The sequence below is a fragment of the Lactuca virosa genome, chromosome 6 (genome assembly GCF_052849685.1).
Source record: "Lactuca virosa cultivar CGN04683 chromosome 6, Lactuca_virosa_CGN04683_v6, whole genome shotgun sequence".
NCBI lineage: Eukaryota > Viridiplantae > Streptophyta > Magnoliopsida > Asterales > Asteraceae > Lactuca > Lactuca virosa.
This window is the reverse complement of record NC_136431.1, coordinates 168187294-168259382: the sequence shown is the minus strand read 5'-3', so window position 1 is coordinate 168259382 and position 72089 is coordinate 168187294. Positions and strand designations below refer to the sequence as shown.

Genomic DNA, 72089 nt, shown 5'->3' with positions numbered 1-72089 from the left:
AACCCTAAAATTTAGGGTTTGCACCCTAGTTGTGTACGCATGTGTTACAGTGTACACGTAGCGTACTAATGCGTACCTGTGGACGCCCTACGTACGAAGGTGTACGCCCCACGTACCCAAGCTGACTTTGAAATTACAAAATTGCCACTTGGTACTAATCTCTAAATATTATTAAAAGGGAACCCTAAATTCAACAATGAAGCAATCAGAGTCATTGGTTATATTTTAATCCTATATTTTCCACCTTTAGATCAAATTGCTGACATTATCTTCCCCAAAAAGAATTCAAAATAATTACATTTAATTATAGTATATTTAATAATTATAGAATGTTTAAATTCAACAATTATTTTATCGATCGAAGCATATCATTCTATTTATATACACGATATACGTTTTTCTAATTAATATTATTTCTAATTTAATCCCTTATTTAAGCATATCAATAATTCATTTATTAACCTATAAAATCTAATCTAATCCCATTAAATCAGTAAAATATTTGAGAGTCAAAGTTAAAGTCAATATTATTTAGAATAAATCTCCCGGTATATCCCACAAAAAATGAATCAATTTGAGATAATGGATTGGATTTTAAAACTTATTAAATAAGCAAGTCAATTAATTTGAAATTTTCGATTAATATAACTGATATCTTTCTTTTTTCCAGATGAATAGCCAAAAATCTCCAAGATGATAACTTAGGATCCCAATTTTTTAGAAGATAATGATTTTCTTATTAAAAAAAACATTATGTATACAATTACATTGAAGTTGTTATTCTTACGATTTTGGATTGAGTCCTACGATTTATAGTGTTCTTCTTCAACGATCTTCTTCTCTAATTCTTTTTTCCAAGTTCTTTCTTTACTTTGTTATCCTTAGTCTTCTCCAATTTCTTGCATTTACTCTGTTCTTAGTACCTGTTATTACTATATTCTTGTTGAGAGGTCATAAAAAAATTAATCAATCTACTTTAAGCATATTAGTTTCGTTCATTTAGTTACACAAACAAAAATATATCCTTTATATATATTTATTAATGGGTTGACCTATGTTTATCAAGAGAAATCCATAAAAGTCATTTTAATGCATGATAGCAAAACTGGTGGAACGGACCAAAAGCAAGATAAATAAGTTTTTTATTGTTACACTTCAACTTGCATGAACAAAAACATATCTATTGTTCCAAAGTTTTCAACAAATCATTTATACATATTATTATAATCTTCGGTTAAATTTTCTCTGTTTATATTACTGAATTTTTTTATATCAGCGGTTTTAGTTTCAAAATCACCATTAGAGTACAAGACTTTATCGGTATGGTGTCACTTACGTTATTTGATCGTGACACAAAGAAACTTCTGGAAAAAACTGCACAATAGTTGCTTCAAAAGTTTAATGAGGTTATCGATATTAACCTCATTTACATAAAACTAATTTTTACTTTTTGTCTATCGATTTTTATAATCGTTCATTTTTTTGTAGGAGGGTAATATGAAGATTTATACATCTGCTTTGAATTTACTTTTGGATAAAAAGTTGGCATTTAAAATTCAAATATCACATTATAATTTGAAGAACAAAGTTGATGGGTATGCAATCTCAAACTTCAATGTTGATAATACAATCATTGTTGAATTGGAAAAAAAAAATTAACATCGAACATCTAACATTCTTTTATGAAAAATACTACAAACACTACATTTATTAAATTTCTTTTTTTATATTTCAAATGATCAACTAACATATTTTTGTGTATTACAAATATAGGCGCGATGCGTTTAGCGTTTTATCGGCATAATTCGGATCTTAATACACATTAAATTTAAAGTTTTTAAATATAATATAACTAAATCTAATATTTTAAATACTTTAAAATATTATTAAATTTTAGATTGACATATGATTTTATTTTCTATATCTAGGATGTTTTTTCATTTATTGGAGATAACGTAATGCCCGTTTCAAATCTTGATAAAAGTACTGCAACAAGTCCACTAACTAAGTGTACATCCTTTAAAAATGTGTCTAGACATGAAGAATTAAAACACAACCTGGAAGATGTTTATGATGTTGATAATCTGACAACAATGTCCTTAGTGTTTCCACACAAACCTTCACCAATTTCATCTATCCCTAAAATAAAACTCAAATTTGAAAATTCAAATCCTCCCCAAAGTTAAAGTCGTAATTTATGTACCGACCATCCTATATGTTTGCAAATCAACATTATATATCTTCTTAATTATTCTATTTGTTTCTCAGTGTACATCGATGGTACCAAAATTCATCAAGGGCAAAACAGTCAACTTGAATTTAATTCTTATTAATATAGTAAATACTTCCAATTTTGAAGGTAATAATCGGTCTCATACATGTTAAATTATAATTGCTCGATTTATGACTATCTAACTCAATAACTGTATGTATTTATTCCTAACCTTACACTTTTTTATAATATTATTGATTAGATTTACTATAATTAAGTTTAAATTGCATAGATTTTTACTTGAAAGTGATGAGCATTAGTTGTTGTTTTTGTTGAAGCTTGAGGATGATGCAAAACTCTAAATCCCTTAGTGGTAATATCCTACATACTTAATAAATGATTATTTCGACAAAAATATTTTCCATTAACACTGACAACAAATTTGTTGAATTAAACATATTTTTATCATTATAAATTTGTTTTCTCTGCTCACTTGTATTTATCATCTTGAAGATGAGAAAAGATTAACCATGGTTGTATATCCAAAAAGATCTTATTGGTCATACCTTTCTGACATGATCTTCAATGTTCTTTGGTTAATTCTTTTTTTTATTCGTGTTTGTATATTTGATTTGTTTCTTCAAGAAACTCAGTTTTTCATTAAGTTTGATAACAAATTTGTTGAATTGAGCATATTTTTATGATTATAAATTTGTCCATTTTCTATTAATAAATCGAGTGTAAATGAATTTAAACAATTGTTAAATTTCATATTCTATAATGTAATTTATGCACTAGTTAATAAAATAATAGTACATGTTCAAGTGGTTGGGTACATCCAGGACAATAAGCAAACATGTAAATTATAATCAATTTCACAATATTGTAATTTTTTTACTGGATTTAAATGAACAGTTACTTCTTTCACTTGATTTAGATTCTTGATTACTCATATAGGGTTGTAATAAAATAAAATTTAGATAAATTGAAAAAAATGTTCAGCAAAACCTTAAAATTTTGAAATTTGTTGGAAATTTGGTTATATGTCAAGTTAGGCTTCTATTTGTGTTTTTATGTTTGTTCATTTGACTATGTAGGGTTCATTTGAAGTTCAATTTCTCTACAAGAATGTTAATGTTCACATCCAAGTAGAAAAATCACAACTGGTAAGTATTATAAATGATTTTTCACTTACATTAATCAAATTTGTTACTTTAAGTGGTGCGTTCTCATGAATGTCACACCTGTTGTCACTATAGAGACCTTCTAGCGATTTATAGAAGCATCCTAGTGGCTCTATGAAAAATTTGTTGTGTTTTTAATAAAGGATCACTGCATCAACATTCGTTCTCTATAGTTATTTCTCTTATTTTCGATATAGATGCGTGTCACAACAATAAGGTAGAAAGAGGTGTTAGTGACCATTAAATATGAAAAGGTAATATATAATTTAAAAAAATTATATAAAGTGTAAATTGTAGATTTGGGATATTTATTTCTACGAAGAATATGTTGTTTGATTGCTAGGTTACATATCTGAGTTTTTTATGTAATTTGATTTTTACAAGTTTGATTAAATTTGATATTTGAAGTAGGTAGGAAAGATATGTGATAACGATTTCGAATTTGTATTGCCCTCTAGAAACCAATCGTAGCCTCACAGACCGTTCCCTCATATCTCAGTAAGTCTTAGCATTTTCCTAAATTTAGCTACAAGAAGTCATGGATGCACTTCTTAAATCAATCTTCTAAAATGAATTTCATTTGTTTGATGGATGTAGTGACCAAAATGCAAGATTTATGAAAGTTCATTATTATTATTAGTGTTAACCTTTAGCAAATTATGAAACTAACATTATATTTTTGTTCATAACATGTTTTATTTGTAATAATTTCTTTGATCGGAAGCCATGTGTATGTGATCGGGTGTAGCCTGAAAAAATCATATTTTAATTCTTATAAGGAAAAAATACTTTAGAAATCGACCAAATTATAATGTCTAAAATTGATGTTTATGGTTATGTCAATGCACTTTATTTGTAATGTTTATCGAATTTATTTTCAGAATTTAACGTTGATAGTACATATAACAGCTTATTGTTGCTTTTGGCATATGAGCCTCCATTGGGGTTGGTACACCGAAAAAAGTCAATTCATAAAGCTACTACAAAACATGTTATAATCAAAAAGTCGCATTATGTTGTGATAAAACAAAGATCACGTAGATCATTTATGTTAAAAATTACTATACTAAAAAACCAAATTGTACTAATATAAATATTGAATATTTTTATTTATTAAGTTTGGTTCAAAAACTCTAAAAATGAATCAAACTAACATTTCTTATTAAAATTCCACCTACGACAAAACCACCTATTAATGTGATATGTATTTAATATATGTTCTCCACGTTTAACGCGGATCGTAATCTACTCTTACAAATAAAGCACAACTCAATGGTTAAAACGAATACTTGAATAACTAGATGTTACATACAAAAGGATAAACTCAGGTAGTACTGGGTTTAAAAATTGTATTTGGTACCATGATTTCATCCAATAGTTTATCTCATGCTTCTGAAGCCACCTTATTCCAGAATAGAATCTTCAAACCTATATGCTCACGAACCAGGTTTCCTAAAGACTCAAACAATGCTCTGTTTGGCCCTAGTATCCTATCCATCACATCGAAGCTTACAATGAGCTTTATTCTACGGGATTTTCCATCAAAGGTTAAACGAGCACTGATATAATATGTACTTTTTATATTTTTATTGATATAATATATTATATATTTTTATATCATTAAGTATAGAAAAAAAATATTATATAAATAAACGATCTTTAGTGAGCTTTTAGCGAGCTTTTTATACTATTTGAAGAGACGAGCTCGAGCCTCAACATACGAGCTCGAACGAGCTCAAGCTTCTACAATTTTTAAAGAGCCCGAGTCGATTAGTGTAAATCTCAGATCGACTCGGTTCGTTTATATCCCTAGTTGTAGTGGCTTATAGTGTTATTTTTACAATTCATGATTAGTGACAATGGGTCATGTACCCTCGTTAAAATCCAATTTTAGTCCTTCCAATTTTCCTATTTACAAATGGTTTGCCCAACTCATTTCCTTGTATTGTTGTTTTATCCCAATATTAATTTATCTTTACAAAATTGATTTTTTTTATTCTTTTTACAATAATCCCAAAACCTAACAAATAAGTTGTCGGTTTGTCTAATGATCAATCACAAAAAATAATATAGATTCACATTAAACCAAAGTAGTTATAACTTCTGAAATAGTTAAATACATCAAGCTTAATCTATCCCCAATAATCCTAGCAAAGTTCACAATCTAATGATCAAATCCAAAAAATAATATTGTTTCACATTAAACAAAACGAGTTATAAGGTATACATCAATAAGGATCATGTTTGATCCCAAATATTCTAGCAAAGTTAATGAAACAAGCATCCCACAAACAAACTTCACAATGGAATACCCATTTGTATTCAAAGTTAAAAGACCTTGTAATATTGCGCCGAGAAAGTACGCATTGTACAAGTTAGATGGCCGCCATGGAATTCTATTGGTTTTAACCCTTCCCTAGACAAGATGCCTTTAACCTTGGAACAAGTTTTTTTAACATTCCATGTTCTTCATGAACTTTGGTACTCATCATCCAACAGGTTCATAGCTTCTTGTTTCCTTTCTCTGCCTTCTACTATTAACAACATTCCCACGACAAAGCTTGTAAAAATTTAATCGAAAGATATGAGTTTTGTGGCCATGAATTTCAAAGTCGACTGTATCTTTTTCCTTGTTATAGATTGCAATAGAGTATGCCATGATTAATGTAGATAATGGAACTTCTTCGTAATGGGTAAAGGCTTTCTTCAAAATTGAAGCATTCAAGCATTCAATCATCGATTGAATGTTACAATGATATTACGAGGAATCCAAATCGGAAACTAGATTCTTATTTGGTTTTATGCATAGTGTAATCCTTGAACTCGTGATTATCTTGAATGAATGTAAGAAATGATAAGACCGGAAGTAAAATAATTTTCTGCTTCGATTTAGAGTAAGAAACCTAATTACACAAGGTAAGAACGTGCAAAAACTCACTTTACCTTCTAACTAAAATCCCTATTTATTGGTTGACAAAAAGGGAGTCGGTTAGGGAATAACCATTAATTTTATGACACCTAGGCCGTAACAAATTGTACAATAGTTAAGCAAAAGTCCCCCCGAAACCGAAGGTGTATACATTCTGAAACTAACAAACAACTGGAACATTACAATGAAGACTAAGACGTTAGAATGAAAGCTTTCACAATTGACTCGGACACAACACATACAAGACTCTGAATGTAGAGTTCTAGAAAGGAGGAAGTAAGAACCATAATCATGAAACTTTGAAAAATCTGTCCAATTATAGATTTATGTCGCTATTTTTGTTATTAGTACACAAAATTTTTAAAAATCAAAGTCAAAAATGTTATAATAAACATACATCTAATAATTTTGACTTCAATTAAATCAAGCCCCTATCAAACCATTAAAAATGTTACCAAATTAGTTTAAAACATGCCTTAATTGAAATTTTAAAGGAACATCATATGCAAACTTACAAGAAGCTGATAATTTGGCCATCTTGAGCAAGAACATAAATGTTGGCCAATTAGGGCGCCATTACTATCACTACCATAACAATTAATGTAGATCCCAATCTAGGGTATCACTGCCATAAGAAATAATGTAGATCCCAATCTAGGGGCCATGTTGTTAACCATTTTGTGGACACCTTGAGCTTACCTACTGAGAGAACATAAGAAATACATTATTATGCATATCTTATCCAACATAAATTTGATTTGTATATATTAAATATCAAGAGTTAGATTAGAATTCTCGGAAAAAAAAATTTGCTTGCCCTGTCTACTATGTACTCTTCCGTCTGCTCTGTACTCTTTTGACCAGGAACATGAGTGCATCATTGTAGAACCCGATTCACTACTGATACCCTAAATGTGTAAGCATACATCATCATATATGTTTAGGTTCAACCAAAGAGATATAAATTTGATCTTGGATAACATAATTTTTATAGTAAAAGATAATGATGAAATGTCCTTGTAGTTGCTGCCCGTAGATGATGGGGAATATCTGGTGTCGAATCTTGAAGAAGAAAGACCAGATGTTGATTTGAAATGTTGGACACTAGAACGATTAATGGGTTTGGCGAGATTTATGGATCGATAGTAGTTGCTTGCTAGATTTATGGATATGGGAAATGGTAATATAAATTCAAAAAAGGTAATGATTTTATGGAAGATATTTAAATGAATCAATGTAGTAGGGGGAAAGTAGAATACATGGTTAAAAAAAAGATGTCATGTTGAAAAATTGTGGAGTAAAATTGAGCGATTTGGCATTGTAGGATTCATTTATTACTAGAATAAAGGGAAAACGACTTATCAGGGTAATTATCTTTATCGTTTTGTTCACATTTAGGTAACTTCTTTATTTTTTGTACACATTTGACCATTTAACTTGTTATATGTGTTCACATATTACCAATGTCACCGGCTATAACAGGTGACAATGGTAATATGTAAGCAAAATAACAAGTTAAATGGTTAAATGTGTATGAAAAATGAAAGTTGTCAAAATGTGAACAAAACAAAATGTTAATTACCCTGGTAAATCATTTTCCACACTTCTAATAGCTATTTTATTTTTCATATTTGTTTGTAATATTTCTTTCAAACGTTATTTTTAAAATATCCATAGTTTCCTAAATATTAATTAAATATTGATCAATTTTAAACTTTACTTTTCAATCAATAAATATGTTTTGTTTTGTGAAATATTTTATATAGCCTCTTATAATTTTTTTTCTTTAGTTTTTAAGCATATACAATTTTTTTAAATTAAATAGTATCTAACAATAAAATTAAATAAATTAAATAGGTAATAATAAGTATGGAGGGTCTTTTAAAATATATATATATTACTAGCAAATAAAAACACAAAAAAATCTATATAATATAAATGTTTTAAAATCATTCTAACTTTTTAATACTTTTTAATTAGAAGTTTATAAACTTTTAATTTTTTTAATACAACGTTTTAAACTCGTATTTAATGAAAATATTTTAAAATTTTATAAGAAATATTAAACTATCATACAAAATTTGCAAAACACTTTAAAAATGTTATAAAAAATTTTAGAAATAAATGTATGAAAGTTACAAAAAAATGTATGAAAATTTAAACAAAACAAGTTAAATACTTGTAAGAAAAAAATGAAATATTTATAAAATATTTGATTTAAAAACACTTGTATTAAAATTATTTGAAAGAATAAAAAAAGTTTAAAAAAATTATAAACAAAGATTTAAAACATTGTATTAGAAAAAACTGTACGAAAAAATTTCATAAAAATGTTGTCAGAAATTATAAAAAGTTATAAAAAAAGTGTTCACATTTCAACAACTTTATTTTTTGTACACATTTGACCATTCAACATATTAAATATGTTCACATATTAACATGGTCACCTGCTATAACAGGTGACTGTTAAATGTGACTCAAGCATTGGTGCATTTGGATCATGTTCATGAAGCATTTGGAGCACTTGGACCTTAATGGAGCACTTGGGGTTCCTGGAGCATGTGACAAAGGAATGGATCTTATGAGAGAGGAATAGATCATCAGACAAAGGAACTGATCAAGTGCCAAAAGAACGGATCGTGTTCAAGGGGGTTTGGAGCACCTGGAAGGACTTTGGCGCACTTGGAAGAGGTTTGGAGCACTTGGAAGGGATATGGAGCAACAAGGGGTCCTTTTTGCGCCACATGATGAAGATATGGGTCAAGAGGGATGCTCTTGCCCCATCTTGTTTTCCTGTTGAGCCATGCATGGCCTTGTTGAACCATTCATGTGCCTGTTGCTCATGGTGATGTTATTGTTCCAAGATTGATGTTGTGAGCCATACTTGATGCTCTTGCACCATTTAGATCCCTGTTGTGCCAACTAGGTGTTGGATTAGATGTCTAAGCCCATAACTATTATTGGTATGTATTCGACCCGAGAGTAGCATGGTCCATTTGTGTTGCATAACACAAGGACAATTTGTTAGGATGGACTCTTGAGAGAAAGTTATATATGATTCGTTAATATATTATAAGTTATAATATATTAATATGAAATCATATGTTTTAATTAGTATTGATCAAAAATTAATTTGGAATTAATTTAGTGATCAAAAGAGACTAATTAAATCTATGTGGACAAATTATGGTAATTAGTTATATTTATATGTGTTGGGCTTATGATCCATGTTGGACCAAGTTTATGTATGGATACATAAAGAGTTGGGCCACATGAACCATGGATCATAAAACCCATTGGTATGGATTTGGGTTATACCCATGACCCTTGGAATCCACCACATATAAATATGAAGTCCATTGCCTAAAAACGACACTAGAAGTTCTTGGAGTCCTTGGAGGTGTTTTTGGTGCATGGAATTCTCTCTCAAGAGTCACCTTTGTCCTAGGTGAGTGTGATTCCATTTGAGGTGCAACACTTGGTGCACTAAGCTCTTAAAGGCGAAAGTCTTTCAAGCAACACCAAATACATCAAGACTTCAAGCCATATAAAAGGTATGTTACTCAAACTAGTATCTTGTATTGTTTACAACAATTTGCTTGCTAGTTATAGGTTTAATGCCTTGGAAACAATTTGCATGTATAATTAGTGAAAACATAGATCCAAGGTATTTAGGGTTGTATGTGCACCAGAGGATGTTGTAGTATACTAAAATCCATCGTGGTATCAGAGCCATTGGTTGTTTTCAATTATACTTGATGCAAATGGCTGAAAAAAGCTGAAAAATATCGAATTTTTTGCTGTCTGGATAGGGGACTCGACGACTCCATTAAGGGACTCGACGAGTCCATGTACAAACTCATCCCACTCGTCGAGTTTGTTCTTGCACTCGGCGAGTTGGACCCCCTGATAGCATATTTTCGAGTTTTTTTGGTTGGAATTAGACTAGGAACATTACCCTAAGATGTTTCTGAACTTATAAACCTGTTTTTGATGTGGTAATGGTCACGCTAATCCAATTTCAAATTTAATTGTCATAACTTCAAGATTTGTATTAGTTTATATGTTCATGCTAATTTCTTGAAGATTGATGATACAAATTATCTTGTTCTTATGAGTTGATTTAGATCAATAGAAAAATTATGTGATAATGTGTTTTCGATCCAAATTGATCTAAAAGTTGTTCATAAAATGTGTTTTGGTAACTTTTCCTCAAGTTATATGGAAAGTCTCATTTATGATTTTTTAAAAACTCATAAGATTTCCATAAGTTATGAAAATGAAGAGTCTTATTTTTTAAATGTTTTAAAGTCTTCCATAAGTTGTCCTCAAGTTATGAAACTTGAAGAGTTTTTTCATTAAAACTACTTTAAACTCATAAGTTATGGAAACCAAAAGTTATTGAATTGTTCAAAACTTGTCCTCAGGTTTTGGAATTTGTAATGTTTCCCACATAAATATTTGAATTCCAAGTAAACCCTCAGAATTTTCAAAGTTAAAATTCAACCCTTATACTATTGTAATATTAATAATTAATAGTTATGTATATGTATAACAACAAAGTCAGTCTTACCGTTAGTAGGCCTCATTGATGAAGCCGGTCTATAATGGGGGTATAATTTTACTGCCTATAAAATGGCAGTTTAATGGGTGTCCACTCTCACCCACCACTTCCTTGACTGGTGGAGGGTCGTTAGCCGAACGGGTTTGACATGTCATTAATTCTCCATTCATTAAAAGTATAATGATAAATACTAAGTAACTAAACACTTATAAATTCCCAATCTTAGTTACTTAGAAAAATGTGAATTGGGTGCCAACCCATGAAATTACACTTTGTACCTTACCAAGTCATTGGTGGAGCGTGTGTGGGTAACCGACACACTAACATGGACTAGTAAGAGTGGCAAAGGGCGACTTAATGTTTATCATAGATCGGTGGAGCGTGTGTGGGCAACTAGCACATCGATTAGGTGATAAAGATTAAGGGTACCAAGTTAATTTGCATGGTTATTCACACCTTGTTTGTGATCATCGGCATCCCAGTCACAAACTTGAGAGGGCACAATCGAGATTTAAACATGTCATTGAAAAGTTCAATGAATCTCAAAAGATCTAGGAGTTTCAAACCAATTAAAACCTAATACCTATTTCGTTTTTCATGGTGAAAATTGGTGAATCGTCATTCGCCTACCTTCAAATATTTTATAGCTTGGATTACGGCATCCCTCTTTTAAGTTATAAAATGTTGTGTTGAGTCCTAACCTTAATATTTCATATTGGGTGCTATATTAAGGACTTAAATCAACTAACTTGAGTATCACCCATTTTAGATGTCTGGTTCAGACAACTATGATCATCCCAAATCCCTTGGAACAAGCTTTCCTAATGCAGATGATATCCCGTGGTTGGATCATGGAAATCATACTTCAATTCCTCCACCTCTTCCAATGATTCTCCTTAACCCACAAGTTCTTGAATAGTTCAAGGTCACTCAAGCCCTATTGTCAAGCAAAGTCTATGTGTTCTCACATCTTGGAGATGAAGTCACATATTGACAAGCCGGGAGAGTTGGGTGTCAAAGTCTTGAGGAAGTTGGTTATTGACTAGGTTCTGCAATTACTTTCTAAGTCACATAATAAGTTCTTTTAGGACTACTATATGACAAGCCATGACATGACCCTTAATGATCTTACCTATTTGCTTGATGCTGCTGAATCAGCAATGATTTGGAGCACTTGTAAAGAAAATTTGATTGGAAGATCGACTTCCCATACTTCCATGGACATTGACAATGGTAACATTGGAAATCCAGAAAATCTTTCTCTTCCCTATGGAAAAGGATCGGCCATAGTCAACTCGGTTGACCAAGTGGTAAAGAGAAAGGCTAAGTCTGAGATAGTCGAGTGTACCATTCCCAAAGAGTCCATATGTTTCTATTGCCAAAGGAAGGGGCATTGGCTGCGAAGCTACCCTATATACCTGAAAGATCATAAGGTTGGTAAAGTCAAAAAGTTTGACTCTACTTCGGGTAAAGTCCACTATCTAACTCTATTAAGTTCCTATTTGGAGATTCTTATTACATGATGTGACTAGGTCGCATGTTGATGTTTTAAAAATCAAAGAAAAGAGGAAGCTTAAAGGAAGAATATGTTGATTCTGATTGCGAAGATGGATTTCAATCGCATAATCTGAAGATCAGAGTTTTGAGCTGTTTCTTAAGAGTTGTGATAGATTGCCTAGGAATAAATAGCAACATTGTTTTCATATGCATTTGCATTGTAAGGATAAGTTTATTCTGCAAAGTTTTAAATTAAAAGAAAAAAGTTTTAATTTTATTTATTTTAAATATCCTTACAGTATCATTTGTGAAAAATTGTAGTTTATATGATTCCATTGATAGCAATATTGGAAAATGGATTTGATTCTTTCGTTTGTGGTAGTGTCATAGTTTACCAAATAAGGAAAGATTCTCATCACCTAAGTTTCAGTTGGATAGAAACTTGGAATCATGCAACTTGTATTGTATTATGAATGAGAATTTTCATCTTTGGGAAAATAAGACTAATTCCTTATTCATATGTATATGTGAGTCAAGTGAAGGGCTATGAGATCGGGTACACTTGGTTGTCCGCTGATCAGGTCCACCACAAAGAAAGATAAGGTTGTTCGTCATGATTTACTAAATTTTAGTAAATATGGTTGTACTTACAAGTTTAAGTATAATTCTGAAACATTAGAAAAGTTTCAATGTGTCGCAGAACGAATGAGAAGAATCAAATTAGGCAGAAAGATAAAAGTTTCTCAAATCTGAAAAGATGGGAGAGTGCTTTAGTATCATGTTTTATGATTAAGATACCATATCACAATTGATCCTCTAAGGACATCTTAGTGCATTTGTTTGGCTAAAAAGTGGAATTGTGGATTGTTGAAATGGTTAAAATCAAAAAGATGAATCATAATTCGTTCCACAAAACAAGTCTTAGAGTCATACTCCAAGATTGTAACTTGAGTGACATAATCTTTAGAAGGTTTATAACACTTGTCAAATGTGGAATAAGATGTTTCTTATTGTTTTATATTTGAAATTGTCATGTTGTGATGTCTTGGATAAGACAAAGACCAACTGTGACCAATTATGTGAAGTGTTATCCTGATAAGAATCCGCACTAACTCTTGAATATATGCTTTTTCAAGGTGGTTCTTGACAAGAGAATCTTATATGTCAAGAGGTTAGTGGGAGTCTTAAAGATCTTGAAAAGTTTCAAGAACTAATCAAGGGAATTGTTTATCACTAGGACACGACTTGAGTTTTGTAACCTACCGTGTTGACATATTCTTGTTTCTGTGCCCATTCCAGTTAGAGTTGACTATGCATGTGAGTTCTATGAGTTCTCAGATGTTTGCATAACTACTTGGATGCAATGGTAGGCCTTTGTGCTGCCAGGTGGCAAAAAGTTAAGAATGCACAAGTTCAGTCGATATGAGTTTGGATTTGTCACTAACCTTGTCTTGTGATTATGGTTTTCACAAATTCACATGGATAGGAACAATACACCATAAAATCTAAGTGTCATAAGGTTTCTCTACGATTTATGAAAATGGCGGTGAGGAAACGCTTTCACTAAGTAGATTTTAAGTAGATAACAATTATGATATTTGCATTCTCAAAGTCGTTAGCGGAGCGTGTGTGGGTAACCGACACACTAACATGGACTTGTGAGAAATGGAAAAGGTCTAAACAATTGAGACTATGATTACGACATCCCTTTTCATAGTACTAAAAATTGTTTAGACACTCATATGAGCTGTCTAAGGAAAGGTGTATGATTTTGATAAAGTTTTATCAAAGCATCGTGTATCAGAAATCTGAACTTTGGTAAGAAAGTCAATAAAGTATTGATTTCTAGAAGTCCAGCTGATTTCTGGATACATGTCAAAGCTAGTGGGAGCATAAGTGTTACGCTAATAATTATCATGTTAGTTGGAGCATGATTATTATGTTAAGTGTTAATTATAGAAAACAAAAGTCTCAATTCGTGACTTTGTAGGGTTTGAAAAGTTATTTTGCTATAATTAATGGAGATGAAATTATACTTCATTTCAATTCTAAAAGCTTAGATTGAGTTTTAATCATATTTAGTCAAGGATATATATATATACATATATATATATATATATATATATATATATATATATATATATATATATATATATATGAATTTTATGTTGAAATGGTTCAACATAAGGAAATTCTATATATATTGCGTTCTCAAAATTCGATTATGATTACAGCATCCCTCGTCATAGTAGAATTATGAAAACATGGCAAATAAAAATATTGTAACAAAAGACTGGTCTAGGATCATGTCTTTATATGAGACATCATGAATCGTGTCCCATATGCTTCGGATATAGGATCGATTACATGTGCTATAATATTTATCCTTTCTAAATTTTTCAAATGCCTAGGGCATTAAGAGGGGAAAAGGTCTAGAATTGGATATGACTAAAATGATTAAGAAATTGTCGAGGACAATCTGAGGTTTACCAAAGATTGGTTGTTCATGGACAGTTGGAAGTATGGTGTAAATCTTTGGAAAGGACCATATTGACATATTCTGAAAGGAGGCAACTCTTGTTCAGAAGTTATAGTCAAAATGGGAATATGGAAATGTTTCCATAAGTGGAAGTTATTCATTAAATCTGTGTAAGATTAGAAGACTTAATGTAAAAAGGATGTTCAAAGGAATGTACTTTGTATTTGAGACTTTGTTTCCATTGGAATACTCTGTAATGTCTGTTGAAAAGTCTTTGTGACTTTGTGCATAGTCATTACAAGAGGATCAATGGATATAAGTTTAGAATCTAACAGATTTCGGTAAATGGCAGGAATTTGGAATTCTTACATTTACGATTTGGATTGGGGATTGTGAAATTAGAATCATTGGAATCATGTTCAATTGGTCTATTTCACAAAGTAAGGATCATAGATAAACATAGTGTGTATACTTTGAGTATGGCATAACTATTGTTTGGACAAGCATAGTGTGCATTCTTGGAGCATGACATGACTATTGTTTTGATTCAAGTATAAAGTTGATTATTTGAAACATTATATAATGAATAATGAGTAATCAAAATGGTGTTTAAATAAAAGGTGTTTTATTTACTCTCAAAGGTGCTTGGGGCCATATAGGATTAGTATTATTCTTGTGTTTCACTTTTGCATGTTTTGACTTCCCGAATAACTAGGTTATTAAAACTCTCAACAGTCAATCATACTTTGGAAGTAGGTATGAGGCAAGATTGTCATGAATGGGTTTGTAGTTTGTCTAGGTGGCCTAGACATAGCTGTAGTATTCATGAGTGCTCCTGGAATAAGATTCGAGTATTGGATTAAACCCACGCTCATTTGACTCACTTCATGGATTTTATCACGAGTGATCATGAGACGATAATATCTTATATTCTTCAAACGGAGACGTGTGAGTTGTAGTTGTGCATCAGTTGCACATTGACATATGTAAATGCAACTAGTAACTTGGTTGTTATAAAACATATCGTTGTGTGTAATTTGATGAGTAAGTACAAGCGAACATTTGGGTCGAAGTTTATCCATTCCTTTTACCCTTAGAGGGATAAATTCGATATCTGTGGGGCCCTCGATGATTTGGTGATGACAAACGTAAGTGCTCGGCCGGGCCTGGACTGATTTGATTTGTTCAATTAGTCGGTCGTCACAAATCGGAAATCGGGAAACAACAAATGGACAAAGAGAATGATTATAATCCATGTCTCAGTCCATATGATTTATAGAATGGAGGAATATATAATCCCTTATCTAATGGACATGTCATTGACTACGTTAGAGTTCGACAGCGGCTTTTAAGAGTTACGATTGCTAGTCAGGATCTTGGAGTCATACACAATAATAGTTTTAGAGTTATCCAAGTGGGAGAGTATTGGATTAGATGTCTAAGCGCATAACTATTATTGGTATGTATTCGACCCGAGAGTAACATGTTCCATTTGGGTTGCATAACACCAGGACAATTTGTTAGGATGGACTCTATAGAGAAAATTATATATGATTCTTTAATATATTATAAGTTATAATATATTAATATGAAATCATATGTTTTAATTAGTATTGATCAAGAATTAGTTTGGAATTAATTTAGTGATCAAAAGAGACTAATTAAATCTATGGGGACTAGTTATGGTAATTAGTTATATTTATATGTGTTGGGCTTATGATCCATGTTGGACCATGTTTATGTATGGATACATAAAGAGTTGGGCCACATGAACCATGAATCATAAAACCCATGGGTATGGATTTAGGTTATACCCATAACCCTTGGAATCCACCACATATAAATATGAAGTCCATTGCCTAAAAACGACACTAGAAGTTCTTGGAGTCCTTGGAGGTGTTTTTGGTGCATGAAATTCTCTCTCAAGGGTCACCTTTGTCCTAGGTGAGTTGTGATTCCATTTGAGGTGCAACACTTGGGGCACTAAGTTCTTAAAGGCCAAAGTCTTTCAAGCAACACCAAATACATCAAGACTTTAAGCCACATAAAATGTATGTTACTCTAACTAGTATCTTGTATTGTTTATTACAATTTGTGTCACATCCCCGGACCAGACGACGGAAACGTCCGAAGGCGGGTGACTTCATTGTGCAGTATCATAACAATTAAATATAGATGAAACAGAGTAAATCCAAACATTATACAATGAGATATCAAACTTACATTGTTTACATATTGTATTTGTCCTTCAAATTACACAAAAGAGACACGAGTAGATGAATTCTAAACTACAGCAAAATAGTCATGCATCCGCGTCCCTTGTTACCTGCTTACTAGATCTCTGAGAATACAAGTCGTTTTAAAAAGCGTCAACTAAAAAGTTGGTGAGTTCATAAGCATTTTTGTATAAGATAGTTTCACACTTGTTTAGGATCGTTCTCATTGTACTTTCAGAAAATCTGATATTTTCTATGAAATCGTTTGAAACCTTGCTTTGAAAATCATGGATATATGTGTGCATGTCGTTACTTTTGTTCATCCTATAAGGAGTGATTTTGTAAAGTAGTGTAATTTGTAAAAGCGAGCTGTGTTCATGAATAGTTCTTTTGAATAGTAATAACCAACCGTTTCCAGAAAATCCTCTATTCTCAAAAAGAGAATATGGTTGTAAATCTTGTTTTTCTTATCGGGTTTAATTGAGTGTGCGTTCTAGTTTATCGTTATCGAAATAATATAAGATCGTTTTCTCCAGAAAATCCTATATTTTCTACTATAAAATATTCGTAAGTTCTGTTTCCACTTGTGTAAACTAGCATATGTGTGTGTTAGTTTATTGTTTTCAAAAACCGTGTACAGACGTTTTCCATAAAGGCCTACGTTTTCTAATTTGTAAAATGGTAGTATTAAGACTCTATACTTGTTAGGTGAAAGAAATCAACATGGCGATGGTGGACATTCTACGCAATGGAAAAGGACAGTCAACGCAAAACATGCGGACCATCACTACCATGCGTAGGACAATCAACACAACGTGCCAAAATTTATTTATGAGGTTTTACTTGCATAAATGTCTAGATAACATAACATATTCTAGTGAGTCGTTATAACCATACTAATATGATTGAGACCTGTTTTGGTGTTTCTCAGGCGCACTTGTTTTGGTTAAAGACATTTGTCACCCTAGACTGGTCGGTCTAGCTGTAGCGAACAGCGAAGGTGCGGGGTGTCAACCCCGTATAGATCTATACACAAATTCCCGCTCTCCCTCTATGAGACTCTGGCTATAACTCCTTACAGGACTTTAGACGTACACTAATATTTTTATATTTAGGTACTTTTGAGATTTGTCTAACTAGAATATTAACAACCTTTTGAGCAATCGTTTGGGATCCATTATTTGTTAGATAAATAATGGAATTCGTACTCATTGAATAGAAATATCGTTTTCATTCCATATCGTTTATCGTGCTTGTTAAATGGGTGCTCATGTTCGTTCCGTTTCGTTTATTGAAAAATAAGCCATGTTGAACGTTTATCAAAATGACCCAACATTATCAGAATTGGTAAAAATGGTCTTTCCTTTCTATAAATTGTCGGCTTTGGCCCATATTAGTCAAAAGAAAAGTGTCAAGTCATAATTTGTGTAAATTTATGACTGCAGGTTATGACCCGCATTTTCTGTTTTATGACATATAGAACATTACTTATGTTCCTGAAGGTTTTACGACAACAGTTTATGACATGGAAATATTTTTGTCATGAAAACTTTGTTTTCGTATATTTTTCTGGATAAAATTATTTATATTAAATTATTTATAAATAATCACAAACAGTTCGTTAATATGGTAAAAAGTCATGTGTATGACATAATATTCCAAGATAACCCTTATATTTATGTTTGGCCAAAAGTGATCCAAAATATTATTATTTCCATAATTTAATCACTTTCAAAATATTTTGTCCCACAACTTGTTTATGTAAATCTTGAAGCAAATCTTTATATTTGTTGTTATAAAAATTCGTGACTTATACTTGGTAACATACTAGTTCTTGTTTCCAAACATAATTTGTGAAATACAATCCAAACTCTTGAGACTTAACCAAAATCTCAAGTTTCTGGACTATTTATAAGGGTTTTCATACTTAAGCACATGTAAGATGGCATGCATACACAATAAGCAAATAGATCATCATTTACACAAGACTTTGACTTGTATTCTCGCTCAAAACAATAGAAATCTCAAAAAAGTAGGGGTATGAAGCTCACCTTGAGTTAGCTTGCTGGGTGATTTGAAGAAGTGTTAAGGAGCTTCCAAGTTCCAAAACTTGAAAAGGCTCTTTGAACTTTAGAATATCCTAAGAATAATTTTAAGTGTAAATACAATGAAATCCTAGGAATAATGTGGAGAATCACTAGTCAAAGAAGATGAAACACTTACAAAAGAAATCTGGGAATTTTCTTTGAAGGAATGAGACTTGAAGTTTGAATGAGTTAAGAGCACTTCTTAGGAGTTTACTGAGTATGAAAATGAGAAGTGGAATATGGGGGAAAGGAGTTCACGTATTCTAAGTGAAGGGATAAGAGTGACGTGACACTTGCTTGGAGGACTGGTGTACAAAGCTTAGTTATTCATGGATATTTTGTGTTTAACTTGGATTTGCATGGGAAATGAAGAATTTGCATCACATCATAAAGTCAACCCTTATTTTCTTAGAATCCCTTCAAAAAATATTGGGTATTATTTTATATAAATATGTTTAAAATAATCAATTTTGGCATAAATTAGGGGTCTAAAATATGAAAAACACGAGTTTGGAGGAATTCCCGACGTCAAAATATCCTAAACTGATGAAAAAGTCCGAAATGGTCCAAAATCCAGAGCCAAAAGGTGAATTCTGGAGCTATATCTCAATTTCCGGAGTGGAGGGTTAAGTCTGCGAGGGTCCGAAGTGGGTACAAGGGGGTTCCGGGGGTACTGGGCGAGTTCTGAAGTCAAATTCTAACTTCCAGAGTGGATTCATGAAGTTCCGGAGCAATGCTTACCTTCCGGAGTCAAGCCTTAATTTCGAAGCCGGTACTAGTCGGGAGCAATTACTTCCGAAGATGCGATGGTTTTTCAAGGCGTCAAGGCTTCCGGTCCGGAGGCGTGAAGTTGTCCGGTTCAGCTTGGAGGTCCGAACCGCCCCACATATCCCGAAGTCAGAAGAAAGTTACGAAGCAGGAGGGAAGTCCAGACTAAGGAAGATCTGAAGCGAGATTGTCCGGAGCATGCTGAAATCCAAAGTGAGAACCTTCTTGGTTCCTTAGAAGGTATCCAGACCAAGAGGGTTCCAGACCAAGAGGGTCCTTTTGGGTTTTCTCCTTCGGTTTTGAGCTGTTTTCGACTGAGGAAGGTACATAGAGAGATTTGGGAGAGATTTGAGATCCTTGGAGAGATTTGGGAGAGATTTCATATACTTGGAGAGATTTAGGAGAGATTTGATATGTTTGGAGAGATTTGGGAGAGATTTCATATACTTGGAGAGATTTTGTAGAGATTTGATATTCTTGGAGAGATTTGCATTTTAACTTTACATGGTCCATTAGGAACCATAATATACACTTTTAATGTGTTAGCATAAGTCTTCACAATAGTTATTGCTTACATGAGGACGGAATTTCCTAGCCAAAATGCTAGTTGTGACATCATCCCCCCGTTAGAGGTAATTTCGTCCCGAAATTCTTTCGAAAGGTAGGGTCATGAATAGGGGAATAAGTGAAGGTACTTTCGATTCATCTGGTCTACGCGTTCCCAAGTGAATTCTGGCTCACGCCTAGTGTTCCTTCGAACTTTCACAATCGGGATGCGGCTTGTTTTGTGTGCTTGACTTCTCTATTCATTATCTCGATAGGCTGGTCAATGATTAGGAGGTTCTAGTTCACCTTAGTCTTGTCTAAAGGGACTGGGAGCGTTTTGTCCGATAGACACTTCCTAGGTTCAACACATTGAACACAGTGTGTACGTCACTAAGCTTGGAGGGTAGTTGGAGTTTGTAGGCTACCGGACCGACCCGTGCAAGGATCTCGAATGGTCTGATGCCTTGGGCATTTAGTTTACCTTTCTTTTCAAATCATGTCATCCTTCCTCGAGGGAAGATCGTTAGTAATACCCTGATCCCCTACTTGGGATTCTAGGGTTTTAAATATGCTATTTGCATAGCTCTTTTGTCGACGTTACGATGGTTGGGGTCGTGTTCGGGTTTGGACTATCCTTTCCGTGGTTTCTCGAATAATCTCAGGTTTAGTGAGTGTGCTATTGGGCGTTTGTCATCTTGTCAGCTGGGTATCTCCCACATCAGCCCAACAGAGGATGGTCTGCACCTTTGGCCACCCAGGGCCTCGAGGGGTGCAACTCCTATGCTCGAATGGTAGTTGTTGTTATATGAATACTCGATTAGAGGTAGGTGGGTATCCCAAACTTTGTCAATGTCCATTACACATGCTTCTCTTCGGGGTGTGGGTTCTTGTTTACCTTGACCTCCACATGTGGGATTTCTAGCATTTCGGTGGTCTGACACTTATGAACTGAACACATGGAAGGTAAAATGTCCGAAACTAGGTTCTTAGGTTAATCTGAGGCTATGAGTTATCGGGCCTATCTTGGCGAGGCCTTTTGAATGGTCTTCTAGGGATCGGGATCCTGGTGTCCTAGAAGTAGAGTTTTCTGAGCCTTAAGAGTTGGTACTATGGTCACCAAGGTTGAGTTTGGGTGATGTAGTTGACCTTATGAGTCTTAGATTATCTTGGGAGTTTTCTTTCTATGGTTTTCCGAGCTAATGGTAGGTCGGCCTCCGCCAGTTCCTTGCTGTTGGTTGAACGAATTTCCGATCCGGGGTAGGGGCATCGATCCTTGAGGATGGGTTTGTTTGGCTTATTCGTAGTCGGTGGTGCCTATGGTAGTTTCGTCTTTCTTCCTTATGAGTTAGATAGGTGCTTCCTGTGGTTAGGGACTGGGTCTAATGTTTCCTTATCTGTTATGTCGATCTTGTGATCAGACACTCTCTGTTATTTTGATTGTGCTAAGTGGTATCGGGTGTTTGGTTATTGGGGTGGTTCCAGGAGTCGATGTGATTCTATCTCCGTTTACCACTTGGTTGAGGTTTCCAAAGGGATCCTTGAGAATCTCGGAAGGAAGGTTGGAAGCCTTTCGGATTTCCTTGATGCCTTTTGCTTCTTGATTTTCCATCTTTATTGGGGCTAGGGAAGGGCGTGGTAATTCTTACATATGGACTTTGGTGTCTGGTTGCTAGGGATTTGTTGCTACCGGCTGAAAGAGTTTTGTTATTCGGTTGAGTAGGACGAAAGTCTATTTGTAGTGCTCAAGGTTCGTAAGGTGAGAGTCAAGCTTGTTTGTGCCAACTGATGACATTGGACTCCTTGCTATAACAGGTGGTATGTCGATTTAGGGAGTATTGGTTGTTAGGAATGACGGGGTTTTCTATGTTCATGTTCTTATCACTACTAGTTTCGTTTTTGTTGTTACCATTGGGTCTATTTTTTTCCTGTTTGTTAGGTGTTTTAGTAACACAAGGGTGCTGCTATAAGGCAAGGGAATACGTAATCCGAATTCTGCCAGATTTTTCCACTATAGATGGATGTGACCTAACCGTACATACTTAGGATTCTTAAAGATCAGTGACTGTGGGGTTTTGTCCTACTTGCTATTCAGACCAGGAATAGGAAAATAAGGTGGAATCACACGCTCTTAGTTTGTGGAATCCTAACTATATATGATACTAACGTTCATATGGAACCATCATGGTCCATTCGCTAGGGTTTCTAGTTCACAGTGACTTACAAGATTTGCTCGAATGGGGAAATAGTTTTTGGTTATGTTTTCAATTGCCAAAACCTTTTTGTGAAAATTTGATGCCTAAAGTTTATCGTGGAACGTACCAAAAACTGCGGTAGGGTTCCTTGTCGCCTCTTCCTGTCTAGTTGTCGACTCCTCCGTCAGCCATCTCTGTTGGACAATCTCTCTTGAAATGTCCTGCTGCACCGTATTTGTGACAAACTAAACTTACTCCTGGGTCGAGGGTTGGAGTGACGCATCGGGCCAGGGCCTTACAGTAGTGGGAGGTGTGCCCCATCTTGTGGCACCTTTTGCAACGAAATTTCGGGCAGTCTCCCTAATGATGGTATTTGCACTTGTTGCAGGGTAGATTGTTCCCAAGGTATGATTGTCTCGATGTGGGAGGAGTAGGGTTAGTAGGGGTAGGGATTGATCCCGCTTGTTGTCTTTTAGTAATCCTCTGAGTCAAACTGCCTCCTTTTTACTTCCGAACCTTCGTTTCTTGAGCTTAGGTTTAGGTTTTTGGGTGCATTGGCGAGTTGTCCTTCGTTGGTCTCCCTGGTTGTTATTATGGTTGAATTTATCGATACTGCTTCCATTTTCGTTCGTGCTGTTGGCATTGAAGTATGCCATGGCGGCTGCCATGGCAGCTGTTACAGTGGCTTGGAAAGTGGCGGAGTCTATTTGTGGGACCGGTGCATCGTCGGGGTACTGGTTATCTTCATGAGAAGACATGACTCTATTTCACACAAAAATTGAGCTTGTAAGTACTCGTAGTTAATTCCAAGTGAGTTTATTCGTATAATCTTATCGTGCTGGTGTTAATTGTGTCAACCTACATCCCCATGATGTAGTTATGGTGGAGAGTGGAAACATATATTGTATGACGTTAAGTCCGTCAAAATAGCACATAGTTAGCAATATAGTTAGCGGATTTGGTTGTATGGATTCTTGGAGGACGTACTCCTCTTGGTTTACTACTACTGGTTGCGATTAAGGGCATTATGAACCTAAAGCGAGTAGTTAGGTGATCCTATTTTGGCGCACAAAGTGCTTGGTCATTTCACTTATACTATGGGTGCCCTTTTCGTGTCCCTTACGCTGCTAAGGCTGTCCTAGCCTTGATTGCTATGAGTTGTGGTCTCCAAATGACCATTTCTTCATTCAAAGAGTGTAGATGGTCTGCATAGTTTTATGATCCTACTTGTGGGTTTCGTAAAACATTTGGGATGGTGTTCTTGTTACTTGTGGGGGATAGGGTTTAGATTGTTGCATACTGGGCTTTGTTTACGGTCTCCATTACTCCATGACAGAGAGTTGGAAATTGGGAGTCAATTTTGGTTACTGGTGGCCCAAACGGGGGTGATGCTTGATTCGTGAGGGTGTTGGCTATCGGAGTTCGGTGCACCTCGGTTGTGGATCGAGGTGTCTTTCGTGAAGGTGCGCCCTGAATTGGATAGGAGTCAATTACTCAACTTGTTTTTGCGTGGGTATCGTTTTGTTTCTAGGTATGTCTATTCTAGGAGCACCTATATGGGGTGTTTATGTATCTGGGAAGAGAAAAGTGAAAGGGTCTCTGGTCTACTCCCAATTAGGTAAGGCTCGTTAAGGGTTTCCTTGGCGCTTTCATCCTTGCTGGGCTCTTAGTCAAAATCCTCCCTTTCACAACTCATCTCTTGGTATTCCTTAGGACCTACTTCTGGGTTTTTCCTCAAGGACTTCTTTTGGTCTCTCTTTGCCCCATCCGCAATTCCCCGTGACAGGGTAGTAGAAGTCTTGGCGAGGAATTTCAACTACGTTGTTTGTGTGAGAATCGAGGTACGAGATATACAGGGAAAGTTTGGGTGTGGTGGATTTATAGTATCCTAAAATACTCCTATAGTATTTTTAAACTTGATTTTCGATTCTAATATTCTCTTGTACTCTTAGTTGGTAGGTTTTAGGTTTGTTGCAACACCACCATCACTCCCAAGCACATGTTGGTCGTATCTCAAATAAATATAGTTGATCAGGCTATATTTATCCCATATATGATTACGTAACTGCCTAGGTTTGACTGTAGCGTTCAACCTTTAGTTACTTTTGTTTTCTTCTCGTTATGATACCGTGTTAGTAGATATGTATACTTTGATAAAATACTTATCTTTTTAAAGTATACCTTTAGGCAGAGTGTGTGTTTTAGTCCCATTGTATTTATAGTTGTATAGCTTGTATGGCTATATATACCAGTTCACTATAAACAATGCTCTGATACCAATCTGTCAGACCCCCGGACCAGACGGCAGAAACGTCCGAAGGCGGGTGACTTCATTGTGCAATATCATAACAATTGAATATAGATGAAACATAGTAAATCCAAACATCATACATTGAGATATCAAACTTACATTGTTTACATATTGTATTTGTCCTTCAAATTACACAAAAGAGACACGAGTAGATAAATTCTAAACTACAGCAAAATAGTCCTGCATCCGTGTCCCTTGTTATCTGCTTACTAGATCCATGAGAATACAAGTCATTTTAAAAGCGTCAACTAAAAAGTTGGTGTGTTGATAAGCATTTTTGTATAAGATAGTTTCACACTTGTTTAGGATCGTTCTCATTGTACTTTCAGAAAATCCGATATTTTCTATGAAATCGTTTGAAACCTTCCTTTGAAGTAGTGTAATTTGTAAAGTAGTGTAATTTGTAAAGTATGTGTGCATATCGTTACTTTTTTTCATCCTATAAGGAATGATTTTGTAAAGTAGTGTAATTTGTAAAGGCGAGCTGTGTTCGAGAATAGTTCTTTTGAATACTATTAACCAACTATTTCCAGAAAATCCTCTATTCTCAAAAAGAGAATATGGTTGTAAATCTTGTTTTTCTTATCGGGTATAATTGAGTGTGCGTTTTAGTTTATCGTTATCGAAATCGTATAAGATCGTTTTCTCCAGAAGATCTTATATTTTCTGCTATAAAATATTTGTAAGTTCTGTTTCCACTTGTGTAAACTAGCATATGTGTATGTTAGTTTATTGTTTTCAAAAATCGTATACAAACGTTTTCCATAAAGGCCTACGCCTTCTAATTTGTAAAATGGCATTATTAAGACTCTATACTTGTTAGGTGAAAGAAATCAACATGGCGATGGTGGACATTCTACGCAATGGAAAAGGACAGTCAACGCAACAAATGCGGACCATCACTACCATGCATAGGACAGTCAACACAACATGCCAAAATTTATTTATGAGGTTTTCCTTGCATAAATGTCTAGATAACATAACATATTCTAGTGAGTCGTTATAACCATAGTAATATGACCGAGACCTGTTTTGGCGTTTCTCGGGCGCCCTTGTTTTGGTTAAAGACATTTGTCACCCTAGACTGGCCGGTCTAGCTGTAGCGAACAGCGAAGGTGCGGGGTGTCAACCCCGTATAGATCTATACACAAATTCCCGCTCTCCCTCCAAGAGACTCTGGCTATAACTCCTTACAGGACTTTGGACGTACACTAATATTTTTATATTTAGGTACTTTGAGATTTGTCTGACTAGAATATTAACAACCTTTTGAGCAATCGTTTGGGATCCATTATTTGTTAGATAAATAATGGAATTCGTACTCATTGAATAGAAATATCGTTTTCGTTCCATATCGTTTATCGTGCTTGTTAAATGGGTGCTCATGTTCGTTCCGTTTCGTTTATTGAAAAATAAGCCATGTTGAACGTTTATCAAAATGACCCAACATTATCAGAATTGGTAAAAATGGTCTTTCCTTTCTATAAATTGTCGGCTTTGGCCCATATTAGTCAAAAGAAAAGTGTCAAGTCATAATTTGTGTAAATTTATGACTGCAGGTTATGACCCGCATTTTCTGTTTTATGACATATAGAACATTACTTATGTTCCTGAAGGTTTTACGACAACAGTTTATGACATGGAAATATTTTTGTCATGAAAACTTTGTTTTCGTATATTTTTCTGGATAAAATTAGTTATATTAAATTATTTATAAATAATCACAAACAGTTTGTTAATATGGTAAAAAGTCATGTATATGACATAATAGCCCTTATATTTATGTTTGGCCAAAAGTGATCCAAAATATTATTATTTCCATAATTTAATCACTTTCAAAATATTTTGTCCCACAACTTGTTTAAGTAAATCTTGAAGCAGATCCTTATAGTTGTTGTTATAAAAATTAGTGACTTATACTTGGTAACATACTAGTTCTTGTTTCCAAACATGATTTGTGAAATATAATCCAAACTCTTGAGACTTAACCAAAATCTCGAGTTGTTGGACTATTTATAAGGGTTTTCATACTTAAGCACATATAAGATGGCATGCATACACAATAAGCAAATAGATCATCATTTACGCAAGACTTTGACTTGTATTCTCCCCCAAAACAATAGAAATCTCGAAAACGTAGGGGTATGAAGCTCACCTTCAGTTAGCTTGCTGGGTGATTGAAGAAATGTTAAGGAGCTTCCAAGTTCCAAAACTTGAAAAGGTTCTTTGAACTTTAGAATATCCTAAGAATAATTTTATGTGTAAATATAAGGAAATCCTAGGAATAATGTGGAGAATCACTAGTCAAAAAATATGAAACACTTACAAAAGAAATCTGGGAATTTTCTTTGAAGGAATGAGACTTGAAGTTTGAATGAGTTAAGAGCACTTCTTAGGAGTTTACTGAGTATGAAAATGAGAAGTGGAATATGGGGGAAAGGAGTTCACGTATTCTAAGTGAAGGGATAAGAGTGACGTGACACTTGCTTGGAGGACTGGTGTACAAAGCTTAGTTATTCATGGATATTTTGTGTTTAACTTGGATTTGCATGGGAAATGAAGAATTTGCATCACATCATAAAGTCAACCCTTATTTTCTTAGAATCCCTTCAAAAAATATTGGGTATTATTTTATATAAATATGTTTAAAATAATCAATTTTGGCATAAATTAGGGGTTTAAGGGGTCTAAAATATGAAAAACACGAGTTTGGAGGAATTCCCGACGTCAAAATATCCTAAACTGATGAAAAAGTCTGAAATGGTCCAAAATCGAGAGCCAAAAGGTGAATTCCGGAGCTATATCTCAATTTCCGGAGTGGAGGGTTAAGTCTGCGAGGGTCCGAAGTGGGTACAAGGGGGTTCCGGGGGTACTGGGCGAGTTCCGAAGTCAAATTCTAACTTCCAGAGTGGATTCATGAAGTTCCGGAGCAATGCTAACCTTCCGGAGTCAAGCCTTAATTTCGAAGCCGGTACTAGTCGTGAGCAATTACTTCCGAAGATGCGAGGTTTTTTTCAAGGCGTCAAGGCTTCCGGTCCGGAGGCGTGAAGTTGCCCGGTTCAGCTTGGAGGTCCGAACCGCCTCATGTATTCAGATTAAGGTTCTGAAGGAGGAGGGAAGTCCGGACTAAGGAAGATCCGAAGCGAGATTGTCCGGAGCATGCTGAAATCCGAAGTGAGAACCTTCTTGGTTCCTTAGAAGGTATCCGGACCAAGAGGGTCCTTTTGGGTTTTCTCCTTCGGTTTTGAGTTGTTTTCGACAGAGGAAGGTACATAGAGAGATTTGGGAGATATTTGAGACCCGTGGAGAGATTTGGGAGAGATTTCATATACTTGGAGAGATTTGTAAGAGATTTTTGATATTCTTGGAGAGATTTGGGAGAGATTTCATATACTTGGAGAGATTTGGGAGAGATTTGATATTCTTGGAGAGATTTGCAATTTAACTTTACATGGTCAATTAGGAACCATAATGTACACTTTTAATGTGTTAGCACAAGTCTTCACAATAGTTATTGCTTACATGAGGACAGAATTTCCTAGCCAAAATGCTAGTTGTGACAATTTGCATGCTAGTTATAGGTTTAATGTCTTGGAAACCATTTTCATGTATAACTAGTGAAAACATAGATCCAAGGTATTTAGGGTTGTATGTGCACCATAGGATGTTGTACTATACTAAAATCCATCACTAGGGTTGTTGTTGCGCCATGAAGAAGCTATTGTGCCATCATGGACCATCTTGGTACATGATGTGCCATATTGATTCCTTTGTTGTGCCATGTTGATCCAAGTATGCCTAGAAGATGATAATGCTCAAGAATGTTCCAAAAGATGTTGCATGGCGGATTATTATTCGTTGACACCCACCATGGGCCTATGCGTCAATGGGCTTGGCTCATTAGGGTTTTAGGTCTGATCTCTCAAGTATAAATAGGGATGCATGCTAGGCCATTTTGTATCTTGAATTCTAGAGTGACAGGAGAATCTCTGTGTAATTGTACTTGTAACCTCTGTGTTGAGAGCTCTGAAATAAAGAATACTCCCTCTTGCCCATGGACGTAGGTTGTCCTTGACAGAACCACGTAAATATTGTGTCTTGTGTGCTTTTGGTTTTGCTAGTTATCCGGTTTACTTCCTAACAAGTGGTGTTAGAGCTGCAGTTTGTATTCTTGTGATTGAAGATGTCTACTCACAAGTTTGATTTGGATAAGTTCAATGGCTCAAATGACTTCACTTTATGGAAGGTGAAGACGAGGGCTCTTCTGGTTCAACAGGGATGTGCGGCGGCACTGGAAGGAGAGGCAAAACTGCCAAAAGACATGGCGGGTGATAAGAAGGTGGATATTCTAACGAAGGCAAATAGTGCCATTCTATTGAGCTTGACAGATGCAGTACTGAGGGAGGTTGTGGATCAAACAACTACTTCTGGGTTCTAGGATAAACTTGGTGACAAGTACCAGAATAACTCACTGACGAAAAGGTTGTATCAAAAGCAAAGGTTGTACACTCTCAGATTGTCTGAAAGTACCCAAGTGAAAGATCATATGGATAACTTCAATCGTATCATCTTGGATCTACAAGGTGTTGATGTGAAGATTGAAGATGAAGATCAGGCGCTCATTCTCTTATGTTCGTTTCCTAATTCATATGATAATTTCGTTGATACCATGCTTTATGGTAGGACAACGATCACTGTGAATGATGTGAAGGACTCTCTGATGTCCAAGGAACTGAAAAGAAAAGTTTCAGGTGGAGAGGAGGTGTCCAGTTCTGGTTTTTTTGCAGGGAGAGGGAGGACAAAAGAGAGGAAAGGAGGAAACAGAGGGAGATCACGTTCAAAATCGAAGTCTAAAGGTTCATCAAACATGAAATGTTATAACTGTAAGGAGAAAGGGCATTTTAAGCGAAATTGTCCACAACTGAGGAATAGGAAGTCCAAGAGTGAATCAAGCAGAAATAACATTGCTGCTGTGGTTCAGGAAAGTTCTGATGAAGGGGACGATGGTGATGTGCTAACTGTGTGTACATCATGTTCTGCTGATGCTTGGGTCTTCGACTCCTTCAAAGAGTGGGATGAGACAGTCAAGATGGGTGAGTGTTAACACGCTTGCGCACACGTATTAAACAAATAAATTTATCAATGCTTGGAATGCACTAAAAAGGGGAACGCCCTTAACTTTATCTGGTCTTCTGTGACAGCATGAGGCTTCATTCCTGAACAAACCACATGAAATTCCTTGAGGAATTTATGTGGGTCTTCGTTTTCCAATCCTCTGAAAGTGGGAAGAAGATGAATCAACCCAGATTTAAGTTCGAAGTTCTGGGCTTCTGGAAACGTAATGCAAAGGGGATGTTGGTTGACCTCTTGAGTGGCCCACTCTCTAAGGGTTTTTTCTGCTTCGTCTCCACTCATAACTAAGTCTTCAGATTCGGTTTCTGAAGAGTCTGTGATTTCAGATTTAATGGAAGAGGGTGGGGAATAAGTTTTATATGGGCTGTTTTGAGGTGATGATGTGGGTACTTTTGGAAAAATCGTATCTAATTCGTTCCACAAGGGAGTGCCTTATGGTGTGGAGGCTTCTGAGGGTATGGAAGATGATGAACCAAAGAGACCAACTGATCGTTTCTTTCTTGTTGCTTCTTTCCTCAGTCTCCTTGCAGTTCGCTCAATTTCTGGATCAAAAACTAAAGGTGTACCTGAATGAAAAATTCTTGGCATAAACTATTAGAAGGCACCATGTCCCCGGCAACGGCGCTAATTTGTTAAAACGCTGTCGCACACGTATTAAACAAATAAATTTATCACTGCTTGGAATGCACTAAAAATATAGCACAGGGAAGCAGGGTCGAATCCTCAGGGACACATCCTAATGGTCAATGTCTTTTTGCATCAGGCACATCTAGTCAAAACAGAAATTATAAAAGGGGGGGTTTTTGATTAAACTAAAAACTAAAAATGCAGTGATATTAAATGAAATGAAAATCGATAATAAAAATAATTTCAGTTCAGCTGTGACTTTCCTAATCATGAAACTGATCCCGATCTGATTATTTGAGATGCGTTCTATCTAAGCTGGTACTGAGAAAAACTAACAAGCTCTAGTAATTTCTCTTTTACCTAAACTAGTTAATCAAAAGAAGCTCTTCAATTAACCTTAACTTTTTACTGTCTAATTAAACAAGCTCTTAATTAAGATCAGAAAAGTTGCATTAAGTTATTTGTAAAATTCCCACCAATACCCAATACTTCTCACATGCTCAGAAGCGTAAAGATATGATTTTTATAGTTTATATCAGAGTTAAATCCCAAAACGGAACTAATCTGATACTTGTTACTTTTACCAGTTGAGAAGAACAATTACAGATTCTATTAACTGATTAACTGGAATGATAAAACCCTAGCTAGGTGATCAGACTAACAAGAATTAAAATCAAACATTCATTAAAAACAAAACTGAAGAATCTAGATAGAAGCACAAATCAAAAACCAGATCTAATGATCAATCACATGAAAAGTACTCATCTTTGCAGAACTAAAAACTAAGGTTTTAGCCAGACATGGCTAAAATCTGATAAAAACAAATGAAAAGAGACATCAAACAACTAATCTTACTAATATACTTGAAGGAGATGATCCACAGTCTTCAGATCTTCAGAAATCGTTGAAATCGGAGAAGAAACGCCTCTAAAATCGTATTTTCGTCGTCTGGTACCTCTGGAATCACCAATTTCGGTTACAACTATCAGGGTCTATTTCCAGCAGCAAAAACGACGTGCATGCGATCGCATATACACAACCTGCGATCGCAGGTTTTGAAGAAAACGCGTCTCGTGCCTTTTTAATGAAGTAGGATGCTATTTTGGCACTTTTTGGCCAACTTGTGATCGCATGTACACAACCTGCGATCGCAGGTTTTCATTTTTCACTTCCGGATAAATTTTTGGCACTAAAAAACCTCGAATCCAAGCTACGACCTAACCTGCGATCACATAAAGGCTCCATGTGATCGCATGGACCATAGATGTAATCGAATGTTGTGCCTAAGACGTCTGAAATTCTGTCTACTTTTCAGATCATTTTAAATTGCGTCAATCGGAGTTACGGTTCTTGAGATATGGTCAAAATACTGACAAGGGGTCAAAGCTACCAGCAACATCCTTTAACTTTAGATTGCAAATTCTATCTTCGTGCGACCCATTCAATCGAACGTTTCTTGACCAAAGCATCTTCGAATCATTCCACAAAATGCTCCATAAGTTCCAAGCTCAATTTTAAGCTCCAAACGCGCATCCAACTGCTCCCAAAGCACTGCTCCACTCAAACTATCTGAAATTGACATAAAAACATGAGCAGTACGGGAATTCTTACGAATTACATGAGATGAACATTATTTAAATAAATGAAATGCAAATGTACAAAATATGATACTAAATAATACTGAAAACTACCCTAAAAGATGCATAAAATGGCATCTAACAAATCTCCCCAAGCTTAAACCTTACTTGCCCTCAAGTAAGAAAAAGATAAAACATTATAAACAAATGGAAAGATGTAGATAACCAAAAAAGGAACTTAGAATAAAAACTAAAACAAAATTAAGGAAACTAAAAATTTAAACTTTATCAAAACACTTCACTCTTTATTTTGTTGTTCACATGATCAGATTTCACAACGAGGAAGCTCCAATGAAATCACTACCTAGACAACAGTCTCAATACTTTATATTAATGATTTAGATTTCATATTTAATAAATTAAACTAAGCTTGAGCAAATAATTTTTAAGCCGAACTAAATTTGTGAAAACAATGTATTTTTAAAAATAATTTCACGAAAATTCGTTTATAAAAACTTAGCTTGACCAACCCCTCCTTTTTTTCCGAACTCGTCCAGTAAACGCGCTAAACTCCATTATGGACAAAAAATCCAAGCTTACCCCTATGATTCCACTATCGAGGGATCAATCTCATTATACCACACGTCTTCTTCGTCTTGATCAACTCTTCAGATTTAACTTGTTTGCTTCTTGATTTCGACTTGAACTTGACTTGGATTTGACTTTGAATTGCAGATTTCTTCAAATTGCTTGATATACCATTTCTAACATATATATTGACTGGGCGCGAATTTTACTTTGAGGCCCACCATATCTTCAATACTTCAAAAATGATAACTATTTTGTGGGTATAACAAGAGTTCCCTCCTTACTTCAAAAAGCGCAGAAACTATAGGGTTCAGTACTTCAAGGAATGATAAAGGTTATCCAATCTAGGTTCTTTTTAAGGCATTTAAGGAAATTATTTTCAAAACACTGTTCGTTTTTCCAACCCGCACTTCCATTGTAAAAATTATCTGACTCTTATGTTGGTTCATATTCAAAACATTTAAAGCACTTCAAAAAGATAATTCTTAAAATTGATTGTAATGAGACCGTTATTTTCGGTAACTATCACACTTCATCTTAATAGAGCTATCGAATGTAAAAAATATCCTCATCTTATGTAAATTTTTTATTTTTTAGGATTTTGATACGCAGAAAATAAAAATTAAAATAAATAGAAATAAAATCATTTTTCGATTTTTGTTTTTTTTATGTGCAAACGCAATAGAATAAAATGCAAAAAGAAAAAAGAACATTTGAAAATTTTAAATGAAAAACTGAAAAAAAAAATTAACAAAAAATGCAAATTTTTTACACTAACCCCCTCCCCAAGCTTAAAATGATGCATTGTCATCAATGCTCAGAGAGGAATGAACTGCTCAATAAAGAAAATGAACAAAAATGTGCAGCTAGGACAGAGTGTACCTGATAAGTTTGCAGAAATCTGATTTTAACGAACATGTGCCGAAAAATCTGAATTTCAGCAACTCTGTCGATCCTCTGATTTCCCCAAGCTTGCTTGGAACTACGACCATCTCTTTATTGAAAGCAAAAAAAAAAAAAAAAACTACTCATCCGCTTGCCTCCTGGAAAGCCGCCCATTTTTAAAGTTGTTGGCTCGACTTTGCCCAACCAGATTATTAACTAGTGTGGTTGGGACTTCTCTGAAGCTCAACTCTTTTACTTGTGACTCCAGATCCCTTCAAATATGGCAATATGGGTGGATCTGGAACTTGTTCAGCAAACTGGAAAGACTCCAAATAGTTATCAGATAAGTCTTTCGGTTGATTAGACTTCTTTTTCTTTCTGATCTTCTTTTTCTTCCTAGAAATCTCCTCATTCTTTTCTTTAAACTTTCTTCTTTTCAGTTTCGTATCTGAAATCACCACTTTCACCTTTTATTTTTCCAAAAGTTTTTTTCTTTTCATATTTTTATCGGATTCTTCTTCCGTAGCAGATTTCAGCTCAACCTCTTCCACCTCCCCAAGCTTATCTTCTGCCAGCTCCTTGGATATATTATCAGATGAATTCTTGTCTAAAAATTTTTCTTACACAGAGACATTAGAAAACTCACAGCAGCCCTCAGACAAAGGACTGCTGGTACCCATATAATTGACAGAAATATTTTCAAAAGGAAAGTCATCATTATTAATTTTAAAGTTCACAACTTCCTCATCAAACTCCATTGAAAGTGTACCACCAAAAACATCAATTTTTGTTTTTGCAGTTTTCATAAAATGTCTTCCCAAAATAATAGAGTTTGCATCAGAAGTGTCCAAGTTTCCCGTGTCTAATATATAAAAATCAGCAGGAAAAATCAGATTATCCACTTGGACAAGAACATCCTCCAGTACACCTTTTGGGTGTACTATCGAGTGGTCAGCCAATTGTATAATTGTCCCGGTCTTTTGTAAAGTTCCCATTTTTTATTTTTCAAAAACAGAATAGGGAAGGACATTGACTGAAGCTCCTAGATCAAGCATGGCTTTTGGAAAATCAAGGCTCCCGAATTTACAAGGAACTAAGAAAATCCCCGGATCCTTGCACTTTGGAGGCAAACCTTTTTGTAAAATAGAGGATATATTTTTGCCAGCTTTCACAATTTCATTAAATTTCATTTTTTTCTTAGAAACACATAAATTTTTAAGAAACTTAACATAGCGAGGGATATGTTGGATAATATCTAAAAGTGGGATATTTACCTCAACCTTGCGGAAAATTTCCATGATATCTTCATCATCTCTTTCGCGCTTCGTACTCTTTAGTCTTGATGGGAATGGAGGTAATGGCTTGTACTCCTTTAGAATTGGCTTGGGTAGTGTTGGAGTTTCTTTTTCTACCAAATTTTCAGATCCTTCTTCAACCAACACCTCTTCAAACTCTTCAGCTTCAGCTTCTTTTTCTATCCCTTCCACATCTCCTTCTTCTATCAGAACCTCTTCAAACTCTTCTTCATCTTTGTTTTCTGGTATAGATGAGCTTGGGCCTTCATATGTTTTCCCGCTTCTAAAGAAAATAGCAATCACATTATGCTTTGGATTGTTTTCAGTATGCCCTGGTAACTTTCCTTGAGACTCCAGACGACCCACAGACGTGGCAAGTTGAGACACCTGTTGCTCCAAATTCTTGATACTAGCTCTAGTTTCGGTCTGGAATGCTTGGGTGCTCGTGGCAAGACTTTTTATCATATCTTCTAAGGCACACTGGAGTTACTGGGTTGATGTTGGAAGTTTTGATTCTGGAAATTCGAGTTCTGAAAGTTGGGCTGAAAGTGAGAATTTTGACGAAAATTTGTCTGCTGAAAACCCGGTTGCTAAAAATTCCGTTGTTGTTGAAATCCGGGTGGAGGCTGAAATTGTTGTTTTTGCTGATAATTATTCTGAAAATTCTGTTGGTAGCTCCCGACAGCTTTTACTGCAACTGTATCCTCTTGCAATATTGGGCACATGTCAGTAGGGTGATAACTCTTCAAGCAAATCCCAGATTGTTTCTTTGCAGCTGCTTTTTCTTTGGTCAGGAGCAGAACAGCTTATGTCAATTCAGATATCTAAGCTTCTAGATGAACATTGTTAACTTCCTTGACACCCCTTGGTTGATCTGGATACCACTTCTCTTCGTTTCCAGAGTGTTTAGACTCGATTTCCAGCTTTTCGATCAGCTCTCTGATTTCAGTTGGTGTCATATCACCCAAACAACCACCACTGGAAGCATTTATACGGCGTATTTCCATGGGTTTCAGACCTTCACAAAAATAGTTATAGAGCTGGTAATCACTAATTCCATGTTGGGGGAAACGGACCAACAACTTCTTGAATCTCTCCCAGTAGGTATGTAACTTCTCTTTTTCCTTGTTTGATACCAAGGATTTCTCTTCTGAGACTGGAGACTCGCGTTTTTGTCAAATATTTCTCTAAGAACACCTTCGCGAGCTCTGTCCAAGTGGTGATTGAACTAGATGGGAGTTTATATAGCCATTCTCTTGCAGAATCTTGAAGCGAAAAGGGGAATGCCCTTAACTTTATCTGGTCTTCTGTGACAGCATGAGGCTTCATTCCAGAACAAACCACATGAAATTCCTTGAGGAATTTATGTGGGTCTTCGTTTTCCAATCGTCTGAAAGTGGGAAGAAGATGAATCAGCCCAGATTTAAGTTTGAAGTTTTGGGCTTCTGGAAACGTAATGGAAAGGGGCTATTGGTTGACCTCTTGAGTGGCCCACTCTCTAAGGGTCTTTTCTGCTTCGTCTCCACTCATAACTAAGTCTTCAGATTCGGTTTCTAAAGAGTCTGTGATTTCAGTTTTAATGGAAGAGGGTGGGGAATAAGTTTTATATGGGCTGTTTTGAGGTGATGATGGGGGTACTTTTGGAAAAATCGTATCTAATTCGTTCCACAAGGGAGTGTCTTGTGGTGTGGAGGCTTCTGAGGGTATGGAAGATGATGAACCAAAGAGACCAACTGATCGTTTCTTTCTTGTTGCTTCTTTCCTCAGTCTCCTTGTAGTTCGCTCAATTTATGGATCAAAAACTAAAGGTGCACCTGAACGAAAAATTCTTGGCATAAACTATTAGAAGGCACCGTGTCCCCGGCAATGGCTCCAGTTTGTTAACACGCTGTCGCACACGTATTAAACAAATAAATTTATCACTGCTTGGAATGCACTAAAAATATAGCACAGGGAAGCAGGGTCGAATCCTCAAGGACACAGCCTAATGGTCAATGCCTTTTTACATCAGACACATCTAGTCAAAACAAAAATTATAAAAGGGGGGTTTTTTTATTAAACTAAAAACTAAAAATGCAGTGATATTAAATGAAAACGAAAATTGATAATAAAAATAATTCCAGTTCTGCTGTGACTTTCCTAATCATGCAACTGATCCAGATCTGATTATTTGAGTCGCGTTCTATCTAAGCTGGTACTGAGAAAAACTAACAAGCTCTAGTAATTTCTCTTTTACCTAAACTAGCTAATCAAAACAAGCTCTTCAATTAACCCTAACTTTTTACTGTCTAATCAAACAAGCTCTTAATTAAGATCAGAAAAGTTGCATTAAGTTCATTGTAAAATTCCCAGCAATACCCAATACTTCTCACAAGCTCGGAAGCGTAAATATATGATTTTTATAGTTTATATCAGAGTTAAATCCCAAAACGGAACCAATCTGATACTTGTTACTTTTACTAGTTGAGAAGAACAATTACGGATTCTATTAACTGATTAATTGGAATGATCCACAATCTTCAGATCTTCAGAAATCGTTGAAATCGGAGAAGAAACGCCTCCAAAATCGTATTTTCATCGTCTGGTACCTCTGGAATCGCCAACTTCGGTTACAGCTATCAGGGTCTATTTATAAGTCCAGCAGCAAAAACGACGTGCATGCGATCGCATGTACACAACCTGCGAACGCAGGATTTGAAGAAAACGCGTCTCGTGCCTTTTTAATGAAATAGGATGTTATTTTGTCACTTTTTGGCCAACCTGTAATCGCATGTACACAACCTGCGATCGCAGGATTTCATTTTTCACTATCGGATGAATTTTTGGCACTAAAAAACATCAAAGTTGCGCCCTAACCTGCGATCGCATAAAGGCTCCATGCGATTGCATGGACCATAGTTGCGATCGCATGTTGTGCCTAAGACGTCCAAAATTTCGTCTACTTTTCAGATCATTTTGAATTGCGTCAATCGGAGTTACGGTTCTCGAGATATGGTGAAAATACTGACAGGGGGTGAAAGCTAACAGCAACATCCTTTAACTTTAGATTGCAAATTCTATCTTCGTGCGATCAATTCAATCGAACGTTTCTTGACCAAAGCATCTTCCAATAATTCCACAAAATGCTCCATAAGTTCCAAGCTCCATTTTAAGCTCCAAACGCGCATCCAACTGCTCCCAAAGCACTGCTCCACTCAAACTATCTAAATTGACATAAAAACATGAGCAGTACGGGAATGCTTACGAATTACATGAGCTGAACATTATTTAAATAAATGAAATGCAAATGTACAAAATATGATACTAAATAATAATGAAAACTACCCTAAAAGATGCATAAAATGGCATCTAACAAATCTCCCCAAGCTTAAACCTTACTTGCCCTCAAGTAAGAAAAAGATAAAACGTTATAAACAAATGAAAAGATGTAGATAACCAAAAAAGGAACTTAGAATAAAAACTAAAACAAAATTAAGGAAATTAAAAATTTAAACTTTATCAAAACACTTCACTCCTTTTTTTGTTGTTCACATGATCAGATTTCACAACGAGGAAGCTTCAATGAAATCACTACCTAGACAACAGTCTCAATACTTTATATTAATGATTCAGATTTCATATTTAATAAATTAAACCAAGCTTGAGCAAATAATTTTTACGCTGAATTAAATTTGTGAAAACAGTGTATTTTAAAAAATAATTTCACGAAAATTCGTTTATAAAAACTTGGCTTGACCAACCCCTCCTTTTTTTCCGAACTCATCCAATAAACGCGCTAAGCTCCATTATGGACAGAAAATCCAAGCTTACCCCTATGATTCCACTATCGAGGGATCAATCTCATTATACCACACATCTTCTTCGTCTTGATCAACTCTTCAGATTTAACTTGTTTGCTTCTTGATTTCGAATTGAACTTGACTTGGATTTGACTTTGAATTGCAGATTTCTTCAAATTGCTTGATATACCATTTCTAACATATATATTGACTGGGTGCGAATTTTACTTTGAGGCCCACCATATATTCAATACTTCAAAAATGATAACTATTTTGTGGGTATAACAAGAGTTCCCTCCTAACCTCAAAAGGCGCAGAAACTATAGGGTTCAGTACTTCAAGGAATGATAAGCGTTATCCAATCTAGGTTCTTTTTAAGGCATCTAAGGAAATTATTTTCAAAACACTTTTCGTTTTTCCATCCCACACTTCCATTGTAATAATTATCTGACTCTTATGTTGGTTCATATTGAAAACATTTAAAGCACTTGAAAAGATAATTCTTAAAGTTGATTGTAATGAGACCGTTATTTTCGGTAACTATCACACTTCATCTTAACAGAGATATCGAATATAAAAAATATCCTCATCTCATGTAAATTTTTTATTTTTTTGGATTTTGATACGCAGAAAATAAAAATTATAATAACTAGAAATAAAATCTTTTTGGGCTTTTCTTTGTTTTCATGAATGCAGAAAAATAAAAGGAAAATATTTTTGGATTTTTGTTTTTTTATGTGCAAATGCAATAGAATAAAATGCAAAAAGAAGAAAGAACATTTGAAAATTTTAAATGAAAAACTGAAAAAAAAAATTAACAAAAAATGCAAATTTGTTACACTAACCCCCTCCCCAAGCTTAAAATGATGCATTGTCATCAATGCTCAGAAAGGAATGAACATCTCAATAAAGAAAATGAACAAAAATGTGCAGCTAGGAAAGAGTGTACCTGATAAGTTTGCAGAAATCTGATTTTGACGAAGATGTGGAGAAAAATCTGAATTTCAGTAACTCTGTCGATCCTCTGATTTCCCCAAGCTTGCTTGGATCTACGACCATCTCTTTTTTGAAAGCAAAAAATAAAATAAAAACTACTCATCGGTTTTCCTCCCGGAAAGCCGCCCATTTTTAAAGTTGTTGGCTCGACTTTGCCCAACCAGATTATTAACTGGTGTCGTTGGGACTTTTCTGAAGCTCAACTATTTTCCTTGTGACTCCAGATCCCTTCAAATATGGCAATATGGGTGGATCTGGAACTTGTTCAGCAAACTGGAAAGACTCCAAATAGTTATCAGATAACTCTTTCGGTTGATTAGACTTCTTTTTCTTTCTGATCTTCTTTTTCTTCCTAGAAATCTCCTCATTCTTTTCTTTAAACTTTCTTCTTTTCAACTTCGTATCTGAAATAACCACTTCCACCTTTTATTTTTCAAAAAGTTTTTTTCTTTTCATATTTTTATCTGATTCTTCTTCCGTAGCAGAATTCAGCTCAACCTCTTCCACCTCCCCAAGCTTATCTTCTGTCAGCTCCTTGGATATATTATTAGATGAATTCTTGTCTAAAAAATTTTCTTGCACAGAGACATTAGAAAACTCACAGCAACCCTCAGACAAAGGACTGCTGGTACCCATATAATTGACAGAAATATTTTCAGAAGGAAAGTCATCATTATTAATTTTAAAGTTCACAACTTCCTCATCAAACTCCATTGAAAGTGTACCACCAAAAACATCAATTTTTGTTTTTGCAGTTTTCATAAAATGTCTTCCAAAAATAATAGAGCTTGCATCAGAAGTGTCCAAGTTTCCCATGTCTAATATATAAAAATCAGCAGGAAAAATCAGATTATCCACTTGGACAAGAACATCCTCCAGTACACCTTTTGGGTGTACTGTCGAGTGGTCATCCAATTGTATAATTGTCCCGGTCTTTTGTAAAGTTCCCATTTTTTATTTTTCAAAAACAGAATAGGGAAGGACATTGACTGAAGCTCCTAGATCAAGCATGGCTTTTGGAAAATCAAGGCTCCCAAAGTTATAAGGAACTAAGAAAATCCCCGGATCCTTGCACTTTGGAGGCAAACCTTTTTGTAAAATAGAGGATACATTTTTGCCAGCTTTCACAATTTCATTAAATTTCATTTTTTTCTTAGAAACACATAAATTTTTAAGAAACTTAGCATAACGAGGGATATGTTGGATAATATCTAAAAATGGGATATTTACCTCAACCTTGCGGAAAATTTCCATGATATCTTCATCATCTCTTTCGCGCTCCGTACTCTTTAGTCTTGATGGGAATGGAGGTAATGGCTTGTACTCCTTTAGAATTGGCTTGGGTAGTGTTGGAGTTTCTTTTTCTTCCAAATTTTCAGATCCTTTTTCAACCAACACCTCTTCAAACTCTTCATCTTCATATTCTTTTTCTATCCCTTCCACATCTCCTTCTTCTATCAGAACCTCTTCAAACTCTTCTTCATCTTTGTTTTCTGGTATAGATGAGCTTGGGCCTTCATATGTTTTCCCGCTTCTCAAGAAAATAGCAATCACATTATGCTTTGGATTGTTTTCAGTATGCCCTGGTAACTTTCCTTGAGACTCCAAACGACCCACAGAAGTGGCAAGTTGAGACACCTGTTGCTCCGGATTCTTGATACTAGCTCTAGTCTCGGTCTGGAATGCTTGGGTGCTCGTGGCAAGACTTTTTACTATATCTTCTAAGGCCACACTGGAGCTACTGGGTTGATGTTGGAAGTTTTGATTCTGGAAATTCGAGTTCTGAAAGTTGGTTTGAAAGTGAGAATTTTGATGAAAATTTGTCTGCTGAAAACCCGGTTGCTAAAAATTTTGTTGCTGTTGAAATTCGGGTGGAGGCTGAAATTGTTGTTTTTGCTGATAATTATTCTGAAAATTCTGGTGGTAGCCCCCGACAACTTTTACTGGAACTGTATCCTCTTACAATATTGGGCACATGTCAGTAGGGTGATAACTCTTCAAGCAAATCCCACATTGTTTCTGTGCAGCTGCTTTTTCTTTGGTCAGGAGCAGAAAAACTTTCGTCAATTCAGATATCTGAGCTTCCAGATGAACATTGTTGACTTCCTTGACACCCCTTGTTTGATCTGGATACCACTTCTCTTCGTTTCCAGAGTGTTTAGACTCGATTGCCAGCTTTTCGATCAGCTCTCTGATTTCAGTTGGTGTCATATCACCCAAACAACCACCACTGGAAGCATTTATAAGGCGTATTTCCATGGGTGTCAGACCTTCACAGAAATAGTTATAGAGCTGGTAATCACTAATTCCATGTTGGGGGCAACGGACCAACAACTTCTTGAATCTCTCCCAGTAGGTATGTAGCTTCTCTTTTTCCTTATTTGATACCAAGGATTTCTCTTCTGAGACTGGAGACTCGCATTTCTGGAAAATATTTCTCTAAGAACAGCTTCGCGAGCTCTGTCCAAGTGGTGATGGAACTAGATGGGAGTTCATATAACCATTCTCTTGCAGAATCTTGAAGCGAAAAGGGGAATGCCCTTAACTTTATCTGGTCCTCTATGACAGCATGAGGCTTCATTCCTGAACAAACCACATGAAATTCCTTGAGGAATTTATGTGGGTCTTCGTTTTCCAATCCTCTGAAAGTGGGAAGAAGATGAATCAGCCCAGATTTAAGTTTGAAGTTTTGGGCTTCTAGAAATGTAATGCAAAGGGGCTGTTGGTTGACCTCTTGAGTGGCCCACTCTCTAAGGGTCTTTTCTGCTTCATCTCCATTCATAACTAAGTCTTCAGATTCAGTTTCTGAAGAGTCTTTGATTTCATTTTAATGGAAGAGGGTGGGGAATAAGTTTTATATGGGCTATTTTGAGGTGATGATGGGGGTACTTTTGGAAAAATCGTATCTATATCGTTCCACAAGGGAGTGCGTTGTGGTGTGGAGGCTTCTGAGGGTATGGAAGATGATAAACCAAAGAGACCAACTGATCGTTTCTTTCTGGTTGCTTCTTTCCTCAGTCTCCTTGTAGTTCACTCAATTTCTGGATCAAAAACTAAAGGTGTACCTGAACGAAAAATTCTTGGCATAAACTATTAGAAGGCACCGTGTCCCCGGCAACGGCTCCAATTTGTTAACACGCTGTCGCACACGTATTAAACAAATAAATTTATCACTGCTTGGAATGCACTAAAAATATAGCACAGGGAAGCAAGGTTGAATCCTCAGGGACACAACCTAATGGTCAATGCCTTTTTGCATCACACACATCTAGTAAAAACAGAAATTATAAAAGGGGTAGTTTTTTGATTAAACTAAAAACTAAAAATGCAGTGATATTAAATGAAACGAAAATCGATATTAAAAATAATTCCAGTTCTGCTGTGACTTTCGTAATCATGCAACTGATCCATATTTGATTATTTGAGATGCGTTCTATCTAAGTTGATACTGAGAAAAACTAACAAGATCTAGTAATTTATTTTTTACCTAAACTAGTTAATCAAAACAAGCTCTTAAATTAACCCTAACTTTTTACGGTCTAATCAAACAAGCTCTTAATTAAGATTAGAAAAGTTGCATTAAGTTCTTTGTAAAATTCCAAGAAATACCCAATACTTCTCACAAGCTCGGAAGTGTAAAGATATGATTTTTATAGTTTATATCAGAGTTAAATCCCAAAACGGAACCAATCTGATACTTGTTACTTTTACCAGTTGAGAAGAACAATTACGGATTCTATTAACTGGTTAACTGGAATGATAAAATCCTAGCTAGGTGATCAGACTAACAAGAATTAAAATCAAACATTCATTAAAAACAAAACTGAAGAATCTAGATAGAAGCACAAATAAAAAACCAGATCTAATGATCAATCACATGAAAAGTACTCATCTTTGCAGAACTGAAAACTAATGTTTTAGCCAGACATAGCTAAAATCTGATAAAAATAAATGAAAAGAGACATCAAACAACTAATCTTACTAATCTACTTGAAGGAGATGATCCACAGTCTTCAGATCTTCAGAAATCGTTGAAATCGGAGAAAAAACGGCTCCAAAATCGTATTTTCGTCGTCTGGTACCTCTGGAATCGCCAACTTCGGTTACAGCGATCAGGGTCTATTTATATGTCCAACAGCAAAAACGACGCGCATGTGATCGCATGTACACAACCTGCGATCGCAGGTTTTGAAGAAAACGCGTCTCGTGCCTTTTTATTGAAGTAGGATGCTATTTTGGCACTTTTTGGCCAATCTGTGATCGCATGTACACAACCTGCGATCACAGGTTTTCATTTTTCACTTCCGGATGAATTTTTGGCACTGAAAAACCTTGAATCCAAGTTGCGACCTAACTTGCGATCGTATTAAGGATCCATGTGATCGCATGGACCATAGTTGCGATCGCATGTTGTGCCTAAGACGTCCGAAATTTCGTCTACTTTTCAAATCATTTTGAATTGCATCAATCGGTAAAATACTGACAAGGGGTCAAAGTTGCCAGCAACATCCTTTAACTTTATATTGCAAATTCTATCTTCGTGCGATCAATTCAATCGAATGTTTCTTGACCAAAGCATCTTCCAATCATTCCACAACATACTCCATAAGTTCCAAGCTCCATTTTAAGCTCCAAACACGCATCCAACTGCTCCCAAAGCACTGCTCCACTCAAACTATCTGAAATTGACAGAAAAACATGAGCAGTACGGGAATTCTTACGAATTACATGAGCTGAACATTATTTAAGTAAATGAAATGCAAATGTACAAAATATGATACTAAATAATAATGAAAACTACCCTAAAAGATGCATAAAATGGCATCTAACAGTGAGCAGTATCAAAGGTAGTGATGCAGATCAAGATGCATGATGGCATGGTCAGGAAGTTAGATTGCTGGTACGTTCCAGAACTTTGGAAGAATCTAATTTCTCTTGGCACATTGGCTAAGAATCGGATGAGGTACGTTGGTGAAGGTGACTGGGTCAAAGTGACCAAAGTGTCTCTGGTTATAATGAAAGGGAAGATGAATCGTGGAGGGATCTATATCCTAGAAGGCAGTGCGGTTATGGGAACGGTGTCTATCTACCAATCCTGGAATGAATGTGATGACAAGATAGAGTTGTGGCATCATAGTTTGGGGCACATGAGTGAGAAGGGCATGTCAGTTCTAAGTAAACAAGGACTGTTTGGTGGAGGGGCTACTGGAAAGATAAAGTTTTGTGAAGCTTGCGTCAAGGGAAAGCATCGCAAAGTAATGTTCGGTATCAGTCAACACACAAGCAATGAAATCCTGAAGTATGCTCACTCAGGTCTATGGGGTCATGCACCAGTGAAGTCTTAAGGAGGATGCTCATACTTTGTGACGTTCATTGATAACTATTCAAGGAAGGTTTGGTTGTACTTTCTGAAGACGGAGGATGAGGTGTTTGGGAAGTTCAAGGAGTGGAAGACCATGGTTGAGAAAAGGACTTGAAAACAGGTCAAGACTCTAAGGAATGACAATAGGTTGGAGTTCTGCAATGCTCCATTTGATAATTTCTGCACGGCAGAAGGTATAGTGAGGCACCGCATTATACGACACACACAACAGCAAAAAGGATTGGCAGAACGTATGAACCAAACACTCATGCAGCGTGCAAGGTGCATGCGGATATTTACTAACTTATCCAAGAAATTTTGGGTGGAAGCATTTAACACTACATGATATCTGGTGAACAGATCATCATCAACTGCAATAGACTTAAAGACTCCTCAAGACGTATGGTCCGGGAAACCCTATGACTATTCTGATTTACATATATTTGGATGCCCCGCATACGCTCATGTGAATGATGGTAAACTTGATCCAAAGGCAATGAAGTGCATATTTCTAGGATATGTGGCAGGAGTAAAAGGTTATTGACTGTGGTGTACAGAAGAAGGAAGAACTCCTAAATTTATCATGAGCAGAGATGTGACCTTGATGAATATGCCATGGGTAACAAGGGAGGATGTGAAACAAGTCAAGCAGGGAACAAAGATCAGGGTGCTAGCCAGAAGGTAGAGTTTGCATCTCAAACTCCAGACAGAGTTGTGATAAGTGACAAATAGTAAGGCGGTAGTGAACAGCCTAGACAAGATGAAACCGAAGAGCAACACATGGGATCTTCGTCCAGTGGTGCTGATGTCGGGAAAGATGATGGGTCTGAATCTATAAGAAAGAGAAGATCGAAGAGGGTTATTCGACAACCTGACAGATATGTGGGATGTGTGAATTCAGGTGAACTTGACTCCATTGCTTTTGCCTTAGCAACTAGATAAGACATTGACACCGATGAGCCTCAATCGTATAAAGAGGTCGTGGCGAGTAAAGAAACAAATGACTGGTTGATGGTCATGAATGAAGAAATGCAATCATTACAGAAGAATGAAACATTGGATCTTATTCCATTACCAAAGGGAGCAAAGCCAGTGGGATGCAAGTGGATCTTTAAGAAGGAAGGAATACCAGGAGTTGAAGCTGCTAGGTTCAAGGCAAGGTTGGTGGTAAAAGGGTTCTCTCAGAAAGAAGGAATTGATTATCACGAGGTGTTCTCACCGGTCGTGAAGCACAAGACAATTCCGGTTCTTTTGGCGATGGTGAGTGCATTTGATTTGGAGCTTAAATAGCTTGATGTGAAAACTGCATTTCTTCATGGAAATTTAGAAGAGAAGATTTATATGTCCCAGCCAGAAGGATTCCTTGATGCTAAGAAGGACCATGTATGTTTGCTGAATAAATCCCTGTATGGTTTGAAGCAGTCTCCACAACAATGGTACAAGAGATTTAAATGATTCATGATCTCGAATGGCTACACTCGGAACCAGTTTGACAATTGTGCTTACTCAAAGGAATTGTCACCAGATTCGTACATATATATGTTGATATATGTTGATTATATGCTCATCGCAGCCAAAGATATGGTTGGAATAAATGACTTGAAGGCGACCCTGAAGAATGAGTTTGAGATGAAGGATTTGGGAGCAGCAAAGAAGATACTGGGGATGGAGATGTTGGATTAATGTCTAAGTCCATAACTATAGTTGGTATGTACTTGACCCGACCCGGCATGGTCCATTTGGGTTGCACTTCACCGACACAATTTATATGGATAGTCTTTTGAGAATAGTATATTTATGATTTATATTAATATATTATAAGTTCTAATATATTAATATATAATCATATTATTTAATTAGTATTGATCAAGAATTAATTTATAATTAATTAAGTGATCAAAAGGAACTAATTAAATATGGACTCTTAGATATATATATATATATATATATATATATATATATATATATATATATATATATATATATATATATATATATAGTGAGCCAAGTTCATTTAGGTTGGGCTAAGTCTTCATGGATAGTCCATGGAGCTTTAACCCATGGATCCTAGGAAATGAAAGGTCATGGGTATTAGGGTTTAACCCTAATCTTCCACACTATATAAAGGGTCTTATGGTTCATGAAATTATGCTACTGGCAAGTGTGGATACACTAAAGAGGGCAATAACCGATTTCATAGTGTGAGCCAAGTATCCATATTCTCTAAAGGTTTTCCAAGGTGTTTTGGTGATTTGTGATTCCACTTGAGGCTTCCACACTATTGGGGCTAAGCTCTTAAAGCTTGAAGACATCAAGCTACATCAAAAGGTATGTCATCTAACTAGAACTTTGTAGTATAGGTGCTTCATAATATGCTAGTTAGGATGAAACCTTGGAATATTTAATATTTGCATGTATAATAGAGAAAACATAGATCCAAGGTTTATAGGGTTGCATGTACACCATAGGAGTGTTAGAATTCTCAAAACCCAACAGTGGTATCAGAGCCATGGGTTGTTTTCTGTTATATTATTTATGCAAATGTTTTATTTTCAAAGTTGGAAAAAAAAGAAAAAAACATGACGTTTGTCAAATTTTAAGATAATTACTTGTTTTTGTGAAAAACTAATTATTTGTAAAATTTGAATCATTTGCTATATGAGTTGAATTAGGTCAAATTTAGTAAAAGATAAAATGATATGATTATTTTATTACTTTTAAAAGTTTGATCTAAAGAGTTTTTTGAAACCTCCATAAGTTATGGATATGAAAAGGTTTTTAAAAAAATTGATTCAAAGTTTTTTATGGAGTTACAAAACTTGGTCTTAATGTTTTAAAGAATTCCATAACTTGTTCTTAAGTTATGGAACATGAAAAGTTTCATCATAAAACAAGTATTTAACTCCATAAGTTATGGAATCCAAAAGTTTTCAAGAGTTACAAAACTTGCCCTCAAGTTTTGAAATTTGGAAAAAGTTTTTTTATGATAAAAAAAAAAGAATTGAATTCTAAAACTCTTGGGTTCATAACTTAAACAATTAATTAAATGGTTTTAATTTTGAATTTAATAATTGGAATTATGATGTTTTTATTGAATAATTCAATTAACTCTTATGGACTTTATCAAAAGATAAATAAAGTGTTTAATTAAAAGAGAATTAATAATTCCATAATGACATGGTTTAAACTTAATTAAATTAAGAGTATAGTTTAATTAATAGATTAAACCACCAAGTATTTTAAATGTCTAAAATACACCCTTATACTATTATAATATTAAAAGTTTAATATATTATATGTATAAGAGCAAGTCGTCTTACCATTAGTAGGCCTCATTCACGAAGCCGGTCTATAAGGGGAGTATAAGGTTACTGCCTATAAAATGGCAGTTTAATGGGTGTCCACTCTCACCCACCGCTTCCTTGACTGGTGGAGGGTCGTTAGCCGAACAGGTAGGACAAGGACTATAATTCTCCCTTCATTAAAAGTATTAATGATAAATACTAAGTAACTAAACTTTTTATAAATTCCCAATCTTAGTTACTTAGGAAAATGTGAATAAGGTGCTAATCCATGAAATTACACTTTGCACTTTGTTTAAGCTATTAGTGGAGCGTGTGTGGTTAACCGGCACACTAACCTGGACTTAACAAGGTAGGCAAAGGGTAACTTAATGTTTATCATAGTATCGTTGGAGCGTGTGTGGTTAACCGACACATCGATTGAGGGGTAAATATTAAGGGTACCAAGTATATTTGCATGGTTACTTCACACCTTGTTTTCTGATCCTCGGCATCCCAGTCACAAAACCTGAAGGGCACACTCGAGATTGAAACATGTCATTGAAAAGTTCAATGAATCTCAAAAGAATCTATGAGTTTCAAAACCTAATAATACATTTCGTTTATCTTGGTGGAAATTGGTGAATCGTCATTCACCTACCTTCAAATATTTTATAGCTTGGATTACGGCATCCCTCTTCCAAGTTATAAAATAGTTTGTTGGGTCCTAGCCTTAATATATCATATTGGGTGTTATATTTAGGACTTAAATCAACTTTACGTGAATTTCTCCCGTTGTTGATGTCTGGTTTAGACAACAATGATCTTCCCAAACCAAGCTTTCCTAATGAATATGACTTCCCGAGTTTGGCTCATGGAAGTCATACTTCTCTTCCTCCACCTCCTCCAATTATTCTCCCTAACCCACAAGTTCAAGGTCACTCAAGCCCTAATGGCAAGCAAGGTCTATGTGTGATCACATCTTAGAGATGAAGTCACATATTGACAAGCCGGGAGAGTTGGGTGTCAAAGTCTTGAGAAAGTTGGATGTTCAATCACTTTCTAAGTCACATAGTGAGTTCCTTTGGGACTACTATGAAACAGACTATGACATGAACCTTAATGATCATATCTATTTGCTTGGTGCTGCTGAATCAGCAATGATTTGGAACGATAATAAAGCAAATTTGATTAGAAGATCAACTTCCCAAAAACTTTATGGACAATAACAATGGTGACACTGGAAATCCAGAAAAAACATTCTCTTCCCAATGGAAAGGGATGGACCATAGTCAACCCGGTTGACCAAATGGTAAAGAGAAAGGCTAAGTCTGAGATAGTCCCATTACCAAAGGGTCCATATGTTTATTTTGCCAAAGGAAGGGGCGTTGATTGCAAAGCTGCCAAATTTACCTAAGGATGTTAAAGTCAATAAGTTTGACTCTACATCAGGTAGAACCCATTATCTAACTCTGTTAAGTTCTATTCTGAGATCCTCATTACATGATGTGACTGGGTCACATGTTGATGTTTTAAGAATCAAAGAATAGAGAGAAATCTTAAAGGAAGTATATGTTGATTCTGATCGCGAAGGTGGATTTCGATCGCATCAGAATTTTGAGCAGTTGCATAAGAAGTTATGATATATTGCTAAGGAATAAATAACAACAATTTTCCATGTGGATTGTAAGGATAAGTTTTTCCGCAAAGTTTTACAATAAAAGAAAATTGTTTAATTTTATTTATTTGAAGTATCCTTACAATGGAATTTGTGGAAAATTGTTGCTTATATGATTCCACTGACAGCAATATTGGAAAATGGATTTGATTCTTTCATTTGTGGTAGTGTCTAAATTTACCAAATCAGGAAAGTTCCTCATCACCCAAGTTTCAATTGGACCGAAACTTGAAATCATGCAAGTTGAATAGTATGATGAATGAGAACTTTCAAGCATTGGAAAATCATGACTAATTACTTGTTCACATGGATGTGTGAGTCAAGTGAAGGACTAAAGGGATCGAGTACACATTCTTGTGCACTGGTCATGTCCACCACAAAGCTCGTTAAGACTATTTGATTTACTAATGTTTAGTAAATATGGTTACACTTACAAGTTTAAGTATAATTCTAAAACATTGGAAAAGTCTCAATGTATGGCAGAACGAATGGGAAGAATCAAATTAGGCAGAAAGATAAAAGTTTCTCAAATCTGAAAAGATGAGAGAGTACTTTAGTATCATGTTTGTGATCATCTTAATGATTTAGAAATCATATCACAATTAGTCCTTTAAAGGTCATCTTAGTGCATTATTATGACTAAGAAGAGGAGTCATGAATTGTTGAAATGGTTAGATCAGGAAGATGAGTCATACTTCGTTCCAAAACAATTCTTAGAGTCATACTCCAAGATTGTAACTTGAGTGACATATCTTAAAGAAAGGTTTAAAACACTTGTAAAATGTAAGAGTAAAAGTGTCCTACTCTTGTACATTTGAAATTGGTAAGTTGTGATGTTTTGGATAAAACAAAGACCAACTAAGGCCAATTGTGTGAAGTGTTTGTCTTGATAAAGAATCCGCACTATCTCTTGAATATTTGGCAAGATAGTCTTATATGTCAAGAGGATAGTGGGAGTCTTAAAGATCCTAAAAAGAATTTCAAGAACTAATCAAGAATAAAACCTGAGGTTCTTCACTAGCACACGACTTGAGGTTTATAACCTATCGTGTTGACATATTCTGTGCCCATTTCAGTTAAAGTTGGCTTTGCATAGGAGTTCTGAAAGTTCTCAATTGGTTGCATAACAACTTGGAAGCAATGGCAGGCCCTGTACTGCCAGGTGGCAAGAAGTTAAGATTGCATAAGTTCAGTCCATATGAGTTTGGATTTGTCATTATCCTTGTCTTGTGACTATGGTTTTGATGATTCACATGGATAAGAACACATACACCATAAAATCTAAGGGCCATAAGGTTTCTCTCCGATTCATGAAAATGATGGTGAGGAAACACTTCCACCAAGTAGATTTGAAGCAGATGGCAAAAGGTCTAAACAGTTGAGACTATGATTACGGCATCCCTTTTCATAGTTCTGAAATTGTTTAGACACACATGCATGCTTTCTAAGGAAAGGTGTATGATTTTGATAAAGTTTTATCAAAGCATCTCGTATCAGAAATCTGAACTTTGGTAAGAAAGTCAATAAAGTATTGATTTCTAGAAGTCCAGCTGATTTCTGAGTACATGTCAAAGCTAGTGGGAGCATAAGTGTTATGCTAATAATCATCATGTTAGTGGGAGCATGATAATTATTGTTAGTGTTGCAAGTTAGAAATGTTAATTATAGAAAACAAAAGTTTCAATTCGTGAGGCTGCAGGGATTGAAAAAGTTGTTTTGCTATAATTAAGGGAGAGGATATACTTCATTTCAGTTCTAAAGGCTTAGATTGAGACCTTAATCATCCTTAGTCAAGAATATATATATATGAATTTCATGTTGGATTGGTTCAACTTAAGGAAATTCTATATATTGCGTTCTCAAAATTTGATTATGATTACGGCATCCCTCTTCATAGTCAAATTTTGAAAATATGGCAAATAAAAATATTGTAGCAAAAGACTGGTCTAGAGTCATGTCTTTATGTGAGACATCATGAATCGTGTACAATTTGCTTTGGGTACAGGATCGATTGCATGTGCTATAATATTTGTCATTTCTAAATTTTTCCAAATGCCCAGAGGCATTAAGAAGGGAAAAGGTCTACAATTAGATATGACTAAAATGATTAAGCAATTGTCGAGGACAATCTGAGGTTTACCAAAGATTGGTTGCTCAGGGACAGTTGGAAGTATAGTGCTAATTTTGGAAGGACCATATTGACATATTCTGAAAAGAGGCATCTCTTATTCAGAAGTGATAGTCAAAATGAGAATATGGAGTTGTCTCCATAGGTGGAAGTTATCTGTGTAAGATTAGAAAACTTAATGCAAGAAGAATGTCCAAAGCAATGTACTTTGAATATGAGACTTAGTTTCCATGGAGTTGATCTCCATTGGAATACCTTATAATGACTGTTGACAAGTCTTTGTGACTTTGTACATATTCATTACAGGAGGGTCAGTGCATATAAGTTTAAAATCTAAACAGATTTCGATAAATGATAGGAATTTGAAATTCTCACATTTTTCGATAAGGATTTGGGAGTGTGAAATTAGAATCATTGAAATTATGTTCAATTGGTTTATTTCATAAAGTAAGGATCATAGACAAACATAGAGTGCATACTTGGTGTATTGCAAAGCTATTGTTTAAGAAAAACATAGTGTACATGCTTGGAGCATGGGATAACTAGTGTTTTTAATTCAAGTATAAAGTTGATAAAACCGAAACAATGAATAATGAGTAATCAGTATGGTGATAAATAAAAGTGTTTATTTATATTCATAGGGTTTGATACCATATTTGATTCATTTATTCTTGTGTTTCACTTTGCATGTTTTGACTTCCAGAATAACTAAGTCGCTCTTCCTGAATGATTAAGTTATTCAAACCATCCACAGTCGGTCATATGTTGGAAGTAGATATGAATCAAGACTGTCATGGGTTGGTTTGTAGAGTTCCAAGTTGGTGTACAAAGATGTGCTACAACACTCATGAGTGCTCATAAGTTCTGAGTACTGGATTCAACTCGCGCTCATTTGAATCACTTCATGGATTTTATCACGAGTGATCATGAGACGATAATATCTTATATTCTTCAAACCTAGAGATATGAGTTGTTACTATGAGTTGGTTGTACATTGATTGCACGAAAACGCATTTGGTAACTCGATGTTATAAAACGTGCCTTTGTGTATGATTCAACAAGTAGTAGAACAAGCCATATGAGTCGAAGTTTATCCATTCCTTTTACCTCCGGGATAAAAGCGATATATGTGGGCCCCTCGATGATTTAGTGATGACACATGTGAGTGCTTGGCCAAGCCAGGACTGATTTGATTTGTTCAATCAGTCAGTCATCATAAATCGAAAATCGGGAAACAACAAATGGACAGAGAGAATGATTATAATCGATGTCTCAGTCCATATGATATCTAGAATGGAGGAATATATGATCCCTTATCTAATGGACAAGTCATTGACAAGGTCAGAGTTCGACAGCGGCTTTAAGAGCTATGATTGCCAGTTAGGTTTTGAAGTTATACTCAATAATAGTTTTAGACTTATCCAAGTGGGTGACTGTTGGATTAATGTCTAAGTCCATAACTATAGTTGGTATGTACTTGACCCGACCCGGCATGGTCCATTTGGGTTGCACTTCACCGACACAATTTATATGGATAGTCTTTTGAGAATAGTATATTTATGATTTATATTAATATATTATAAGTTCTAATATATTAATATATAATCATATTATTTAATTAGTATTGATCAAGAATTAATTTATAATTAATTAAGTGATCAAAAGGAACTAATTAAATATGGACTCTTAGATATATATATGTGTAGTGAGCCAAGTTCATTTAGGTTGGGCTAAGTCTTCATGGATAGTCGATGGAGCTTTAACCCATGGATCATAGGAAATGAAAGGTCATGGGTATTAGGGTTTAACCCTAATCTTCCACACTATATAAAGGGTCTTATGGTTCATGAAATTATGCTAGTGGCTAGTGTGGATACACTAAAGAGGGCAATAACCGATTTCATAGTGTGAGCCAAGTATCCACATTCTCTAAATGTTTTCCAAGGTGTTTTGGTGATTTGTGATTCCACTTGAGGCTTCCACACTATTGGGGCTAAGCTCTTAAAGCTTGAAGACATCAAGCTACATCAAAAGGTATGTCATCTAACTAGAACTTTGTAGTATAGGTGCTTCATAATATGGTAGTTAGGATGAAACCTTGGAATATTTAATATTTGCATGTATAATAGAGAAAACATAGATCCAAGGTTTAAAGGGTTGCATGTACACCATAGGAGTGTTAGAATGCTCAAAACCCAACAGGAGATACAAAGGGATAGAAAAGTAGGGAGGTTTTGTATTTCTCAACATAAGTATATTGAGAAAGTTCTACAATCCTTCAACTGTGATCAGTCCAAGCCAGTTGGAACTCCTTTGGCGACTCACTTTAAACTTGGTCCAAGCACTATACCCACTACTAATGAAGAAAGGAAGTACATGAGCAGGATTCCATACTCTAGTGTTGTTGGAAGTCTCATGTATGTTATGGTATGTACCAGAGCTGATTTGGCTCATGCAGTTAGTGTGGTTAGCAGGTTTATGAGTAATCCAGGGAATACTCATTGGGAAGCTGTAAAGTGGATCTTACGATACTTGAAGGGAACGATGGATGTTTGTCTGGTGTATGGAGCAAATACGTTGAGTGACTTGGTGGGATATGCTGATTCTGATTATGGTGGTGACTTGTTGAAACGTAGGTTGCGGACGTGCTACATATTCACTTTATTCAGATGTGCCATCAGTTGGAAGTCAACGTTACAAGATACTGTTGCTTTGTCTATAATTGAATCCGAGTACATGTCTATGAAGGAAGGAATAAAGGAGGAGATATGGTTGTAAGGGCTTATTCAGAGTCTTGGTCTGAAGGTGGAGAAACCTGTCTTGTATTGTGATAGTCAAAGTGCTTTGAGTCTTGCGACAGTCAATCATGTGTATCATGAGAAGATGAAGCACATTGATTTCAGGCTGAATTTTATTCGGGATATTCTGGAGGGAGACAAGAGGGATGCTCTTGCGCCATCTTGTTCTCCTCTTGTGCCATCTTGTTTTCCTGTTGAGCCATGTATGGTCTTGTTGAGCCATGCATGTGCCTGTTGTTCATGGTGATGCTGTTGCTCCAAGATTGATATTGTGCGCCATACTTGATGCTCTTGCGCCATTTAGATCCTTGTTGCGCCAACTAGGGTTGTTGTTGCACCATGAAGAAGCTATTGCGCCATCATGGACCATCTTGGTACATGATGCGCCATATTGATTCCTTTGTTGTGCCATGTTGATCCAAGTATGCCTAGAAGATGATAATGCTCAAGAATGTTCCAGAAGATGTTGCGTGGTGGATTGTGATTCGTTCACACCCTTCATGGGCCTATGGGCCAATAGGTTTGGCCCATTAGGGTTTTGGGTCTGATCCCTCAAGTATAAATAGGGATGCATGCTAGGTCGTTTTGTATTTTGAATTCTAGAGTGATAGGCAAATCTCTGTGTAATTGTACTTGTAACCTTTGTGTTGAAAGCTTTGAAATAAAGAATACTCCCCTCCTGCCCGTGGACGTAGGTCTTCTTGACCGAACCAACTAAATGTTGTGCCTTGTGTGCTTTTCGTTTTGCTAGTTATCCGCTTTACTTCCTAACAGTGACAATGGTAATATATGAACACATTTAACAAGTTAAATGGTCAAATATATACAAAAAAAAATGAAGTTACCTAAACATAAACAAGACAAAAAGATAATTACGCCCGCAAGTCATTTTCCCTGGAATAAAATTGATATTCATATTTTAAGTGTCATATACCAACACAATGGTTAATTATATGTATAAAAGTACAAATAATATTGGATTATTTTATAAGGAAATCACAATCGTGAACCTATCCACTTGTACATTATTAGGTAATGTGGTGCTCGTTGAAAAACATAAAAAAATAGTTTTTATTTTTAATTAATAAACAAGAAAATTATAATAAAAAATATCATTATGGACGTATAGAAAGTTATAAACCCAATCTGAAAATAAAAGATAATTAAAATTTTGGTATAGTAATTTTTACATTGTGTTCCAAGAATCCAAAAACAAAACGTCATTTTAAGACGTTTAACTTTTTTTAAAAGATCATTTGACGGTGTTTAGACATTTAACTGCTACACTGTTAGTTGAAGAAACAAAGGGATCAACACTGTTATGAAACTTCAGAATAAGAGCAAATTGTTTTTGGATTTAAAATTTCAAAAAAAAAAAAGATTTATAATGAACGACCAAAAATATTTTTTAATCTAACATATATTTTATCAAATTTTAAAGACTGAATATTGTTTTTCTGAAATACAATTTTCTGTTGGGTTTTTACTTTCTAAAAAATGTTAAATGCGAACTAAACTACAAATGCCTTAATTTTTTTTCCTCAACGACGTCATCATGCTCCCCGGCACCGGAGGAGGTTACTTTTCTCGGAAAAGACAATAAGCCAATATTGTACTCAAACACTGTGGTGAGGCCCTATGCAAAGGATTTCTTTTATTTAGATAATATCATTACTCGAATTTGATCTAATCTATGTCGGAAACATTATGATACAAAGAAGACAAGGAAACTCATATAAAGGGTTAGAAATGCAAACCATAAAAAAACAGGCACTAAAACATTAAAATACAAAAACAAGCACTAATAGTAAAGGGATCAAAGCAGAGATGAAAGTAGTAACCATAAATGAAATAAACAAAGGAAAGAATAGTAGCCATTGCACCGCTCCCCAGTTATTCGATCCAGAAGCATACTTCATTTGAATGGTCTTTAGAACAGACGTCCCAGTGTTGCCGTTGACCTCCACAGCAGATCTGACCATAAGATTTGACTTTTTGTTCTCAATCGACTTAAACTTTATTTTGGCCTCTAAATCTACCATGAAATCAATGACTTTCCCTGCACCAAACAATGAAACTTGCTTCTCTCCCAGTTTTCTATGTTGTTCAACGTTTGAGAAAATGTCTTGAACCACGGTGGAGACTTGGATATGATTAACCTTTCCGTTACCTTGATAAAACCCTTGAATAGTGATGAAATTGGTTATGTTTTGTGGGATATAAGTGATGGTGAGATTTAGAGGATCTTCGTAGTAAATCCCTACCCCCAAATTCTCATTCTGGAATTTGAGGTCGATAGAGATTGTGGTGGTGTTAGTCAACGAAGTAGAGGTTTGGTTTAGCGAAGAAACATACAAATCAGCAACTGAAATGGTGGGGCGATCACGAGATAGAAATAGGACTGTGAAGTAATATGAAATACCGCATAAAAAGATAACTGAGAGTCTTAAATATCTAATGCATGATTCGAGTATCTTTCTCAGGGATTCTTGTTCCAACACTTGAGTAGAATACTGGGAATATTTCAATAACATACTGGAGGTGTAGAGAAAATGAGACAGGAATATTGATAAAAAGAACTGAGAGCCAACTCCTAAAACAAAACTAGCCTTTTATTTTCTTTTATAGACCAACACTTGAAATATATAAAAAAGAAAAAAAATAAAAAATAAAAAAAGCTACATGCTAGCCCTAACCGTTGACTTATAGTTTGAAACTCCCAGAAAACAGCCTGTCCTTTTATTCATATAAACTTCACATGTAAATGTATTCTTTCAAGAGAAAATTCGATAAATAACCAAAAAGAGGGGTTGTTTGAACAAAATAACTAAGAAAAAACAGATTTCGGAAAATGACCAAAGGATCCGCACAGCACCCTCTGCGGATCCATTAAAGGCTCGGCGGATCCTCAATAGCTCTGCGGAATCTTTGTTTTTTGATTTTTTTAATTTTTTTTTGTTTTTTCGTTTATTTTGTGTTCATTTTCGTTTATTAATATTAATTTTTTTTTTAAAATACACTAATACCTTATGTGATTATGTAAAAAATTTGACAAAAAAAGATTAAAAATAATGAACTTATGTTTAATATCAGTCCACAGAACTGTTTGGGAATCCACAGAACTGTTATCAACGGATCAGTGTACACATCTGCGGATCAATGTACACATCTACGGATCAGTATCGAAAAATATAGAAATGGCCTCCAATGCACCAACTTCTACGAATGCAACATCGTCGTCCGATACTCCACGTCCATGGACGACAAGAGAGGTGATGGTTATAATACGATGTTGGTTAAATATTTTTGAAGGTGTAACAACACTGGTTACCCCTGATTACCTTGGAGGTGATGAAAGGACCCGCATAACAGGTATGTTCAACCTCTCATTTTGACAAGGAGAATATCGGGTATAAGTAGATATTCTTAGTAAGTGGATGGAGTTAAAGAACGAAATCACATGGTTCAATCGATGGTATCATCATCTTAAAAATAGTAGTAATTATTACTACTCAAACGAGGAAGCCCTTCTAGAAATGATTTTAGATCATTACATTTTCAAGCATGAGGGAAAAGACTTCGAGTATGTGGACTCTTGGAATCTGGTTAAGAACCACCAGTATTTCATGTAGAAGGGTTTTTTATGTGAAATGTTTTATGTAATATGTTTGCTACTGATGTATGGTTTCCATGTATATGTAGTTTTTGTGGACGCTTGGAATCTAGTTAAGAACCACCAGTATTTCATGTAGAAGGGTTTTTTATGTGAAATGTTTTGTGTAATATGTTTGCTACTGATGTATGTTTTCCATGTATTTGTACTGTTTTGTATTTGATGTTCTATGGAATAAAGTAGAAGTTAAGTCAACTGGTTTCATAAATAACCTAATACAAACCAAATACATATAAATAGCGTAATCCAAACCGGTGCATATAAATAACCTAATAAAAACAAACTACATTAAAATATCCTTCTACAAACGCAATACAAATTAAAAATACGGGAGATCTTTTAAGAGATTCCAAGGGCCTTCAAACTCGAATTCTAACCCGTCACTAATGGATATGTATTCTGCTTTCACCGTGTCCAGGATGACTTCCTCATCCGGACGTGCGTCATCAATTTTGGTATAAAGATTGTTGAAAACCAAGACTTCTGTTTTTAATTCATACCATTTTGATGTGATGTCAACGGTGTTGCGGTAGTTTTCTGGGGAAGTTTGAGGGTCAGCGTTGAAGACATAAGTTAAACGAGTCCAATAGCTTGGATCATTCACCCTGGTGGTCTCGTGGATATTAATATATGCACGAGTTAGACGGAGGTTATCCTCAGTGCTCCATGGTATGGTAGCCATTATGACGGAAAATATAAGGATTAATTTTTCAAAAAAAAATAAAATGAAGAAGAAATGGCACAGAATCGATGAAAGGATACACATGGTAAAGTGATTTTATATTACTTATTCCGCAAAGTTGTTTGGTAATCCGCAGAGCTGTTTGTCAGTCCTTTTTTTTATTCCCTAACAGTTCTGTGTATTCCTTAACAGTTATACAGAGGTGTGCACTGATCTGCAGAGGTGTACACTGCTCCGCAGAGGTGTACAGTTCTTACATGGTTAAGTGATGTGTAAAAACCCCGATTTGGACCTCATTCATTTATTTCTTACCCCTTCGATTCTTCAACACAATGTATATGAGCTTGTCCAATGCAAGAAACCGCCTCCAAGTTGCTTGTGTATTTGTTAAAGACGATGTTAACAACTGTGATTGCGATATTCCAGCTAAGGAACGAACATGTTGGAAGCTCACTAACCCCGACAGACGTTTTTGGAACTGCAACAACAGCTTGGTAAGCTTCCCTAACAGTTCTGCGTATTCCCTAACAGTTATACAGTCATTGTGTTTTGATGTTTTATTCATGTGGGTTTGATACAGACAAGACTGAGGAAATGTGATTACTTTGAATGGAAAGATGTTGCACTGGAAGATGGTTACTACAAAACCCTCATCTATTCCATGAAGCAACAGTTGGATTCGAAAGAGGATCTTGGTGTCATAAAAAACTTGAGGACTAAGAATGTTGAGTTGGAGTTTCTCCTAAGTAAGGAGAATAGTATAGTGGCAAGCATGGAGAAGGGGATGTGTGATTCCAAGAAGACCATACGTATGTACAAGTTGTTGGTAGTTGTTCTAATTGTTGGGTATCTCATGTTTGTTTTGTTTTAATTGGTGTAGCTGTATGTAAATAAATCAAAACATAAGAAAATAATCTTAAACCAATAATCATAATACAATCAAAGTCTACTATTCCAAATAACACAATCAAAGTCTACTATTCCAAATAACACAATCAAAATCTACTATTCCAAATAATTTATGTCATCCTATTACGGTAAGTAAATATCGTATCTCTAGGTGATTGACGTGTCTCCACTAGTACACCCGATGCAAGCATTTCCATGAACATGCACACAAAAACTCCACAATCTCCTAGTTCTCCTTCTTCTACTTTTTCCTGCTACAGCACATTTTTAGCTTTAACGAATTTCACCTCAGTAGGTTTCTGTCTATTGGGAAAATGGGCCCAATATGATATGTGGTCTAGTTCAGTTAATATACTATCTCCCAACGATTCGAAACTATCGTCGCCCGCATATTTTTTAAGAAACCACACCATTCAGCTGAATCATATATGCTCACTTTCCATGTAAAGAGATCCAAATCAGCCAAATACCAATGCAGTTGCGGTGTGTTGATTGGAATTCAAACCTTCAAAAAAAATGATAAGTTATTAGATATATACATATTTTAATATATATATATATATATATATATATATATATATATATATATATATATATACACACACACACTAACTCGATCAATATCCTTCCAATGTGGTCCATCAACCATCCCGACTGCTATACGCCTCAAATAATGTTGTTTCGCAGGTTCCAAAGTCGTGCCTTCAGGATTAATAACCGTCCACCTACCATTCGACGAACTTATTTCCTTGAGCAAGGACGACCAGATAACCAAATGTTGCGTGTTAGAAAAAAAATCATTTTGAACAATTAATTATCCAACACTTTTTGTAATATAAAATAAGGGATGTGTGTACCTCAGAGAGCAACCATCCAGAGCCAATACAAAGTAAACTAGACCAAAATTCCCAATTCATGTCAATACCTATTAAAAGTCTATGCATAAATACCGTCCCCATCTTCTTTCCCCACAATTTTCAAAATTCATCATCACAATCTACATAATTGTCCAATAGTAATGGTCTTTTTCCTACATTCTTTTCCTTCTGCGATTTTTTCCCTTTTCTGTTCTTCAATGGTTCCGTCGATGGAACCTACAAAATCAATATGTTAATTAATTTGGAACGATTATATACTATATAAATAGAAATTACTTAATTTTATACCTGTGTGTACGACTCCCTACAAAATTTCGATTTCATTTTTATCCGCCCTTTAAACGGTGTAATTATGTTATCCTCAACTTCAACAACAGGCGGTGGCGTTTGCACATACGTATGGCCTGACTCGGGATCCAACCACCAAAAAATGCTCCCCTCGCGTCCACATTTTCCATATCGTTCACACCAAATTGTTTATCTTTTTCCCAATTATCCATTCTCTTCCCAAAGTGCTCGATTGTGGTTTTCAATTCAGTAACAATGCCCAATAACTTGCCTATTTTACTGTCTTCTACAGGTCCGTGGTATGTTTCCTGAAAATGAGAGGTTGAGGTGTAATCTGCTCCCCGAAACTGAGACGGGTGAGGTGATGGAGACCACTGCATAGGAACTCATTTGTTGCGGTGATGGAGACCGCTCCTTAGGAGGACTCTGTTGTTGTGGTGGCGACTGCACTTTTTCTAGAGTCCAACTTACATAACGCACAAAGAATGGCAAATGGATCTCAACAGGCGTTGGTTCAAAATCATGTGGGATGTTATTTTTCTGCAAAATTAATAAATTAAATTTAAGTATATAAAATTGTTGCAGTTTTTAACTATATATAATTAATATAAGGAATGTATAACTATACCACTGAAACATATAATATACGTAAACATTGCTCGAGAGACAATTGTGTTTTTATTCTCCATGCCCTCATTCTTGGAATTTCATTTTCTGTGTGATGCGCAAACCTCAAAGCTTCAGGAAATGTCTCCAAAATCCATACCTATTATTACGACAAAAAATGATGCTTTGTCCAAACTTATAAGCACTTAAAAAATATAAGTAAGTGCACCTAATACTAACCTTAAACGGAAACTGAAAACCTAAAACTGTATACTTCATCGTCTTCGTGTAACCCTCACCCTCATTATCTCGTAAATATCTATAGATTTTACCAAACCATAATCGTAATTGTGTTTCACTATACTTCCACAAATACGTACCCCATGCAAACCTGTCGTACTCATTATAATTAATATAAATCATAAAGTATTTATAAATAAATAATAAATAATAAATTTAATACATGTTCCAATTATATTGACTATCGGCTAGCTCATACACTGCCGATGGAATGCACGTATTGTCCTCTCGTCCTATGAGACCCCTCAACAAAAATATAATTTGCATAACCATTACTGCATCCTCATCGCTACACGTCGAGAATGTTGGCCCTATTTTACTATCTAACACTCCTAAGTGTACATATAATTGGATTCAACCCACGCTCGCTGGTATCACTTCATGGAATTTATCTCGAGTGATCGCGAGACGGTAATATCATATAAGTCTTCAAACCTAGAGATATGACTTGTTGACTATGAGTTAGTTATGCATTGATTGTGCGAAAACGCAATGGTAACTCGATGTTATAAAACTTGCGTTTGTGTGTGATTTAACAAGTAGTAGAACAAGCATATGAGTCGAAGTTTATCTATTCCTTCTTGGATTAGAAGCGATATCTGGGCCCCTCGATGATTTTGTTTTGACCCATGTATCGGGCCCGGTCAGAACTAAGTTGATGTGCTCAATTAAGTTCTATGTCAAACAAATCGGAAATCGGGAAACAAACTGATGGACAAAAGTAAGACATTGTTCCATGTATCTGTCCGGCTGATATCTAGAACAGAGGATTATATGATCACTTATCAGAAATGGCGTACCATCATCTTCTCAGTTCCGAGAAACCTTGAAAAGAGCTACGATTGCTGATCGGTTCCTGAAGTCATACTTACAGTTATAGTTATTAGACTTATCCAAGTGGGAGACTGTTGGATAAGGTGTCTAAGTCCATAACTATTTCTGGTATGTACTTGACCCGACCCGGCATGGTCCATTTGGGTTGCATGGCATCATGCATTTGGATAGACTAAATGAGAGAAATAACACTTGTGGTTTATTAATTTATTATAAGTTCTAATATATTAATAGTATTATTTAATTAGTATTGGTCAAGAATTAATCTAGGATTAATTAAGTGATCAAAAGATGACTAATTAAATATATGGGTTGATTATGTAAATCATCCATAACTTATACAGTGGGCTAAAAAGCTCCATGGATAATCAAGTTGGGTTAAACCCATTGGATGCTCCATGGAGGCTCCATGGGAGTTACAAACCCATGGGTCATGGAAATGAAGAATCATGCCACATTAGGGTTTACATGGTTTAACCCTAGATTTGACACACTATATAAAGAGCATGAGGCACACCAAAATCGGCTACACAAAGAAATATAGAGGGCTTGACCGACTTTTGCAAGTGTTACACTTCTCTCAAGTTTACTCCAAAGCATTTGGTGTTGTGTGAAACATTTGACGCATCACACTTGGGGTGCTAGGCTCTCAAGGTTTCAAGGAATCATAACAACTACAAGGTATGTAATTCTAGCTATCTTTTATATTATAAAGTTCCCCATGTATGCTAGATAGGTTTATGAACCTTGGAAAAAGTATTTTGCATGTATTTTAGACAAACATAGATCCAAGGTTTTCTAGGGTTGCATGTACACTTAGGAGTGTTAGAATTGATCAAAACTCATCAGGTATCAGAGCATTAGTTTTAGCGAATTAGGAATTTTAGGGAATTTTTAGACTTAAACTTAAAAATGTTAAGCGATGATGGTGAGGAGTGTGTCTATTATATTTTAGGTAGTATACCTTAATAGACGCAGGGCACTAGCTTGTTTAGGGAAGATGCATAAATTGTTTTTATGTGCTAAATGATTTATGCTATAAGATACCTTATACGCTTTATGATGCTATCGTCTGATCGGATCTATGGCCTATTGCCAACCGGATCTGGAAATTTTATGTATTCAGATTTCTAAATGTTTAATTACGGTATTAGAACTGGCATGTGACTTTTCGGAGTAATAAGGAGGATTACGAGTCTAAACCTTCTCAATCTTAAATTTCTCGTCTTGAACAATTATTACGGTGTATGGAACTTCATGATAAGAACTCGTACCAGACTGAGCAAATACAGGAAATAACAAAGCTGATGATTGTGAATGATACTTATCGGAAGATACCGTAAGAGAGGTATATTGCCTTTAGAATGCGTCTAATAAATAATACGTCTAGTACGGGAGAAGTACACTTTCTATTTGTAGAAAGAAAGATTTTTTGTATAATCCATGAAGTTATGACATCATCTGGCATTTCCTCCACCAACCGAGTTGAAGCAAAATTCATGATTGAAGATACGCATGGAAGAAGTCCTAGTAGAGTCTAGGGAATATTTTTTTATTGTTTGGACACATTTTTATATGTTAAAATCGTTTTTATGATAATAACTTGGAGAACTAAGAGACAATACTTGGGAAGAGTATAAGTAGCGGTGAAAGGTAGTAGAGGCCTATACTACCGGAAACACAGGACGCACACTTCGATTAGGGAAAGTCACAAGGTTACCAAAGCCCTAGTAATTGATTTTGTTTTGTTCATGTCTGTTGTTACCATCGTTTCGGTAATAACTAAGAAAATGATTGTTATTCTGATCCTAGTGGTCATATCAAATCGAGCCCGACTAAGATAAGTCTGTTAAGTGGTTCAGAGAACCAAGATCGATGCAGCATCTGACTTAAGCCAGAAGGTTTAAGTGAAAGATAATCGAAGCGATCAATAGAAGCATCGCAATCGCAATTAAGGTAAGAACCTTGTAGCTAGAAGTGCTACATACTAGAATGTGACTATATCACATTAGAACATGAAGGAAGGTATCTTCTATTCTGGAATCTGACTCAAAAAGACCTAAGTCTAAGTCGTTGCATCATACGATGAGAGGTCATTATAACATGAACCATCGGTCTGTTACAATAATCGAAGTAAAGAACATATCTTAATTTAAATCTGTTTACGAAGGATCAGGAGTCTCCAATAAAGATCAGGTTTGTAAGTTGAAGGTTACGATTGAAAGTCGAACATAGTATGAAAAGCGGGTGCAAGATTGAGCACTATCAGCAGTCAAGAAGTCCAAGAGTTAGATACTCATTTGAAAGGACATAAGAGTTACGGTTATTGCCTAGGATGAAAAGATACAATATGGAGAAATTATACAAGCCCTGTTTTTTTGATGATTCTGAGACGTAATCATCCTAAGGGGAAGATAATTGTCACGCATGCAGATTCGGGTTAGTAAATTTAGAGACATAAAGCGTTAAAAATGACTTTTTGATAGAAGAGTATTTTGAATAAATAATCTTAACGAAAGTTATAGTATAAGTCACAAGGATTCCGTACATATAACAAATGTTGAAATCCGACTTAAAATGAAGAAGTTATGACTCGTCGAAGTTCTGCGACAAAACCGACACGGCTCCGCGTAGCGTAAAAAGTGAAATTTTGACGAAATATTTAGCCATGTAAATCTAAACAAAAGTCATAGTATATGTTAAATCGAGATCGTGCATATAGAGAACGTCCAAATCCGACTTCATTTGTGTAAGTTATGATTTTTCTATGATTTTGCATAACAGTATACAGCCCGGAAATTGAATTTTAAATTGATCAATTTTTAGCCAACACAAACTAAATGAGAATTGAAGATCTCGTTAATAAGACCTCAACGATATAAAGACAGTCGAAAACGGACGTCGGATGACAAAGTTCTGAAGTTTTAGCGGACTTTAACTATCTAAGCCTGTTAAAATATAAATTTTAAAATTAGTCAAAATTTGCCGACGGAGTCTAAACGAAATTTGTAGATCACGTTGCTACCTACGTGTGGATATAAAGAACGTCAAAAATGGAGCTCGTATGCGAAAGTTACGGATTTTAGAAGATAATTAGTTTTTGGAGTAACCATCGAGAGACACGTGGCGCGATCTGGGCCACACGTTCTTCCCCACGGCTTGGAACGAGATGGTGACATGTGGCATGCAAACGTCCAATGCGCAGCTCTTGAACGGCCTGCATTCGTGGCTCCTCCAGCCTATAAATAGAAGGCGCAAATCACTCCATTCCTTACACCTTTCTAACACATTCTCTCTCAAACACCCCCAAACCCTCTAAGCCTTTCCCTAGCACCTCCTAGGGGTTAGTAGCGAGTCTCGGAGCGCCAGAAGGCCCAGAGAAAAAGAGCTTTCGGGTCAAAAGTTTTGCCCGCGTAGAGCCCGGTTCCTCGCTATAACGCCCGTGTTTCTAGGCTAAGCATTAGTAAGTGATGTAATAGTCGCGTCAACCATTGTAACCTATTTGACGTAAAAAAAAAGAATTATGTGAATATTATGTGTTTCATGATTATTATAATATAATAAAATATGAAAAATCAGCCGAATTGTCCGTAAATCGTAAAAATAAGTGCGCCAAAACATATATATATATATATATATATATATATATATATATATATATATATATATATATATATATATATATATTATTAAATATGTAGAAAGTACATGACTTCCCGATCCCGAAAATGTAAACTTCGTCGAAATCCAAATCCGTATAAATTAGATATGATTTTTATAAAATATAAAAGTCAGTCGCGCATAAGGAATGTGTGACGTAAAAAGCTACGAAGAGAATGATTGGCTTTTAGCTAATGCGACCAAAAAGAAAATCTTAGTACTCCTTAAAATAGGAATTTTGAGAAAAATAATGTCAAAAACGGAGTTCGTACGAGAGAGTTATGATTTTAGCAAAATCATTTAATTTTATAAAAATATGGACAAAAATATAAATTCAAAATTAGCCGACGGAGTCTAAACAAGAGTTGTAGATCTTGTCGATAGCTACGCGTAGATATGAAAAACGTCAAAAACGGAGTTCGTATGAACGAGTTATAATTTTTAATAGCGTATTTACATATTAAAATAAAGTATAAATCATATATACGTATGTATATATATATATATATATATATATATATATATATATATATATATATATACATATGTATATATATCATTAGAAAGGTATCGACGATGTGGTCGTTGTAAGACTAGTATTGAGTACTTTCGACATTAGTTTAGTACAAATATCATTAAAACTATTTAAAATATTATTATAAATGGGTGTTTAGTCGTTTATATAACTATAAGGTCATTAAGTAACTATGGAGGGTAGTTTTTGGAAATTCAATCACTATAAATAAGAGTCTCTAGCTCTCATATTTCTTGCACCATTCTCTTGATTCAAGAGTCTTTCCCTTATTATCCCCCGAGAATTTCGGTCCTTCGTGATTCGACTTCTCTTTCTGTAGTTTTAGTATATTAAGGTGAGCGCTAAAGCGCTGCAAGAATCTTTTTTAGAAAGATTCAACGATGAAGTTCTGCCCCTGCAGAGTCCGGCTCCTAGCTAAGTAAGTTATGCTACCCTACTTTAAAAATAGCTTATAATATCGTTATTATGAAGCTATAAATAAAATTTATCAGTGATGCAAAGTCGTTATACTGATTGAACTACTTACGGGAGAGGTGTCTAGAATGGTCACATTGGGTTTGGTTGTTGGATTTCAGAAAAGCTATATGCCGAAATGGTCCTGCCTCCCAACTGTCCTGCCTAGTTGATCCTTACTTGCTAGATCATGAAGTAGACTCTGAGTTAATTAAGAATCTAGACTAATAATTAGTTGCAATAAATATTAGACTAAAATCTAGTGGTAATAATACTAGGTTTCGTCGAAGGAAATCATATTGTTAAGAAGCAAAGCGCTGCTCAAATTTCGAGTCGTCACTGTACAAAGTGAGTGCATAGTCACTTTCATCTTACACATATATATGAAGTATTTTATATTAATTACGTGTTATGTGTGCATATTATCAGTTTACTTGATATCTATGCTGGATGAACATTTTTTTACAAATTTTAAATTATTTAAACTGTATATGTATTTTATATCTACAAAAAGGTTGGGGTAAAACATGGGTAGATGAAATAGACGATGTGTAATAAAATGATGAGAGGCCTCGATGTTGACGATTTTTCCAGTCATCTAGCGGAGAATAGATGACGACCACAGACTTTTCTAAACAGTCCAGTGGAATGCTAGCAGGCTCGCAACCTGTAGGTGTTTGTGAACGATGTGTTCACTGGTGTACTCCATCCACCTCATGGTTGCCTTTAGGACATTTATTGTTGAGGAACCCCCTTAGAGTAGTGTCCATCCCGATGATGATCCTTAGGCTAGGTCCCTTATGATAAGTGTTTTAGGGACGTAAAGTGAGGATAACGGGAACGAGTAATCGGGTTATTGTTGGTTGATGAAATTAATAAACTTATTTATTGTGGGATTAAAATACTATGTGCTCACCAGGCTCCCAAGCCTGACCCACTCAGCTTCTTGTATTACACGTAGTGGCACTCGAGCATAGATGTGATGTTTGGATGAGGGATTACGGATTATAGGCCTGTAGATATGAATAAATGTTGTAAGGCTTATATTGTACTGTTTATGCTTTTGATTTGTATCAAACATGACATCCCATGGTTTTTAATGAAATACATTTCTTCGGAAATTCTTTGATAAATCTTTATCATATTTTATTTTGGGAACAAATTCCGCAACACTTTTATTTAAAATGTTACTCTGATTTTCAAAAAAAATCATAAACAAAATCGGTCTTTTCTGGCCGTGAAAGTGGGGATGTCACCCTCGCTAAACCCCCTTGTACGTGAGTTATGCTTACCATACTTTAATTATAACTTATGTTTAAGTTCATTATCGTTATTATGAACCTATAAACAATATTTATCAGTGATTCCAAGTCGTTATACTGATTGATCTACTTACGGGGATGATGTTTAAGTTGTGATTTAGTCAGTTGTTTAAGGTGGGATTTCCAAACAGTATATTTCGTATACCAAATGGACCCTACCTCCGATATGATCCTACTTGGTTGTTCCTTACATGATAGATCTTGAAAGTAGACTTTAAGTTAATGATGAATCTAGACTAATAACTAGTCGCAATAAATACTAGACTAAAACTTAGTGATAATAAAACTAGGTTACGTCAAAGGAAAAGACAATTGTTAGAAGCGAAGCACTGCCCGAATTACAATTCGTCACTTTAACAAGTGAGTGCATAGTTACTTTCTTACACCTAGATATGAATTACTTAATATTAATTCATGCTATATGTGCTTATTATCTGTGTTCCAGATATATATGCTAGATGAACGATTTATACATGTTTTACATGATTTAAACTGTATATATATTTTTATACCTATAAATATATTGGGTAAATATGGGTAGATAAAATATGATATGGATGATGAGAGATGAAAGATGAAATAGATGATGGGAGCTGAAAAATGAGGAGAAGCCTTGAGTTAAACGATGATCCAGTCATCTAGAAGAGTATAGATGACGACCACAGACTATTCTAGACATTCCTTCTCATGGCTAGTGTACTCAGAAATCTCCTCGACAGTAGTAGACGACTCATTGAAAACCTTAAGCTCCTTATCGAGGACATATTCTTGTCCTCATAACGAGTGACCATCCTTATGTTCCTAATCCAATCATTGAAATTAGTTCCATCAAAGATGACTCTCCCACAAAGGTTCATGAGAGAGAAGGAGTCGGCAGGGTTTGAGCCAGAAGCAGCATTGTTGGAAGACATCTGAAAAAGGAAGAAAGACAAGTTTAGATTAGATATAGAAACCTTAACAAGACACCCAAATTAAATATTAAGGCTAGGACCCAACACAATATTTTATAACTTAGAAGAGGGATGTCGTAATCCAAGCTACAAAATATTTGAAGTTAGGTAAATGACGATTTACCAATTTCCATCATGAAAAACAAAATAGACTATTAGGTTTTAATTGGATTGAAACTCATAGATCTTTTGAGATTCATTGAACAATTCAATGGCATGTTTAAATCTCTATTATTCCCTTCAAGTTTGTGACTGAGATACCGAGGATCACAAACAAGGTGTGAATAACCATGCAAATTAACTTTTTACCCTTAATTTTATCACCTAATCGATGTGCCGGTTAACCACACACGCTCCACCGATCTATGATAAACCTTAAGTCACCCTTTGCCACCCTTGTTAAGTCCAAGTTAGTGTGCCGGTTAACCACACACGCTCCACTAACGACTTTAGCAAGGTGCAAAGTGTAATTTCATGGGTTAGCATCAATTTCAAATTTTCCTAAACTAACTAAGATTGGGAATTTATAAAAGGTTTTGTTACTTTATATTTATCATTATACTTTTAATGAGAATTATAGTCTTTTTCCTACCCGTTCGGCTAACAAGCCTCCACCAGTCAAGGAAGCGGTGGGTGAGAGTGGACACCCATTAAGTTGTCATTATATAGGAAACAACCTTATACCCACCTTATGGACCGGCTTGGTGAATGAGGCCTACTAACGGTAAGACTGACTTCATCTTATACATACATACATATATATATATATATATATATATATATATATATATTATTAACTTATAATACCATAATAGTATAAGGGTTGAATTTTAAACTTTTAAAATTCTAGGGTTTGGAATTAAATTTTTTAAAGTGACTTTACAAATTCCAAAACTTGAGGGCATGTTTTGAAACTATTCAAAACCTTTCATTTCTATAACTTATGAGTTTTAATGATTTTAATGGAAAAGACTTTTGGAATTCCATAACTTGAGGACAAGTTATGGAGTCCATTAACAAGCATTTAGATCAACAATTACACTAACAAGCATGTCAAATAATTTCTATGATCTAACAAACTCATAAGCATGCATAATTCAAATCAACAATTTTCAAGTATCATATGAACTTAATATAAAACTTGAAACTTTGACAATTATCATTGAAATTGGATAAGCACAATCATTACCACATCAAAAACAGATTTAACAATCTATAAACAGTTTAGGGTAATGATCCTAGTCCAATTCCAACAATAAAACTCGAAATTCTGCCCTCAGGGCCTCCGACTCGTCGAGTGCATGAACCAACTCGACGAGTTGGATGAGTTTTCACATGGACTCGTCGAGTCCCCCCACGGACTCGGAAAGTTCAATGAATAATGAGCAGAAACATCGATTTTTTAAGCAATTTGCATCAAGTATAATTGAAAACAAGCCTAGGCTCTAATACGACTGATGGGTTTTGAGCATTCTAACACTCCTATGGTGTACATGCAACCCTAGAAACCTTGGATCTATGTTTTCTCTATTATACATGCAAACTTTCATTTTTTCCAAGGTTTCATCTTAACTAGCATATCATGGGGTATATGTAATACAAAACTAGTAGAATGACATACCTTTCTTGTAGCTTGGATTCCTTAAGACCTCCTGAGCCTAGTACCCAAATGTGATGCCTCAAATGCTTCACACAACACCACAACTCTTGGAATAACTTGAGAGAAGAACACTTGTGCACAAAATTCGGCTAGCCCTCACCCTTATGTCTTAGTGCCGATTTTGCTTGCCATGGGGCTCTTTATATAGTGTGCCACATGTAGGGTTACACCATGTAAACCCTAATGTGCATGACTTTTCATTTACTCCATGATCTAAGGGTTTTAAC

At 35.3% G+C, this 72089-nt stretch overlaps 1 protein-coding gene and 2 non-coding genes across 3 annotated transcripts; 2 read left to right on the top strand and 1 right to left on the bottom strand.

Moving 5' to 3' along the window:
- Nucleotides 1–36143: 36143 nt before the first annotated feature.
- Nucleotides 36144–36248, top strand: LOC145122881 (small nucleolar RNA R71). Its single transcript, XR_013714781.1, has one exon. It is a non-coding gene; the product is annotated as a small nucleolar RNA R71 (small nucleolar RNA).
- Nucleotides 36249–40819: 4571 nt separating this feature from the next.
- On the bottom strand, nt 40820–42647 carry LOC145122061 (uncharacterized). The gene is made up of 3 exons (XM_079057735.1): nt 42254–42647; nt 41924–42135; nt 40820–41647 (listed from the first exon to the last, which is right to left on the bottom strand). Exons 1-3 carry the CDS (start codon nt 42645–42647, stop codon nt 40820–40822), a joined length of 1434 nt encoding a protein of 477 aa, XP_078913861.1.
- On the top strand, nt 42171–42275 carry LOC145122876 (small nucleolar RNA R71). The gene has a single exon (XR_013714776.1). It is a non-coding gene; the product is annotated as a small nucleolar RNA R71 (small nucleolar RNA).
- Nucleotides 42648–72089: the final 29442 nt, after the last annotated feature.

Bases quoted from the DNA above. Each gene is read 5' to 3' on its own strand.
- LOC145122061 (XM_079057735.1), bottom strand. From the start codon at position 42,647: ATGAATGGAGATGAAGCAGAAAAGACCCTTAGAGAGTGGGCCACTCAA. The intron at 42,136-42,253 runs GTATCAAATAAG...ATTTCTGTGAAG, and splicing joins TCTCAGAAGAGAAATCCTTG to GTCTGACACCCATGGAAATA. The intron at 41,648-41,923 runs GTTTTTCTGCTC...ACCAACTTTCAG, and splicing joins AGATATCTGAATTGACGAAA to AACTCGAATTTCCAGAATCA.